Here is a 72,089-nt window from a genome sequence, read left to right on the forward strand (position 1 = left end):
AATTGTATTTGCAAGGAAGGTAAAAACTAAACTCTACCTTACAAATTCTTTTAATGCTTATGTGTGCTCATTGCTGTAATGAACACAGATTTTTACCTTTTTTGAGTTTGCCAATCTCCAGGTAAACTAACCTTAGAAGGCATCCAGCAGGCAGTCTTTATCTTCATGTTATAAGTTTTCCACTTTTTATTCCAGCTTTCGGATGGCTCATACACGATCAAGTTTATGAAGCAAAAAATTATGGTAAGATGAACGTTAATTTACTAAAAAAAATTATTGAAATTCCCACAGTAAAAATGTTTACAAAGTTTAGCGAGGCTTTTTCTACAAATTTTATATAAATGTCTTCCTAAAAATAAATACAGCTCACAAATGCAGCTTGCAGACTCGATTATACCGTTAACACTTAATGAAAAGGCGTGTTAAGTGCAGTATTCATGTAAAAAAAAGAGAAAAACACTAAAGCACAATGAGAAATGAGATGACGTATTCAAGATATGCACCATTGCAATGTCTTCCACGGAGCCAACAGCTGATTGGTTGAAAGTGACGTATTAACTGATTTTACGTCACTTAAAACCAATGAGCTATTGCGGGTCCGAGATGTAATGTCAGAAGACATCGCAATGATGCATATCGTGAATTAAGTAAATTCGCTTGCACGTATGTATGAATTTGAATTCTTTTTTTTTTAGGTTGATGGTTTTTCAATGATGCTTCAAGAGTTGTATGGAATTGAAAACAAAAACAATGCTAATGGAAAGATAGATGACGAGGTGTGTAGTTTTTCACTAGAAAAAAAATTATTGGTTTGTTCACATGGGTCACTTTAAAGAAATTTCAAATTAGTTTTTTACCTAAGTTTGTAAGAAAAACAATATTACTAACAGTCGAAAAAAATAAAAATAATTTTTTGTTCTTCGAAAATCGAATTAGAGAGAGTCAACTATATTCTTTTCATTATCTTTTCATTGCAGGATGACGTTGAGGATGATACGACAGAATGTGTTGTTTGTATGTCCAGTTTACGTGACACCGTCATGTTGCCATGCCGACATCTTTGTTTGTGTAGTGATTGTGCAGGTCACATGAGGAATAAACAAAGTCGGTGTCCCATTTGTCGTGCCAATTTCTACGCTTTACTGCAAATCAAGGGTGTACGGAAAAACCCACAGGTGTGTCATTCTTTTTGAATGCTTTTTAATAAGCGATGTCGCTACTTTACATACAAGGCTATACTTGAGCGGTCGTAGTACCATGAAGGCAGAACATCCGGCTGCGGTTTACAAGGTTGTTGGCTCAACCCTCAAACTGGCTTAACTTTTCCAGCACGCAACATTTTTCTATCTAGCGCAATGTTTTTTGCAGAAACTGCAATTTTACACGATATCGGTTATGAAAAATGAATCTCAGGGAAAAATCTTTTGGAAAGCCCTGCCGTTTCTTTTTTCTAAAAATGCGCTAGACCCTGCAAAAACATTTTTTTTAGATTCTCATCGAGACAGATTAAAAGCCGGTATGTTTGTGTTTTTACATTACACTTCTTCTTCTTTAGGGTACGGTTAGCAGCCCAGAAGAATACGAAGAAGTAACTTTGATTGAGGCTTTGAATGGTAAACTAAACGCTGGCCAATCTACTGATACAGGTTCATATAAATTCTTCTTACACGGGACGGATCTGCAGAAAGATAGTCTCCCACTGATGACTTTTATATATTCCTGGACCAAGCTATATCCGCCATCTTTGATCGCAATTTTTTTTGAACTGGTTCCCGTAAAGAAGCCATTGCAGTGTTGAAAATCAACGTCCAACACGGCGCTACATCATCAAAAGTTTTTGAGGGAAACTAGATCTAGCGCTCTCGATGCATTTACACCGCTATTGAGTAGTGCCGCCATTAGGGTACCACTTTTCAAGAAAATTTTAATTTCATTTTGAATCATCTCTCTTATAGGATCCCTCAAAAGAAACACATCAAGTCGAAGTAACCGATCGCGCAAAAGTTTGAAAGCACGTTTAGGGAGTAGCAGTAAAAGTTTGCGAAGTGCACTCTCCTCCACACCATCTTCTCCGACGCTGGAGAAACGCTCTGAAGGTAAGCTCTTGTCTAAGGCCGGGTGGGAAGGCGTCAATACGCCCTTGTTGGGTGTTGAAAGCACGTTTTAATTTTACGGAGCACCATTAAAGCTTGCCAAGTGTTCTTTTATTGGCGACATTAGGGACCTTATTTAAATTATGGAAATATTCATTTTGTACGTAATGTAATGTTTCGGTTTATCAGTTTACCAGACAAGAAAATTCTACCAAACGCCGAAGATTGCCTTTTTTATATGCGCCAAATTAACGCAAAAATGTATATGGAAGTTTTTGTCATTTTTACCGGGACTTATTGGCCTATTAATGTTGAAAGTTTGAGGAGAGTGGGTTCGAGTTTACCAAGAAGAACGACGTTAAAATGCCTGAAGGCATTGCTTTAATATTCTTGTGAAGGAAAGAATTTGACGTCATTTCCTTGTAAATTCATTACATTACCGCGTCGTTAAGGGATAATGAGTGTATTAACGTTCGCCACTGGTTTAAAATCAATGATTACTTGTCCTAATTATATGGTTGATTACATTTAGCTTAGAAATGTATGGGAGTAGCACAAAAAGAGAAAGAGGAAATCTTCGAAGAAAAGCCTTACGACTTTTTTCAAAATTTAATCGATTTCATAGTTGTGCAATTCGAATATTTTGATTGGTTAGTTGTCATTCGAACTTCTATTAAGTGACAAAAATAAAAAGGTGATTTTGGGAATAATAGCCCCTTGTTTTATTGAAACACTTTTTTTATTTTGAAATGTTTTCAATGAACTTCGGGAAAATTATTCCCAAATCATCCAAGCCATGTTATTACTTGTTCTAAACATCCTTGATTTGTTATTTTGAAGGTGAAGATTATTCGGATGAGAAGTCCGAAACTCACCAAGAACTGGATGTCCAAGTTGTTCAAATCCCGGAACGCGCACCGAATCCGGTACCACCCCATACCGTTGATTTACCGGAATCTTTTTCATACAGTCCTCCCGCTACTCCAGATGACCAAGATGAAGAACCAACGATAGTTATTGGTGAGTTTAACAAAGGGGTTCACATTTTTGTAAGAAAGAACTATATAAGAACATAAGGCTTCGATGGCCAAAATATTAAGAATTAAAAATATTCTAAAGGCTTTATAAAGGGCACAAAATAGTGAAATTGAAAGCGTTTTAAGAAAATCTATTGGCTTAGATCTCAAAAAGTTAAGAACATCCGAAGGCTATTAAAATAACTACTAGTTTATCAACAGCATTACTTTTTGTTTGAACGCATCACGCTTTCCACTATTTTTCAGACCCAAAGACTTTGCTTCGTGACACCTCAATCGATGAAGCTGCCCCATCCCCAACTGACTCATCAAAACACCAGCAAGCTGAAGTGTCATTGCCTGGAACCCCCATGGATAGTGACCAGAGCTATGAGCTCGGTGCATCGGGTAACAGTTCTGTATTTTTCAACAGTAGTAAAGGCAGTCTTGTGATTGCTACTCGAGCACAAGTGACCACGCCGTCTCATATCAATTTGGGGTCACACTCACCACCTCAAAATCATGAGGGGCCTGCAAACGAGGAACACTTATGACTTCTTGGGGGAACTGACACAGACTGAATATTGACCTTTGTTTTTCTTCTTCTACTTAAAATGCTCAATGTATGAGACTCTCATTCAGTGTTCACGGCTCCTCCGTCTCTGCGAAGTATAAAACCCAAGCGAGGCTTTTTCAGAATCTATCAAAATTCAGCAAAATATTGAAAACTTGGGCTAATTTTTTCGTGTTGAGTCAATTTTCCGTTTCAGAGTGAAACGTTGCTTTGACCACTGCATAATACACTTATTAATTGTAACTCAAAGAGACTGAATTAAGGCTGGTCTCCACTTGCGCGCGCTGCGATCGCACTTTTTGGTTTCAATACTTTTTGCTTGGAAAAAAGATTACGTCGCGTGTGTAGCGCGCGCTCGAAAAAAAAGTTGAACACATTTCAAATTTTTTCAACCGTTACGTCAGATCGCACCAATTTCTTTTGACTAATAGCGTGGAAGCTTTCCTCGAAAAAGTGCGATCGAAGCGCGCGCAAGTGGAGACCGGCCTTTAGTGTTTACTATGAAGAAATGATGTCAAATTCCTTTGTCTATGAGAAAATAAAGACTTTTTAGAGTGAGGGTCTCATATATATACCGGTATGGATAAAATTATTTTGAATATCATAAATGTATCGTGATGTCTGTCTTTTTCTCTACTTTGGCTGCATTTCCAAAATAAGGTGTGTCTCCTTTAATTTAATACCTATGTTGACTCGTCTTGCCTGTGTATTTTTTTGACGTGTTTATGTATGTAAATCTCGCACATTTTTCACCTCGCAAAATTTAGTTTATCACATTTGAAAATTACAGGCTCGACTTGTCCGTTGTATGTTCGTGATATTTATGACTTACTGTTTTGTACGGAAACACCCCGGTTTTTTCCAGAAGTGCTAAAATTTAAACAACTTTTCTCTAGCTTAAGATTTTCCACTGCTGGCAGAAACCGGGGTTATCGGAAACTAGTAGAAAACATAACGTCATGAAATATGAATATCAAGAATTAAACGGTATTTTAAGACTTTCTTCCATCTTTTTAAAGTATTGATATTAACTACTGCAGTTATTTTAATGATTCTTTTAGGAATTAGTGTAATGTTATTTTCTCTCATGAAAAAAGGTTATATTCTAGCGTGTCAGTTCCCAGGTCTTTCTTACTGTGTGTCAAGTTTAAAGCATAAGGATGAAATTATTTTTTCAGACATATCAACATTCTTACTTAAGTCTGAGTCTGAGTCTACCTACATGTTTTTTTTTTATAAGCAAGTGTATGCTCCTTGGTCAGGCTCGTGTATGCTTAAGTTCTCTAAACATCCAGGCATAGGTTATGCTTATTATATGCTTATGAATCATGCTTATGATTCACCTCGAGCCAAGTTTTTAGTGAAATTTCAGAAATGTCGTAAAAATTTGTTCAGATTTTGGGAGCAGTGGAATCCAGGGAAACCGTGGAAAGTCTTTTTTTTAAATTGACCTCTACCAAACCTTTTTAAACAGATAAAAATGACAACTGGAAAAATATTACAGGCTGACATATATGCTTATGTAATGTTTAGGAATTCTGGAAATCTGAGCCTTCATATGCTTATAAGCGTTATGCTTATAAAAAAAAAAACATGTATTCGTAAAAACACTACACGCTTTTTTTTGTAAGACTAGTGGCTGTTGGCTGAGGGTGAGCATTATTCTTATTGCTCTATTGTTCCAAACAATAAGCCTATTGTTCTTCACATACAAAAAGCGTGTATTCATAAAACGGACATATTGGATTCTCCTGTGTCATAGATCCAGTGAAGCCCCCGCCCCACCAGAAAACTTGGCCATAGTTTCGGCCCCGGTGGAATAAATACCCTACAGTTTCAGCCCTACTGAGAAATTGGCTTTGATTCCACCCCGTTTATAACTTAATTGAGAAAATTGCACTCTATATCATTCATTTTAGCTGGGAACAAAATAACTTCTATCCCAGCGCAATTTCGATAGAAATTTTCATTCCCACTGTTGAGTTCCACCGGGTCACTGAGACGGATGTTATCGACTTAGGGAAATCAGAGAGTACTGGGAAATAAACTAGTATCTGAAAATCATATTTTTCATCCTCATGCTTAAAACTTATCGCCATTTTTCATATCATGTACTGTATCATTTATAATCTTCTTTTTTTCATGTAACATTTTAGAATATACCCTTTTCTTTTTTTGGTTTTTCATTTTTGCATAATATTACTTTTACCTATATCAATTTTTTTGTTTACCTATTAATGAATTTGTAGATTTTTGTTTTTTATTTGGGGATAACCAAAGTGGTACACCTTTTTTTATAAGAATGTATGTTTCTTTTTTAAGAAACACACTTTTAAGAAACATAAGGCTCAGAATGTCTAAAAACTAAGAAACATCTAAGAAACAGGCTGAGAATGAGAAAATAACATTTATTTTTTAAATTCGGTTTTTCTTAAGAACCTTCTAATCCAGCCTTCCATGAGGCTGATTATGTCAAAAACTTTAGAAACATGTAAGAAACATTTAAGGCTCAAAAGGCTGATTTCTTAAGAAATATTGAGGCTTCTTGGTAAAACTAGTTTCTTAAAAAAAAAAAAAACGTGTACTCTATGAGAATAACCGTGTTGAAATTGGACAAAAGTTATGTCAAGAATATCATCATCGTCGAATTCGGTATCTGAATCTTTTTGTATATTGGTAATTTTTTTGTATATTAATATGACAAAATCACAAAAAAAAGAAAATATGGCAAAAGTCTCTTTTCATCCCCTCCATAGTTTAAATGCTTGACTCATTCTAACATTAGCCATTAGCCTCGGTCAAAATAATCTGAACTTTCACGAAATTTCTTTGAAAACTAAACATTCTAAAATCCATTCGCTGTAAGTGTCTACTAATTCTTCTTTTGCTTTGCTCTTTTAGTCAATGCTTTAATCCAAACAAATAGACCTTATCGGAGTTTTTGGCTTTTCTAAAAAAGCGATGCATTTTGGGATTGTTTCGAGTGTATAACAATAGAATTCCCTCGAGGAATTCCTTAGAGATTTCTATTGTAGCTTAGCGGTTTCTCGTTTTTGATTGTATTTTTCACTTCAAAGAGAATTTCTGTTGCCCGGGGGGGGGGGGGTACCTAGGTAAAAAATGGTGCTGGGTATGTGCGGACGGTAAGGGTCGGTTTTTTCACCGTTCAAACTCTCTCTAAGGGTCGCCAAAATCAAAAACATTTAAATTGGTGTCTCCAAGGGTCGGAAAATTCACGATTTCTAGGAATTTTTTTTATTTAGAATGAAAAAACTGTAAAAACTCTCTATAAGGGTAGGGAACTTTTCGAAAATCGACTGCCAACCCTAGTACACCCTCCCGGTTCTGTTGTTTGCATTTTTTAGCGCTTTTAGCGCTTCTCTTTCAAAATGGCGATACCTCGCCAAGTGCTCTACTTCACTGAACTCAGCGTCTTCAAAAATTATCGCACAAGTGCAGCCAGAAGTAAACTCTATTCTATCGAGCCCAAGTACCCCCTACCCAGCCAGCCCTACCTTATACAAGATTTTGGATCAGGTCGGGTTAGCGTGGTACAGGTGGTAGACAGATCTTTTCAGATATTTACGGAGTTCAGGAAAGTAACAAATCCCTAGTCCCGCGCTCCTTTAAGACTCCATTTACATCATAGGATAGTGAACTGTAGTGAAGGGAGTGAATTCAATGGAAATTAGGGGGAAATTAATACTTATGATTAAGATTTCGGAAGATTTTTGGGTTCGAAACCTTCGAGAAAAAAAATACAATATTTTATGAGCTGATTTTTGTGCTTTTTGGGAAATAAGGACATCTAATGCATTTTGAATATTCCTCCGTGTGCAAAAGGCCTTTACTGCGAACCAAGCTATCAATGGATCTCAAGGGGATGGCGAATACTTTAGTTTGAGCGGCCATCTCTGTAAGCAATATTGCGGGAATTTTTACAGTCAAAACAAACCTAAAGGACCAAAAGTGCGACTAGCTGATTAAAAGTAAATGCTTTATAAATGGAACTTGTGATTTGAGTTAAGAGTTTTAGGTATTTAAGGTTTCTGCATTGTCTAAAACGAGGCTGTAGTCTGTTTATTTCTTGTTCGACTTGGTTGGGAAACGATATCATCCACCAACAAGATGAATTCTCTCAATTATTTCTGCGTAGTAGTCTTATTATTTCTCTGTATTTTCTACTTACTTTCCCTTAGTCTCCTACCCTGGCTCGAATCGAACCACCAAATGTGCAAGCTACCTTTGTTTACAAACCCAATGACCAGACGATCTCAATCGAACGAACGGAATCGACGATCGAACCAATCAAACCAAATCGAACGCAATCGACCGATTGAAATTCGATTGTCGAACGCAATCGAATCTCAATCGAACGTCAAAATTCTGGGTAATATTCGATTGGTTCGATTGTTGTTTGACTGCTTCGATCGTCGATTCCGTTCGATTGAGATCGACTGGCTTTAGTCTTGCAGCTTCCCAACATCCAAGCTCTCAAACATCACAAGCCGAATGAAATTACTTTCAATTTCCCGTAGAAATTATGCGATGAACAATCCGGGGGTCAATGAATCGATGATCGAACGCAATCGAACATCAATCAAACGCAATCGAATATCAATCGAATCTGAAAATTGCGGTAATATTCGATTGAGATTCGATTGCGTTCGACAATCCCGTATAGTCCCGCTGCTGAGATAAAAAAAAGTGGCTAGAAAACGATTTTCGTGACACACATCTTAGAACTAAACTTTTTTTGGTGGAAACTCACAAATTAGTATATGTAGATTCCAAAATCAAAAAGTTTCCACGATATTATCGTGCAAGTAACGAGTATATCATGAATTCCATGAGAAAATTAACATCTAGGTCAAAATTTCAAATTCAGAAATAACGTAAGTTTTCATTTTCTCTTGAATATACATATGTTGAAGTGTGAGAATCCAGAAAATCTTTCTTTAAAGTCCATTTTTCACGCTTCTGTGCTGGGGTGAAGCCTTTAATACCAAAAAATACAAAATTGCTTGAAAAAACCAAGAACTTTGCCAGAAACTTTTTTCATCCAAATATGATTGTATCAGCAGTGCGTCACAAACAGCCATATAAACAAAACTCAACATTCTCACAAAAGTTGTCTTTTTGATTTCCCAAACATTCGTCTCAATAAATTCTTCCACAATAATTTATGTAATTGCAACTGCGGTCAGTCCACAGTCGGCTTCAACATATACACGTGTTTTTATTTACGTGACCGAAGTGCCTACTAAAACAATCCGGGGGTAAATAGCGAAGCAACACAGCAGATTATTCGTAAGTATCTTTTGGCATTGACAATCAAATACAATATATTATACTATATTTTCTTAATTCAAAAATCAAAAATTCATTTTTCCTTCGCGAAAAATAAAAATAAAAGAATAATGAATTAATATTACATACTAAGACGCCCCCGTCTTTTACTCTCATTTAATTTCCAATCTCGGCACGTTCAAAACGCCCGTCCGCCCAATATCCACCCAATCAGCTTAAATTCACTTTAATTGTCCTTTGACATTCAAAAAATAGTATTTAAAAAATATGAGTTTATAATAATTACAAAAAACAAAAAGTTTGATACTTCATTAGTGAAATATTCAATAAATTCCTGGTTTAAATTTTCAGTGGGCGTTCTTCTAGGGCTTCGTTTTTATCGTGCAATTTTTGCGTCACACAAACTTTCTCGGCCGCTCGTAATAATTATACATTGCCAAATTTGGTTCTCCATTGTCGAGTCAGGATCGATGGTGACGTCACCTAAGCATAAAAAAGAAAGGATTTCGTCAGTTTTATGCATATATTAATTTGCGAGATATTCTATTCGCCGCGCGAGCGCACTTTTCGTAGACTAGTCGGAGTACTTTCTTTTACTCGCGGGATTGATGGTAACTTTTCATCTTCGTTATTTTTAAAATGAAGCACAACCGAAAAAAAACGAAACTTCAGAAAGTTGCGTATTTCCAGTGAGTAAACGACTCTGACAATTAACAAAATTGATGATGATGATTTTTTTTCGGTCAGGCCAATGTCTCGTATTGGGGGTTCTAGTCTTGAGCCCAAAGCCTACGCAGGATTGCAGTGTTTGGGTAAACGAGACAAAACTCTAAAAAAGCTGGTGTTTTGACGCGCTTCCGTGCTCTCGAAATATCGCGGTTTGAGACGCACTGATCAGTACACAAATCTGTGATAGAGTACTGACAACCATTATAGAAAACATATCAATAATCAAAATCTGCTTTGCTTAACTTCTATTTGTTTTTTTTCTGGCTGTTATGCATGCCTACCCGACTGTCCGTTAGTCACACTGATAAGAAGAAAAGTTCCAATGAAAGCCAAGGGAAGCTGCATGTTTCTTTTATTTTTGTCTTAAAAACAGAAGTACTATGACCATAAAATAAGTGCAAAATTTTAGCCCTAAAGGTTGAGTGGGTAGCTCACAAGAGGCTCATCAAGAAGTGTCCGTTAGTCACGAAAATCATCCTACCTGGGATGAAATTTTCATAAGATCACTTTTTCAAAATGGTTGGTTTCTAACACCTTATTGCAAACAAATTGAGGCTAAACTTACCAAAAATGAAGTATTTTTCCACTAAAAGTTGTTTTCTGTTAGTAAACATGGCAATTGTTCGTTAGTCACGAAATAGATTTAAAATTCAGAGTCCGGAGAATATAATAGACGGCAGTCGCTTAAAAAACCATGTATTTTGTTCTTATTAAAGCTATTTTGACTATATTTACCCATTTCACCCATAGATATATGTTACATAGTCAATCCTTTCTTTGTGTGTGCATTTTACATTTTCGTGACTAACGGACTAGTTGTCATAATAGGGAGAATAATCCTTTTCCAAAGTAAATAAATAAAATACCCTTACCCAATTTGTCTGTCTTTGTCCTGATTCAACAAAGAAACAATGCAGTGCAAAAAACACCCATAAAAACTCAACAGATCTTTATATTTCGAAATTTTCAAATTTTCGGGATCTATGAACTTGATAGGAATGATACCACACAGAGAAAAATGAGAATTCTTCTATTCTTTTAGGCTTTTGTCATTCTATTGATATAACATTTCACCCCAAAAGCACCAAATAAAGGAATGGTTGGATTGCCTCGTCACAATCATTAAAAAACCGTTTTGTCCGTTAGTCACGTTTTTAAATGTCCGTTAGTCACAGCATTTTTTGCCCAATTTTTGTCATATTTTCTTACTTTGACAATTTTTTTTCAAAATTAATTTTGAAACATAAAATTCAACCTTTCCTCTAGTGAATTTAAGCAAAAAACACAACCTGTAGCTTCAGCAACAGCACTTTACAGCTGTTTGTAAAAGTGTCACATTTTAGATGTTAATTTTTGTGTCCGTTAGTCACGGGCCTATTAATTGCAATTTCTGACCAAGTGAAAGTCAAGAGAAAAAGTTTTATATTGTTCTTGAAACTTTGACCCCCACTGATAGTTACCACACCAAAAGAAGTTTTATTCCTATTTTCAAGCTTGACTTCTAGCCTGCTAAACAGTGGAAATGTCCGTTAGTCACATATGGAATTCATGATATAATTGGCGATTTTTTGCGTTTCCAGGCAAAATACACCGTTTAGGAGTCTCGCTATCTTCATGGTACTCCATTGCAGAGGCCGGTAAAAATGGTAGGTAAAAATGCGCACTTTAGTACTGTGAAAGGTTAGAGGCAAGAGGAATGTAAACATTGTGAATTTTTTTCTCTCCTTTAAAGAGAATGATTTAGATATTTGAACATGATATCAATGATAATTTTATAAGTCTCTCCTGAAAATTTCACAAAAATTCATCAAGAGGAAAAGAAGTTATGATTAAAAGGAGTTCTTTACCTACCGTTTTTCTGCTATGTTTCCTTATGAGAACCAGATGCTTACCTACCGTTTTTTTACGGAGGAGAGTGAATTTTCCGTGGTCGCTAAAATCAAAACAATGGAAAATTGGATTGACGCGTGCGCAGTCGACACTCCTAAACGGTATATTGCAAGGCCTGGAAATTCATGATTTTTGGGGGGTCTTCAAATTAAAAAAAGACCTATAATCACATGATAGAGCTCTTCAAACTGAGCAAAAAAGTGTATTACACCAAAGTCCCAACTTCTCTAGATCAAAAGTTATGGGCCTATTTGTGGTCAAACAGGTGTTTAATTTTGCATAAATTAATGCAGATTGTGAGGAAATTCCCTGTTTTCCATCAGTTTTTGAACTGATGAATCTAAATATACTAATTCGCGAGTTTCCACCAAAAAATGTTAGTTCTAAGATGTGTGTCACGAAACGAAACATTTATCGGCCTCAGCAGCGGGACTAGTATGGAGGAAACTTTTTTCCCCGGGGAAATATTTTTTCGGAAATCAGAAAATCAGGGAGATTTTTTGCCAAAATTCGGAAAAGATAGGAGAAAGTTTTTTCGAAAATTGAAAATGCGTGAGAAATCAAGTTTTTCAAAAATTGTGTGAGACAATGTTTTTATATGCGCAAGTCTCAGTGAGAGTTGACAGGTCTGTTTAAACGGCAGCTTGGATTTATAGCAAAAAGCCCGCAGAAAAGATTGTTCATTAAAGATTGTATTTGAAAGAATGAACGATATGAGCAAATACCATAAACACATCAAACAGAAATAGAACCATATCAGGATATCTCAGTTTGATGACTGTTTGATCTGATAATTAAACACCTATCATTTCGATATTGTTTGATTGATTTTGATTAGTTCAGTAATCGAACAGTTAAATTGACATTGCCTAGAAGGTAAAAAAATGCCTGTTTTTAGAACAAAGATGGCACCGCATGAAAGAATGGTATATATGTGAAATCGGGGAACTTGAATCAGTGGAGGGAAACTTGCATAACCATCAAATGACTGACCAATCAAGGCAGCAAAATTTCAAAACAAATGAACTACGCAGCTCCGCTCGCAGCTCTACTCTACCATTTTTGTTTTGGTTTAGCTTTGTATTTTAATGACCAGCCAGGTCAATCATTTGCGGGCTATGCATGTTAGCCTCCTGATGCAAGTCATCCGATCTCATTTTCATGTATTATGTAGCATATATTATGTTTTAATGTAAAATTTTCCATTACGTACGTAGTCTATTTTCTCATCAAAATCCCCTTCTAGAAATGCACCAAGCCAGACTGAGCAAGATAGTGGGGAATTTTTTCAAGGTTCACATCTGTTTTTTGTCATATTTCTACAAGACTTTTTTTTTAATTTTTCCAAGTTAACCTTTTTTTTATATTTTAAAATTTTTTGAATATCTTGATTTACTTCTGGAGACTCCTCATTTTCTTAAAGGTCTGCAAGATAGGATAGATTTTGAAAAAAATTAAAATTTGAAAAATCTTTTGGAGTAGCTGCCAGGGATTTTACATTGTTATATTTTTATATTTTTATATAGTTGCCATAAAGCCATTATGGTAATAACCGAGAGGGCACATTGCTATACATTGTGTATTTTTATATATAAAGTATCTACTTTCTAAAATGACAGATTACTGAATATCAAAGTATACAACTAGATAAAAGATTTTATTGAAGAAGAAAATGAATGGAGAAACAAAGAACACAAGTTGTGTCACACCACGGAAACTAAAATTTGAACAAGTGCGTGCAGACTATGAACTTTTTCTTCAAACATTTGAAAGTAAGTGATTATATTGTCTCAGGAAAGGCCTGAAAAGTCTCAAAGGATGCCCAAAGGGAACTTTGACTTTCAAAGAAAACAACAAAATAAGTTATCAAACATTCCAATCATTTTCTATTTAGCGTAGGGGTCATATACGCAATGAATCTTTGTTTGATTTGCGTCATTCCTTTTATTCTCTGTGTTTCAGGTGGCCCCTGGGGAGACAATAGCTCAGCTACTTAAAAGCTGAGTTATTATTACATGGCCACAGCGTCTTAAAATATTAGTCATTTTTATTATCATTATAATTACAAAGGATGACCGGGTGCATACATACGCAATTTGACCCCATTATGATGCCTTAAAAGTGCTCAATACTAATCAGGCATAAATCTTATAAAATTACTTAATTTATATTATTCTTATTTTTATCAAATTTGTTGAAATGAAGACATATACAAATCATGCAAAATGTCCCAAATGCCTATTATTTTTCTTTTTTTCTGAAGTAAAAAGTTTTGGAATTTTTCTAATCCTTCTATAATTTTTTCATGATTTTAGGACCTACCTGGATCTATCGATTGCTTCACAGAAGACATCAACTTTCAGTGAGAATTTTTGTAGCTCTTGCTCACTCACAATTCAACTGTGATTTTTAAAACTCACTGTGAAATCAGTTTTATTCAGGTTTGTCATTTAAGAGTATAAATGAGATACAAGAAAACTTCTTCATAAATGATATCAAAAGTAATTCACATTCTTTTCATTTCATACAGCCGTTTTTGCTTCATCGAAATCTATCATACATTCAGAAGAATCGAAGGCATCTGAAGAAAGATTCTGGGTCCACAAGAAAAAGCAGGTTTGTTTTCATAGGTACCATTTGGTTGTAACAAACCACCGCAACTTTCAAGTCTAACAACATGTGAAAATAATATAATATTAAAAAAATACACTAAATAGTCTACCCTCAAAATTGCAAAATCGAAATGACACTGGAACACATTTGCCTCTTTTTCCAAATAAAATTTGATTTTCTCATACTAATTGTGTTTTTGCTAGAAAAGGCTTTGATACTGCTTCATTGCTTGATCGTGCGGTTGCTGAAAATAAAAGGAAAAATAAACAACAACAAAAAGATGAAGAAGGTTTGGAAGCAGAAAAGTAAGTACAGCTAAAAACTCTCTCTCTAATTTGATTTTCAAAAAACCCAAAATTTTCCAATTCAAATTGTGGAGAGTGTTTTATATGACTTTTGAAACGGACTCCAAAACTAGGGAATCAAAATTTTTCGGTGAAAGTTACAGAAAGGTTTGAATTAGAGAAATTGACTTTAAGGTATGTGTACACCTTTTTTCCGATTTTTTGTCAAAAAATTTTTCTTCAGTCAAAGTGGAAGAAAAGTTACTGGATTTCATTTTGGTAAAATCGCGATCTTAAAATCTTTTTTTGATCCAGAGTTATAACCATTTAAATTTTAAAACAAAGTTCGTCTTATGATGGATTATTTACTCAAATAATTGTCTCTTTCGGAAACAACAAAGAGAAAAGAGAGAATTCAGCTGATGTTTATTCTCACATCTATTGAATAGTAACATTTTTGACACATTTCTCTGATTACTTAATTAAACAGTAACAAGAGCCACAAAGATGTGGTTAAATATTTCCTCCAATAGCTCAGAGCATAGATTGTAGTCGCAGTCGAACCCCACAGATTATCCTAAAGCCCCAACTTAGTAACTTAAATTTATTAAAGCCTTTATATTAAGCAATATCCGATGCAAAACAAAATACAACCATATTCCTGCTAAAAATTGTCGTTATTTCATAGACATGTTCACAGATGATATAAGTCTAAAAACTTGTTAAAAAATTGCATGCAAATGATAACCATTTTAACACAAAAATAAATGTATTTTATTCAACTAATATTGGTTTTTACCTTCATTAAGGAAATAAAATCTTAGATTTACAAGTTGATATTATTCTAAGACTCATCTGAGTAAGAAAGTGCCAAAATATCTTGAGACTGTCTACTAAGGGACTAATATAGAAATATGGCAATATGAATTTGGGAGATATCGAAATATGTTGTACACATTAGTTTCATATGAAAAACTTCCTTGTCATCAATATTTTAAAGCACCATATTATACCATCCACAAATAAAAAGTTACTTAAAAATGGATCTCCTTCTTTACAGATTTAGATTTCCAGTGCACAACATCTGTTACATTAGTATTCATGTGATAATATACCAAATTGTCAACCTTGAAATTGTCACATTTAGTTACAGTATTGCTAAATATTTACAACACTTTCCAGCATACTTTTTTGTGAAATTTGTGTCTTGATAAACTAAACTCCATGACATTTGTATCATTGATCATTAAATCACATCTTGGAACAATAGAGTTCCTTGGTTCAATTATTGCAAGAATGTTAATCTTTGTTCATATTCTCATTATGTGCAACATTATCATTACATCATTGCCAGCAAGTTACATTGTATTGTCAGCTTTAGAGGTCGTCAAACTTTGTTGAATTTGTAATCCTGGTACCTGAATGTGAAAAGAAAGAAAAATTCAAAATTTCATAATGGGAAATAATCTCTTTACAGTAATCAATGCCAAATGTGTGGTCATTCGCTGAAATCTCTCAAAAAAAAAGACTTTAAAAAAGTGAGACTCTGCTTGATGGTTTGAGCTATGTTTGCCATGCATATATACTGAGCCATTAAAGAAGTTTACGAGAACGTACAAAAAGAACCACAGGGTACGTACAATAAGGTACACTGGGAACATACAATAAGGTTCACGGGGAACATACAATAAGGTACACTGGGAACCTACACTGGGAACATACAATAAAATACACTGGGAACATACAATAAGGTAGAAGAGAACATAAAATAAGGTTCACGGGGAACGTATAATAAGGTACAAGCCAGTATGGTATTTTCGAAAGCAAATTTAGCCAAATGGAAGCTAAAAATCGATGGATTATGGAGTCATTCACGCCAAGCTGGAATTATTACTTTACGCCAACTGAAAATCAAACAATCTTTGTAAGTGCCCTTACGCCAATGCGCCAAAAACGTTTCAGTTGTACGCTGAAGAACTTCAGCGTTAGTTCAATAATAGTACAAGGTACACAGGGAACCTACAGGGAACGTACAATAAGGTATATACACGGGGAACATACAATAAGGTACTGGGGAACGTACAATAAGGTACATGGGGTACGTACAATAATTTATACGGGGAACTGCACAATAAGATACACTGGAACGTACCATAAGATACACAGGGAGCGTACAAAAAGGTACCCAGGAACACACAAAAAGGACCAACGGAGAGCGTACAAAAGGTACCCTGATAGCATTCAAAAAGGACCATGGGTAGTGTACAAAAAGGAAAACGTACCAAAGGATCCCAGAGAGCGCACAAAAGATACAAGGGAGGGGAGCATACAAAAAGGTAAACAGGGAGTAAAAGCATCTATTATGATATATTTTCTTTTTAGTATCTGGCATCAAGGCTAAAAATGGGGCACTGAGAAGAGTACAAGCTTTTCCAAGTTTTGACCATTAATATCTAGACAATATATACATGATGGAAATCAGAAAGAAATTTATGCTCACCTTCTTCTCAAGTCAAGATAGGAATGGTTTGGATTTCCATGTGTTTCAGCTTCTTTCTCCACCCTTCTTCTTCTCCTTATGGGAAAGACAATAAATTCAGCACACATGAGAGAAACTCAGGCAGTCCTCTGAGCTTTACACACAATCATTTGTTTTATGAAAAGCTGGTAAAAACAAACCCCTGGCTGCCATATTTTGATAGATTGATACTATTTTTTTCCCCGCTAAATCTTCGCGACGATTTTTAGTCACGTGACTGAAGAGCCTAGTCATAATGTGCAGCACGAATAAAGAAAACATTAACATCGAAAATGGAAAAGGAAAAAGGCCGTTTTAATAAATATTCCCCTATAGTAGGGAAATATTTAATTATCTCGTCAAAAATTTCAAATTGATGTAGAAAAAAATGAAATTTTACCATACCATACTACTTTTAACGAGGTTAAAGTCACCCATAGCATTTAGCTATGAACTTAATTTTTTTTTATATTTTCGGCAAAGAATTGAACTAAAAAAATGTCTTAGGATTTTTTTTCTAATCGAGTTAAAGCTTCACAAGTTCAGGTTAAGTGGAAAAAAATCGAGAAATGAATGATTTTTTTCCAAATTTTAACAATTTTTAAGTTTTCTCGAGTTAAAGTCGATCCAAAAAAAAATCCTAAGACATTTTTTTGATTCAATCTATTGGGAACATAGTATCGAAATTATTTTTTCAAATTTCAAAAGCTATGGGTGACTTTAACTTCTTTGAAGTAGGTAAGGTTAAAATTCTTAAGATTTTAATTATATCCTGCCCAGTTTTTTAAATTCAGCTGAAACTTTTACCATTAGAAAGAGAATATTATTGGCTTTCAGAAAATATATACTTTTGATGTATAAAAATTTGTTGTTCTAAAGATATGATCAATTAAAGAGAATGTGTCAAGGAAGGTGAACACATACCTTAAGCCAGGCGCGGAGACAAAATGAGAGCGCGGAGGTACGTAAGGCGCGTGATTTAGCAGACTCTTCATTGTTATATAATTTTATTGTTCACTGTCATAGTTGTTTTGCTCACTTTATTATTTAGATTTATAAAGTTTTTTTTTTTCAGAATACATCACATGAATTTGACCTTTGGTGGCTTTTTCCACGGCCCAGGTATGCTCTCAAGCAAATTTGTTATAAATTTCGAATTTATCTATACTAGTGATCTGAATTTTAAAGAACTACCCGTTGCAATGATATTGCAGATTATGCTCCTTGTGAGAGGAGTCTTTTGTTAATCATAATTTTAATTATGCAACAAACGTGCTTAAAAAGGTTCATTTTCGCACCAATTTTTCTCACCAATGATTATCTTGAGGAAAATGTCATACATAGCTGTTCTTTAACGAATTATCTACTAGGTTTCGCTGAGGAAATATTTCATACAAATGATGTGAAAGCACAAGAAATATATAAAGATGATTTTGTCCACGTCAAAGTCGACTTACTGCAGCTCCATTTTAAACGAAAGAAGGTAATCCTTCAACTTTTCAAAGATATTCTTTTTATAATTTCAGCACGTGACTGAATTGCGCATCCCTGTTCCTATCTTAGATGGTCGATCACGTGTCTTAAGTTAGACGACCACCTGTATTTTTGTTGTCTCTCCACAGGCTTATCATATCTTAGGTCGTCTTCTATACTCTCAGGTACTTATTGAGTTTTGGCTTCTTCAGATATCCTTATCTGACCAGCTTCTTTGTTTACTAAATAGAGCAAAGGAAACATTTCGGGACTGAAAATTTTTGGAAAGCTTATTCCTGGAGGTCTTCTGACAAAAATTAAGATGTAGGAAATAGCTATTAAAAAACGCCTGGTTTGTCTTTTATATATACCTCTTCAATACCTCTTTTCTTCTTTTTTCAGGACGTTGAACCCATAACAGTAGTGAACCTGGGAAATTGTAAAGCACCGTGGAACCCACGGACACAATTCTTAACACCTGGAACATCAGGTACAGTTTACTCTCGCTAATTTGGGCGGGGAATTATTTGTTTGAATTACAATTTAAAAGAAGGTTCCTCCTTCGACGACTGGAAATCAGTTCGAATTATACAGATTCGAATAATAGAAGCATCCAGACTGTAAACAGTCTAGTTTTTGATATTTTATGTTCTGGTTTATAGCCTGGTCTCTCTAGAGCGTTTTGCCTTCTCGTATGAATGCAGTCCGCTTACTTGCGCTCACTTCGCTAAAGCCGTAAGAACCAATCTACATGACGTGAAGTAATTCTGTAACAAGAATAGGGTAACCTTCTACTTGCTTATAAGACTGCTTTTTATTAATTTCTGTTTTGCTGCCCTGGGTTGACTAGGAATGTTTTGGAAACATGGGTTTGCACTTTCATTCTCTAGGGAGATCAAGCTCTATAATTTTAGAACTTTGTATGTTGAGATAATTTTTGTTTTTTCTAAAAATTTGAGCTTGGATATCCAGGCTAGAACCACGCTGGAATTTCAGAATTACATTACCTTATTAATTTTTTACCATTTTAAAACATTTCTTTTTAGTTCAAATCACAGTACCTCCGGACGTCTTCAATGAGAACAACAAAGCTTACAAAACACAAATACTCTCCATATCTGTCTCACTAAACGTTCCCAAAAAGAAAAAGAAAAAGCCTGGTCGCAAGAAGAAAGAGGCTGGTAAGTACTGACTAATGTCGCCCCCAGTCACCTTTCAAATTACGCAATCACGCAAAAAAAAATTCCAAATCACGTTATCACGAGTTAAATTTCCTTTCTATCACGATCACGTTTATCACGATGGTTCCTTCGATCACGCAATCACGCACTTTAAAATCTTAAATCACGAAATCATGAACTTTAAAATCTTAGATCACGAAATCACAAACTTGAAAAACACCAATCACGCCATCACGAAAACCGGGGGCCTCATATCTGTTAACTGTTGGCTTACACCCCCTTACTTAACAAATAACACACTGGTGGCCGACTACGAGTTAGCCTGGGAATCCATGCTATGATTTCTTCTTTGATAAACTGATGGCGAAATGTATAGCACAGTACGGGCTGAGAGTTTGAATTTCCCAGATCCTAACAACGGTTGAAAACTTAGCCAATCAAATTTTGTTATTCTTTTACTGGTCACACTTTCTTAGAGAAAGTGCAACTTTCGAAATTTGGTTTTTATTTTAGTAAGTGAGGACAGCGCTAAATTCGAATTTCCCTCTGTAAAAAATGTGAGTCCAATATTGGACTCACAGCTCGAACCCGTCTTGTGTACATCAAATTATAAAAAAACACGACGGGTCTCCTGTCTAACTACGAGTACACTTCAAAGGGACATAATCTCTTGATATAGAAATTGTTCTTGTTTTTATTGCATTTTTTTAATCTACGTGGAATTTTGGGTCGATTGGTGTACAATTTGAAGACATTTAAATCAAAAGGAGTCTCTTAAAATCAAACGTTCGATGAAATTTCCTAGCAAGAGGTCAAATTTTGATTCCTAAAAAGTGCTCGGCAGTAAGCGTTGTTAATCACACCGTTTACAAGTGCATTTGTTTCATTTTTCTTTCTCTTGTACTCTAGCAACAGAGGAGCCACCCGCAAAGAGGTTGCGTGGTAGTGTTACTTCAGAATCTCAAGTCGAAGAGGATACCAACACCACCACAATCAACGGCTTCGAGCATGCCGACGAAAAACCAGTCTTTGACAGCAACGAAGCTGCTTACTCAGCAGAATTGATCGTCTTCGATCGATACAAAACATGTTTGCTTTCTGATGGTGACTACGAGCTCTTACTTCATAACGAGGCTGAAAATAATGAGAGCAGGAAGAATAACACTTTTGAAAGTAAATTCAAAAATAAGGTAAGTGTTACAAAAAATAGAAGATACGAATTTTAACCACATGATGGGTGAAATTACAGTATGCAAAGTTCTTCTGTGTCAGACAGATTTTCGTTTCATTGAGGTACTTTTCCGTCTCCAAATTCAACAAAATTCTGCAAAATTTAACGAATCCTGCCTGGGACAAAAAAACACTGAAATTAACTTTCTCAAAACGTAGGTAAACGAACATGAAATACGGTCCTACATGCCACTTTATAAGTTGTCAATATTCACTTATTTTGGTTGGTAATAAGTAATAGTTCGCACGGTACAGAGTACACTATGGGATATATTTTTCGTCATATTTTCCAAGCCTACGCGTTTTTAGCCAATCAGATTGGTCATATTTTTCATGTCATATGTTATGTCATGCATACTCCTTTCTTTGAGGAAAACTTTCAATCATCCTTCTTGGTCTTCACCTAACGTAACCTGTGTCATTAGCATTGATTTTTCTTTTTATTCTTTTTTTACTTTTAGTTGGGACCATTCGCTGCATTTTCATTCGGCCCTACCATCAAATTTAATTTGAACTGGACCACGTCAGCGCCCATCAACATATTACCTGCTTACAAAACACTAAACCAACGCTACTTAGAGGAACATCAAGCGCACGAGTCACAAGACGAAGCGGTCGAACCTAAAAGCATGACCGCAGCGAATAAAACAACAAAACCGAAAGAATCTTCCTTACCTAAAGTCTACTACCAATTTCTGTATTGTCACAGTACGCGACAACAAACGGAAGCGCGCGAAGGAACGTCTTGTCCGTGGTGTGATTTGCAATGTTGGACCATTTACGGATTGTTGAGGCACCTGAAATCTTTTCATAATCGATTTTCCTTCGTTTATACTGTAAGTGTTTCTGTTTTCCCTGACGGCTTTAAAAAGTTCTAGTCTACTACTACAAATTCGTCTACCCTTTTTAATCCTAGCCCCGAGTATTGGAGTCTTTCTGGCATCGAACTGGTGCCTCCCCAGTTTTAAAAAATCTTAAAAAAAGAATCGAAACGTTCTCTAATTGTAATACATAGAGTCTACATAATTTGGAGACGCACAAATTTTGTTCAAGTTAAGGAAATTTCGAGTTATGGAGTGAGGTTTTTAAGGCATTGCTAACTGAAGGGACCATAAAAGCTATAGAGGTTCGAGTTAAAAAAACTCCACAGTAACACTCTTTTGAAGAGTGATCGAATTTTTGAGATTCTGTTATATCTTACAGTTCTTTCCACACTTTTTTCTACAAACGACAGGCACTGAAGAGAAGCCATCGTATTGACGTCAGTGTGAACGAGACTTTCGAAAATAGTCTAGGGTTTGATGGAGTTAGAGACATAGGATTTATTGATATCGATAACGCACCGATTAAGCGAAAACCTACATCTGAAATCCTCGTCGGAAGGTATATTAGTTTCTCTATTTTTCCAAACTGCGTATAGACAGTGTGTGAAATTTCCGAAAGAATCTAAGCTATCTGTTCTTGGAGAACTTCTATGTGTGTCCTCAGGTTTCCTGTTTTTCTTAAATCTTTTCCTTATTTTTTTCTTAACTTTCTTACTTCGCTAACATAACTAAACCTCGAAACCTTAATGTCTTGGTATTAGACAATCTTGCAATGTTAATCTTATTGTGTGATCATGGCAACGGTTAAATTGTAAATTTTCTAAGGTATTGAGGTTTGAACAGCTAGCCAAAATTTCTGTGTCCATTGCACGCTTTTTGAACGTTCGATTTGAAAAAACAATTGTGTCAATCTTTCTTGTTTGCGCTCATAAAACAGGAAACTATCAACACGAGTGTTCTTTTTAAAAGTAACGATTTTCCAAATACAAATTATTTATAAAACTGTTTTTTTTATTGACTCATTAAACAAAGTACCTTTTCAATATTAAAATAAACTTAATTTTTACACCAATTACCAATGGCAGATGCATGAGAATGATATCAGCTCGTAGTAAGTTAATAATCTTGGCATTTTACGGGAGAGTTCTATTGATCTGTTGACAATAATATTAGTCTAGCAAGCTAAACGACTTAATTCAGAGTTTTCCCAAGGGACTTTTAGAATTTGTTCAGTTTTCTCACACACACAAAAAAACGAAAAATTATATTGGTTACAATTCCACGATTGGGTGCTAAGTATTGGATAATCTACTCCCATTTTATTGAGATTTTTCTTCTTTTCATTATCAGACGCCACGTGGACGTAGAGGATTTAAAAGAATTTACGGAAGCCGATAAATCGGACATGAACGGTGCATTTTCTATTGTCCATCATAAACGGTAAGAATCGCCAGCGCCGTAACATCCGGACTTGGTTAAAATATGACACACTTGTTTCTTGGGTGAATAAACAGTGGTTTTATCTTTTGGAACTACCCCGGTGGAGGTCCTATAAATTAACCGTTGTATGTTCGTTCATTCGTTCGTTAGTTACTAGCTTTTCTCGAGATTGGCTCATTAGTTGTTTCTGATTTTTTGCACAAAGATGTGTAACTATAAATCCTCGAATGTGACGGAGCCCGAGTTTCGAAAAAAAAATTTGGGCAAATTTGGGCCAAAAAACGGCTAAAAAACGGCTAAAAAACAGGTTTTTTGGACTTTGTGAAAAATTGGATCATCAACATTTTTCTGATTTCTTGCATGACAGTAGGGTACCATCATAGGTAAAAGATGGCTCAAGCAGATTTCTGCTTCTTTGTTGGCTCAAAAAACGCATGTTTATCTATAAGAATCACTATTAATAAGCATACATCAATGTTCTTAGTCAAATTACTCTATTTCTTTATGAGATAGATGTTTTTTTTGCTCATGAGGGCTTAATTTTGAATAATATGTGTTTAGACATGAAATTTTGGTCGCGTAGCGTGTTTTTATGGAAAAACTGGCCAAATTCGATATTTTTTTATAAGCACATTATCAATTACTTAGGTATTAGCTTTTCTCGAGATTGGGTCTGTCATTCTTTATGATTTTTTGCTCAAAGATGCATGCCTATAAACCCTCGAATGTGACGGAGATTGATTTTCGAAAAAAATTTGTTTTTGGGCAAATTTGGTTTTTTGCATGAAAGTAGTTAAAAAGTGGCTCAACTCAAGCAGATTTTTGTAAAAAAAGAATTCTGTTGACTCAAAAAACGCATGTTTATCTATAAGAATCACTATTAATAAGCATACATCAATGTTCAATAGCCAAATTACTCAATTTTTTGATGATATAGATGTTTTTTTTGCTCAATAAGTCTTGAAAATAAAAAATTATTTCAAGAGCATGAAATTTTGGTTTCCAAACGGTTTTTTATAAGAAACAAACGACTAATTTTAATAGATCGTAACTATTTTTAATAGATCCTAACTATTTGTGTTCTGAATGATTGTTAAACGGTCATGCTCACGTAGATAGCAATTATATATGTGTTAAATGCATAACCAGGTAGGTCCTTAAAACAGGGGGGGGGGGTCGGTAGTAAAATCTCAGACATAATGACGTTTACTACGGTGGTGGTGTGACAAAAATTCGAAAAAAATTTTTACTACCCAGGGTAGTTAAATACTAAAATGGGTGGTATCTATGTGTTAAATGTTGAAAAAATTTTACTACCTGGGTAGTTAAAACTGGTAAAATTAGCAAATTTTAAGCTATTTTTGTAATTCTTTTAATTTTTTTGGATGACTTTTCTGAAAAAATCTGAAAATTTTTATAACTCGAAAAATTTTTCTGTTGGAAATTTGTTTGCTGCAAACAAAAAATTCTCGAGATTTTTTGTCCATATAAAAAAGACTTTAATTCTAAGGGCAAAACATTAATTTTTGCGCAAAGTGAAAAATGTTTCACAGAAATAATCATTTTTTAGCTTTTTTTGTAAAATCAGTCCGAAAAGCAACCAAAAAATAGGTGGTCTTTAGACAAATTGTCTCAAAAACTTTTACTACCAGGGTAGTAAAATACCTCTTCCAAGAGTCTGGGTGGTGGTATGTAAAAAGTCGTAAAAATCCTTTTACTACTCATATATGTCTGAGATTTTACTACCGACCCCCCCCCCTGCTTAAAAGTATCACTTGTTTCTTTTTTTTTAATTTAGATTTCCTGAATATTTTTCCTTCTTTAATTTAATTTTATGGTCCTGGAGTTTTTCGCGGCTAATACTTTGGGACAGTCTGGACTGGTCTGGAGGATTTTGCACACTTTTTCCTTGGGTGAAACTAACGTGTTCATTCATCATTATCTTATATATTTTGATAATGGATGTTCCCGTTTTAATCAGAATTTTTTTTCAATTCCCTGAATTCTCATTATTGACCTTTGTGTCTCAAACACAAAAAGGGCCAGTATTCCAAGGGTGTTGGGTGCTTTTCAGTGAGAAAATTTTAGGATTGAGTATCCGGTGAACAAACAATCCCATGTTTTCTTTAGATCTTATTTCCATTCCAACAACAACCAACAAATACCAGACCTCGGTGAATTTGGATACAACAGCGAAGATGAAGGGCCTCCTGATTGGCTCAAAGAAAAGACTGGAGATGTAAGCGATTATTCTAAGATAATTTGAAAGAAGATTGCCTACCATTTTGAAAAGAGGCTTTGAAAATACTTTTTAACCGAAAGTGCTACGACGATCTCCAAGTTTTCCATGAATTATATGTAAATTAAAGGACATAAAAAAGTGGAGCTCCTCTTACGTTATGAACTTCAAAATCCGTTTCCAAATGTTTAACGAAATTTGGGACTATTAATATTGAGGCCAGTTGGTGAGGTGGAATAGATTTTCGAACGTCATGCAATCTATTTTAGCCATTTGATTCGCCAAAATCTGTGACGTAACGTTCGAAAATCCATCCCACCTCACCTAGCCGGGCCAGCTATGAACAGTCCCTTACTTAGATACCTGATGAAGAGTTGTTTTAACCCTGTCATCTATTTATTTTATATATTGACAGATGATTGAAGATTTTACAGATGTGAATAGAGGAGAAAAAGTTCTCATGAAATTATGGAACCTGCACGTCCTAGAAAGCAGGTATGTCCTGTCCTGTCTTACTGATGCATAAAATACGTCCCCTCACCTATCTACTGTACCCAAACCAGGCTTTCTGTTTGAATTTATAGTCGATTGACGTCAAAATTGTTTAAAATGTTGTTTGCATTAAGGTAAATAACAAAGGCATAGCGTCAGCCTGGGTTTAGGTCCCAAGCAAAAATTAGGTTCTCCCTGGAGTTTTAAGTCCCCCCAAAGATTTATGAATTTTTTGTTAGCCCCCAGGACTTTTGACCCTAGACACTTTCAAAAAGTTGATCCAGTAAAAAATTTTTTTTCAATGTAAATTGCGTTCAGTTCTAAGTTAAAGATAAAATATTTTGTACACTTTATATAAAAATAATGCGCCACAGGGGGAAATTTTTCAGATTCATGAGCTTCAATTTGAGTAATTGAAGCCAACTATTAAGCTGAATTATTTCAGCCCCCACTTTAAGTGATGAGATTTTAGCTCCTCCCCAAGTACATAGGTCCCCCCAAAAAAGTGGTGTACTTCCAGCCCCCTTCTTTTTTGGGAAAATTTCAGAGTGTAACCCCCCCTCCCCCCAACCAGCAGGGGGGGCTGACGCTATGAAAGGTAGATAACTCAAACACTTATAGTCACTGCCACAGATTTTTCGACTTTCCGTTGAGGAAGATTTGAGCTAGTTTTTCCCGATAGAAGAGACTGACTTTATAGTTAATTAGGAAATTATCAATATCGTGAAATTACTTAATTGTTTTAATTCTTTTTTTACAGTTACGTTGCTGATTTCATGGTTGCATTGGGTTGTGAAACGTTCGTTCAAAAATACGGTCACGTGATCCTCAATGAAGGCTTGACCAGAAATTTCCTCATCCATTTGAACAATTTATTGGAATTTCAAGTGATCAGTCAGTCACATATTGTGTCTGCTATTAAGAAACTCTCTCAGATGAAAAAGAATATGAAAAGCGTTACAAACGAGGAATGAGACTGCTGCGTGCGTTTGGTGTATGGTTTTTAGCTCTTGTCAACCATGGTCGACGTATAGCCTTAACCCTCTTCGAGAGAATATTATGGTTAGCGAGGAATAATACTGGTGCGTGGGTTAGGTGTATAGTTCTTGTCAACCATGGACGAAATGTAGGCTTCTTTGAGGATCCCATACTGGAGGGGTATCGATGTTGACAAGTTGTATGATTAGTAATCATATTGTACACTGAAATTTTATTAATTATTATGAAAAAGAAGTCAGCCATCTTGAATTAAGTGTAAATCGAATCGGTAGAAAATCATTTCATCTGATTGATATCAGAGAGCATTCGACGCATGGAATGTTGTTAGAAATGTATTGATTTAGCGGGTGCGGAATCTTGACTTCCGTAGTTTGTGATTGCTATCATTTTTCCACTTGAACAGTAGAATCACAAAGCCCCTCAATGAAATGCAATCCTCGAGAATATCAAACAAGAAGATAATGACTCGGAAAAGCATTGTGGTTGAATGTTTAAACTTTTCACTAGTACCTACATGGCATGGTAAACCTTTCAAAGGGAATTAAATTCTACCAATTATGTCTGATATTACGTAGAAAACTAGAATATTTGGGCTCATTGACTTACTGATTTGTGCCAAAATGATTAAAACTTCTCAAGCAACTGCAAGCAAGTCAAGTTAAGGTCATTCTCTCTACTCTTGTGTGCTTAATTGTATGGGGGCGGTCATTTTGCAATTTTTAGAAAAATCACCTCCATATCCTGCCATATCACTTTATAATGACCCCCCCCCCATTTTATGCTACGAAGTGCCAAAATTGGCCAAAAACCTTCATTTTCCTAGGGATTGTTAGGAAAGTCAGGTCAATAGCACCATTTCGTTGATTTTTATCTAGAGTACCCACCCCCTGCTTATTCCAACCCCCTTACGATTAAGCACACAAGATACCATACTACTTCAAGGGAGTAATTACTGTTTTGACTAACGGCTAATGCCCAAAACGTTAATATTAGTTTCCTTGAATATACAGTCAGCTCCCCTAGTTTGATCCTCTTCTTTCAGTATTAAACTGTGGATAATTCCATTGAAAATCATTGATTTTCGTGAAGTTTTGGATATAGAGTAAAAAATGGAAAGTTTTAATATTTTAATCATGCTTAAAATCCTTTAAACGAGAAAAAATGGTCAAAAATTAACGCCGCTTTTAGGTGAAAATTGCAAAATTTTGGCCCTTATTACGCAACGAGCCCAAAAAAACCGCCAATAAGGGCCGGCGTAAAAAGGGCCGGCGTAAAAAGGGCCGATAAGGTAGTCAGGTTAAAATTTCTACATTATCATACTCAATTTTTTTATCCCGAAATTCAGTAACCATTTTCTTATTATCATTAGAATTCATATTTTACTTTATTTTTGAGTTTTTAGAAACAGAAGTATAAATATTTTTAAATTAGGGTTTTTCAATGTCTATCATAGGTATTTTAATCGAACAACTGCAACCTTTGATTTTTGGATAGGGCATTTTTATATCATAGAAAGGTTGCATACAAACTTCAACTAAGTGCCTACCTGATAACACCCCCTTCTCACAGACCCACTTGGAACTCATCCCACTGAAAATGGACCACAATATTGTCCCCGGTGAAAATATCAAATAAACCTATCCTCACTGCAAAATATTATGCTAATTTTTCCATCTCCACTGAATTTTGTGACTAGCAAACAATGAAATTTTTTAAATCCCCAGCTATGAAAACATGGGACTATCACTCCCATCTAAGTTTAGTTTGTCATTCTATCTTACCCCCGCTGGCTGAAAGAATCCTACCGGGTCAGGGGGGGGGCACGCAGTTACTACAAGACAGTATGACACTTACTACCGTGGTGGTACTGTATTCAGAAGTTATGAAAACAGTTACTACACAGTGTAGTAACTGCTGTTTGAGGGTGGTGCCAAACACTAAAACTAGCACTTTTGGTGTAGTAAGTGCTTATATTTTAATTCTTTTTAAAGAACTTTCAAAATTTTTCACAAAAAATGAATTTTTTTGTGAAAAAATTCTTTGTTAAAAAAATATTTTTGTTATAAATGGACGAAAAAAATTTGAAATTTTTCTCAGACCCAACTTTGAAATTATGCTTTCCCTAATTATCATTAAAATGTTCTCAACAGCTGTTAACCAAGTAAATTAAAAGAAAATCTAGCACAAAAATGGCTTTAGGTTGAAAAATAATTGCAATTTAGCGTCATTTCGAGCATATTTTTGATGATATCACTCAAAAACAGGGGTGGTACCTGGAAATCTTTTCTGAAAACAGTTACTACCAAGGTGTAGTAACTGCAAAGGGTGGTGGTCCTGAAAAAAAGTGTTGAAAAGGCACTTACTACACATCATGTCTTGTAGTAACTGCGTGCCCCCCCCCTGACCGGGTCTGTGAGAAGGGGGTGCCTGATCATAATCAGTCATTCTTTGGTTAACTTTAATTTGAATTCAAATCATTACATTTCAAACATGTTTCTAAATCCTTTCATTTAGCAGATAGTATGTGTTTCCTAGAAAATCCTATCTTATAATTTTTTGCGAAGGCTCTTAAACATTTTTTGGGTCTATTAGTTGAGATTTTCAACAAAGATTCTCAAGGTAGCATTTTATTAAAATTACACGGAAAGGATTCATTATGATTCTCTTATCTTCTATATGTTGCTAGGATTTTACCTATGTGTTAAAGTCCTCTCTTCTGCAACCATGTTGAAACGATGTCAGCGTTATTAAACTACATTGCGAGTTGTTTTTACATGGTATCAAAGTAGAGAACACACTACAAGCAAATGGAACTTTCAACTTTGTTAAAGGGATGTATCGCATTCCATATTTAGGATGTTTGACTGTTTAACCTATTTCACATTAGTAAGCCACTAGTTGATCATACAGGGCCAAGCTTCAAACAGTCGCATATTGAAAAGTAAAGGGTATGTTCATTTGTGTTATTTATTATGGCCTTGAAAGTCTTAAAAGCATGTCCATGGAACACACATACATACAAGATGCCGTACGAAAAATTCGTGAATCCTTTTTCAAGAAGTGTATTTTTGTCTTGAACTATATATAGGTAATTTCATTAATTACAAGGCTCGAAATAACGATTTCAAGTGGGTCGGATATAATGTCCGATCAGAGTTGCTTTAGCTTGAAAATTATGATTTGACAGTGTCCGATGACCGACCGTTATTTCGAGCCCTGTGATTATGTTGAGTTCAATGACAGCCTCTTTTTGGAACCATTACAAAGGTGGTTAAATCTCTTCAAGTGGTACTTTTATTTTATACTACTGCTGACTTATTGACCAAAAATTACATTATTATACCCATCATGTTTCAACAAAATTATTTTGGTATTATCTATCTATCTTTACAGGAAGTGTTATATGGCCATCTATGTTTATTCAAGGACACAGCAAGTAGAATATGACATTCTTTTGAGTTTCTCATTTTTGACAGCGCGCTTTTATCTTTTTTCTGAAGTAATCAAGTTTGCGACCCCAGTCGAGGGCGACCCGTAGGCTTCCTTTTCTCTAGCTGTCTACCCGAAGGTAGTCGGGGTGCCACTCCTTTCCCTGGATTTCTCCACTTACCCTTGACCCTTGTCTTAATTGGTGAGCTTCAAGTAGTGAGGCATCAAGTACCATGGTGTTTTTCATCATTAGAAATGAATTGAACAGTTTTTGGGGTTTTTGAAATTTTCATGGTGCCCTGTTAACCTTTTTACTTCCGATGCCCTTTTCAGAAATCAAAATTTTGGCATGTTGGAATTTTATTGAAAGTTTGACTTTTTAAAATATACAAACCAAGCAAAACATTTATGCGTTTGTTATTTGAGAAGTAAAGATTTCAAAGCTACACAAACATAAATTTTGGATAATCCATATATTTGTGATTTTGATCCAGATGTCTTAGTTTTTTTTCTTATAGAAATATTTATATGTGAATCCTTTGGATCAGGTATTTTTATGGTCATGCAAAGTCACGCTACCATTTGTGGATTGAAGCTGGAGTACAACCCTTTTTATCGCGAGAACCAGTAAAATTATGTCTAAGCTCAGCTATTTTTTTTGACACTTTGAGCCTCTCAGTTCTTATCTTGTTCTTATTTATGGAATAAAACTGAGGTATAATACCGAATTCTTAATATTTTAAAATTGCTTGAAATTTATCAATTTCAGGCTCAGCATTGTTCTTAAACTATTCTTATCTTTTGACGATTTTGAGATGCATTGTTCTTTTAGAGTTTAAATACATCATTATCATATAAACCTTAACCCCGAATGGCTTATTGATGACTTAACGACCTAAAAGAATGACCTAAAATATTTCTCAAAGCGTCGCCTAAAAACATGTTTTTAAATGAAATATATCATTTCGAAAGTAGACGCTATCCTTCGGTTCCAAATATTTGAATAACTATCAAAATTTTTATAATACCTTGTAATTTCATTCCTTTATATTTCAGAATTTGTTGTTATCTATGGGTTGTTGAAGATTTGATCAAAGTATATCAAACAGATCTTTTAATGTAAGGCGTATTATTTATTTGTATCGAGTCAATAATCTGGAAAATAGATTCTTAACTTTGTTTAGCGTAATTCAAAGTCCTATAAGGTCCCGCTTTGTAACAATAGATTTTTATAATAGCTTTATCATTTCCTATGTAGTTATATTTACACAATTTCCATTGCTTATTTTCTTAGAAGTCTCCAAGTAGCGGCAGATTTCACTTTCGTTTTCACAGCTGAGTCCTTCAAGGCCAAATATCACATCGCCGTAAGTGTTTTATCCATTTTTGGTATTTTTCATGATTTGTTTACACCAGAAAATAACCCTGCAATGGAGAGCCTATGAAAACAATTAACGACCTCACTAAGGTTATTTAATAAACGTAGTAGCAGCTCAAAATTTTAAAGTCAACAATTTTTAAGATGTACCCTTTCCTTTTAAACATTTACCAAAATTATTTTAAACCACATGTCTTTCGTCTGTACGTGTAAAGCTCAATACACGTTTTTTTATAAGAACATCCAAAGTTTTTGAAGCCTTCAGATGTTCTTAACTTTTTGAGCTTCAAGTCTATAAATGTCTTAACTAGTCTGAATCGCAGGCCTCTACAAAACCCCAGGTAGTATATAAGGAGCACGAATCCGTTAGTGGATGCCAGCAGCCTATGTCTTAACATGTTCCTATTTTCAGAGTATTTGTATGCAACTTCCTAAAAAATTGGGGTTTTTAACCCCGCCAAGCCTTAAAATGTTCTTAGCTTGTTCATAAAATTTTGGTAATGCAATCAAAGCCTTTATGTTCTTATATAGTTTGTTCTCGTAAAAAAAGCGACAGTGAGTGTATCTCACTACAATGATTCATCTAAAGCTAACCATCATCTCTATACCTAAACCTACCTACTATTTTGAATTTTTCCGAAAAGTGGTTTTTACTTATCTTGTTTTTCTTACTAAGTGAAGTTATTGTTTTCCAAGCACTTGAACAAGAAAAAACAAGACGACATGAAATTTTTGTAGAATTATTCAATATCTACACGTTATATTTTTAGCTTTTTTCGTTATGTTGTGTGTAGGTGAAGTGCTGCAGTAAGAAAGTTGAATTCAGCGATACAACGAAGATAATTTCGACGTTTGATTGTAATTCTGGAGATTTTAAAGGTCGCCGTTTGTGATTTACCAGGCTTTTTCCAGGACCTCCTTTCTGGTCTGTGATTGGAATTGTAAGTAAGTTTTGCAAACTAAATAAAGGATCCACCCAATGATAAGGCATTCACAATTTTTCCTAGATTGCTTTTTCGCGTCCCCTTTGTTCTTGTTGATGGGTATATTTTAAATAGAGCTATAATGGTTAAAAACCCGGGGAAGGCACTCAAGGTAACTGTCCTACTACGGCCCTTGAGGGTACTTTTTCAGGCTTCCCATAGTAAACTGTAAGGATTATAAAGAACAAATTGTAAGGGTGTTAAAGTAAGAAATTACGGCTTAATTTCACTACAATTTTAAGATCCAAATTTTGTCCGCACACACCGTAGTTTTCAGATCGTTCGCATCACCCCTGGCTATTGATGTCAGAATAACAGGAATCTTCATGGATTGGATCTTTGTGACTCAAGATCAAATGTCTTTTGTGAGATTGAAGTATAAGTTCTTAACTTGTTCTTGACATTTTTGCCATCGAAAACTTATGTTGTTATATTGTTTGTTCGTATGGAGAAAAAAACGTGTAATAATGAGTCCAATTTCTTCAACTTCAATATACCTGGAAGCTGGAGTGGAGTTCTTTGAATTGATTCATTTTTCCGTTGCCTTTTTCAGGACTATATGAAGCTTTAGATTGTCTTTGATTTTTAAATCGCCTGTGTATATGACACAGCCTGATTTTCGAGAAAAAAAAACAAATTTGCAACTTGCAATTCTCTCAGAAGAAAATATAAATTTTTATGTATGTTCTTGTTAACAGGAATATTGAAATTAAAAGTTCTTATAAAAAAGAAGATTCAAAAGTCAAGACATTCAATCATTCATCGCATGGAAACCATGTTTATGTCATAAATCACTCAAAGTACAAACCTACTTTACAACAGCAAGACAAAGTGAAAAAAAACGAAAGAAAACTCGAGCCAATTAACACAAAACTGTCAATTAAACTACAATCCAAACAATAGTAAGTCAACATTGATTTTGATTTTAGTTTATAGGTCCAACTTGGTTTTGGATTTTGTATTTGTGTTGTTTAATGTTTCTCTTATCAAAACATAAACATCTTGCTACAATTCGACAATTTATTGAGGCTTTTCTAAACAGAGGAGAGAGAGAACGTATGTGCTAACTTCTCTTTGAATATTATAATCTATTAGTGTAGTTATTTTTCATTCGCGTGTTGCTTCATTGAGTGATTGAGAAAGAATCTATTTTTTGACATGAATATGTAGTCTAGTTATCTACGATTTTGGTTTTTCACTTAAACTACATGCAATTCTTGACGTATCTTTGAGATTCTCACTGGGAATTGCTGCGAAAATAGTCACCTCTTCCCCGCAGCGGCAACGTTGAGATCGGACGGCCGTCCAACGACTTTCCATTGTCCTATCATTATTGTGACTGGGGGAAAAGAGTCGACTATGGCTATGCCTTGAAAAGGGGTTGAATATCGAATTCTACACTTGTCTCACCATTTAAGTCAATGATTGTAGGCTTAGTTCAAATAAAACGAACTTTATAATACTGTAGTTTGAGATGTGAAAGACTTATGAATATTGGCTGATTGGCTTAGTATGTTGCTAGTATACTGGTCCCTTGGCCGAAATAGCTTATAGTTTCTTATGAGTTTTTATACAAGAAAAGAAAGAGATAATATAGGAAAATCGCGAAAAGACTTACCTATCAATCTTGTCAAGTAGATATGGATAGTTAAGATTATAAAAAGAAAGGGAAAAAGAAAAATGAAGAGAGATTATACATAATCGTTCATAAGACGAAGGATTTTATGATTTCGTAATAAAGTACTTGTAATGCTATGAGGCGTGATCCATCACTATGACTTTTGAACTGTTATGTTCTAGATGGGTTTTTTGATGAATTTTTTTAGTAGTTCAGAATTGGAGATTTTTACTGTAGTTTGATGTTCGAAATTTGGCCTTTTTCCGACTACAGTTGCCCCTTTCTTATTCAGTTATCAAATAATAGAGCGTACCGAAATAACAGAACGTCGAATTAGAAGGCGTCAACTATATTTACAATACGGTATATAAATTTTGTGTATTTTTTATAGAGAAATTATATTACATTGTGTTGGCAACGAAAACTATAATCAAATTTGATGGTATATGACATGGACAAGGATTTAGATGAGCTTCACAATTTGACCAATACAGCTTTCCAGGTACTTAGAATTATCATATTACGCCATCATTGGTTGAATTTACTGAAATGAGTCCAAGTTCACCAATGTCAATTTTTTGTGGGTCGTAAGGGACGTTAGATGAACGGTATCACGACGTTTATTCGTGTCCATACAAAAACTTTCCTAAGTTTGATGGTGATGAGTGTCTACAGGGGTCTTATTTAGATCCAGCGAACAGCGAATTTTGCAGGTCTAAGGCACGAAAAGAATTACAATTAACCGGTCTAAAAATTCGGTTTACCAACTCAAGTACATAATTCGCTGGCCTAGAATCTAAAATTCAGTTAGTTTTCATTCGCCAGCCTATCAAAAACGAAGCAAAACCCCTGATACAGTGTAATATTGATTATATTGTAGTTTCCTTGTTTTATAGTATATTACAATGAGTAGAATATATACACGAGTCATTACACTCTACTTCTTCCACTTTTAAATCTACCTGTAGTAGTATAGTGAATTGCAATAATTTGCTTAATTACTAATTGCATTTTTTTTTACTGCCGGAAATTATCAGGTAATTAATCAATACGAGCTTCTTGCTTATTTCCTGTTCTTTCTCTTTCCTTATTTTCTACAGAATGTTTCCAACCTGTCACCAGCATTGCGACACTTGGTAGCCAACGCAAAGATCTACCAAAAGTCTGTACAAAGTAAGCTATATATTTTTTCATTTTCCATTTTCCATTTATCAATCTGAAACAATTTCCCTCGTCACTTACGCTTAGATGTTTTTCACGTGACTACGGTCTTACCCTTAGTGACTGACAGTTGATCTAACGTTCACAACGTCCAAATAACGTTAAATGAACGTTGAAACAGCGTTGTGTGCCAGGTTAGGGGACAGGTGTCTGTTACGTTTTGAGGCTCTAAATATTGCAAACTCTGAGAGTTCAAGCTGAGGAGAGGAAGCGACGATTGCTGAAGGTTCCGAAACGAACACTCTCATATACCGATATTTGGGAAAAGTAAAGTCAAAATAAAGTATGCAAGACTTATCCCTCTCCCCTAGGAACAATGTTGCTGAAGGAGATAAACTGTTAATACTCCAAACATCAGGAGACGGGGGCTCAACATTTTGAATATTTTGTAATAAGAGTACAGTTGCATTTCTCTAATTCGATCTTCAAGGGACTAAGACTTTTCGTTCGAATTAGAGAAAGATTCGAATTATAGAGAGCATTTTACACTACTTTGCAGCTAAAGGGACCATTGTTTTCGTTCGAAATACAGAAAGATTCGAATTAAATAGGTTGACTGTATGACTGTATTAAAAATTGCTTTGAAGTCTGTTACTCTACTTCTCTACAAGCAAGAATATCAGACGTGTTCTTTTGTTTATCTTTCACTTGCAAAAATGGTCATTGATTTTATGTTCGACTTTGAGCTTTTTGTAGACGATTGTTTAACTTGTCATCTCTGTGTGCAATAAAGGGGTCAAGAAAAAGACCTTTATGTGTTTATAAGAAACTTTTATTTGTTATGTTTGAAAGGAATATATTGATTGATTAGCTTCGTATCCTCGTCCATAAGTACCTCCTCTTATATGGGACTGGATGGTCGGGATACGTAATCTGTTAGGCGAGTGTTCTTTGAATTTCGTATTATGAATTTTTAGCCAATGACCGGTAGTCCTTGTTTCATTTAATCTACTATTTGCAACAGTTCTTTCCTATCAAAAGTATATACAATTAAGATTACAAAACCAGTCACGAAGGATAGACTAGATTGCTATCTTTCTTGACGTGATGATTGATGGTGGTCTTTCTCCGTTTGATCTGCTTTTGTGAATTCAATTCATGTCTCTACACAAAGGACAAACTATAAGTGTTAGCAAATGTAACTTACCAATCAATTACTGGAAAACAAAGGAAACCATCAGTATCAAGTTAAAGACAGACTCCCACCCTTTGATTCTAAATCCCGAGGGGCTAGAGAGGAATCTTCAATCTTTATCGCTTGTTTTCCGGACACCCTGTAGCAATTTTTCCTCTTCTAATTTTGAATATCGAGGGCTTGAAAAACAAGACGTATAAGTGCATGTGTACTTTGTAAAGATTTTAGGAGATAGCAAAACATGTATTAGTCCTGTATTATTAAAAAAACTTCTGATGAAATAAAACCTCTTTAAAAAAGGTGTCAATTTGAATGTCAATCCAAATAAAATGCATTGACGTTTATTTGTGTTTAGCGAACATTTTTTGAACCTACACGTTTTTTTATGAGAACAAACTATATGAGAACATAAGGCTTCGATGGCCAAATTATTAAATACAATTTGAGAACATTTTAAGGCTTTGTGGACTCTAAAACACCCAATTTCTAAGGAAAATAGACAAAATCACTCACAAAAATGTTGAAAATAAAAATAAATTAAGAAAGTTTTGGGCTTTCGGATGTTCTTATAAAATGAAAAAAAAGGTTGTATTTATTATGAAGAATTCGTTTATCTACACAAACATTTATGAAGAAGTGCTTAGAAACTGTTCGCTAAGTTTTTTAGTTAGCACTACCAATAACAATCTATTTTGGGAAGGATGACATTTTTTAGAACGAAATATTTTTTGCCATGATGAACAAAAAAAATCATATTTTACAATTTCATGAGTTAATCTCCCTGCAGATTCTGATTACTCCACTCATGCAAAAAGCAACGCGTTTTGATTATTTTGGCTGAACAAACCAAATCGTCACATTGGCCACACCCCTTTAGATCAGAGCGCGGTGCATGCCGAGTAGATGATCTGTTATCCAATCATAACTGAGTGAAAGTTTTGAAAGAGCCCCCAGTTCACACGCAATGTTGTTTCAACGTTTATCGAACGTTTTGCGATAATATGTAACCAAAGTCAGAAAAAATAATATTCTTCAATATGTGCTGAAAAAATCGGCATATACCGATTATCGATATACTATTTTAACATTTTATCCAAACCTAAAAAGTGACTAAGAGATTTGGTCTGGTTTACCAGGAGGAGACGTCCCACGTCTCTGGTAAAATCAATGCAGCGACTTCAGACTTAAAATCGCTAAAGGGTTTTTATTGCCACTTTATCGTAATTGACTTTAGGGTTTGATAGACGTTGACGATATGTGTGTTTGGATTCTGCACTAATTTTCGAGATTTAAACAATAGAATAAATTTGAAGCAATGGACAATGAGACAGGGGTGACTCTAATGAATTTTTCTACTTGCAACTGGGCTAAAATCGAGTACAAGTTTTAAGTGTAAGATGGATAGCAAACTTTAAGTGCATTTTATAATTATGTTTTAATGACTGGGTAATAATATCATGGTCCTATCAAATATCTAATAGAGTCTCCTTCCTAAAGAAATTTGAAAAATGCCGAGACTTTATTTATCAAACAGAAATTGCATGATTGAAACCATTTCTCGATAGTATATTATAAGTCATTAACAGATAGGGGCTAATTGATTGTTAATGGAAACATGCTTAATAACAACTTGACGTTCATGTTTTAATCAGATTCTTGAAGTTAATGAACCCTCATAGTAATGATGCATTTGTTAATTAACTACTTCCCTTAACCAAGTCGCCTTTTCGAAGTATTTCTTGTTGCAAACATAACTTAGCGTTGCTTAGAGTCCACTTTTGGCTGCACACTCCATTGATTTTAAAGTCTTGATGAGGCTAGATCCGAAACTCCTGGATGGGAAAACTGAAAACTGTTGACTTGTTCATTATTTGTATTTTGACATTAGCATAGACATTGTGACGTGCCGTTGCACTCATAAGGTTCGGCCTCGCGTGAGCTCGCTTTCCTGGTGTCGTTCGAGTGTCATGGTATACGCCATGGCTCGGCAGCTCGCGTCTGCTAAGTTGCAGTGTCTGTCAACACCGTGATTCCTACTCCTTCGTGGGTAGGACCCTTCCCTAATACATTCGGAGGGCTCATGTCTATCCATCTGTATTTGCAACTTTTCGATCAACTTTACTACACGTTATCATCGGTTATTATCATAAACTTTCATAATGATTGCTTTAAAAATGTCACTTTAAAACATCTGATTTTATAATCTTCATCAAAGTTTTACGATTAAACAGATAATTGCTGATATGCGATCAGATTGCAAAACTATGCTTAAATTGCACTCTCATGTGCCTGTTAAATGCATCAAGAAGCTCTTCATTTTATCATTTTATCACCGATTCGACTGCTGTATGAATTCTTTCCAGCAAAATATTAATTTTTCCACGATTAAAAATACACGTTTTTTATAAGAACAAACTATATAAGAACATAAGGCTTCGATGGCAAAAATGTTAAGAACAAGTTAAGAACATTTTAAGGCTTCGCGGACTCGAAAACACCCGATTTCTTAGGAAAATGGCCCAAAATACTCACAAAATGGTGAAAATAAGAACATGTCAAGAACATTTTTAGGCTTAAAACATAAAAAGTTAAGAACATCCGAAGGCTTCAAAAATTTTGGATATTCTTATAAAAAAACGTGTAAGTCTTTTGAAACTTAGCCTCGAGTATATTTTATACAGCTCTAGACTACAAAACTTCTTGTCTTACTCCTGTATTATACTACTGACGACTCGTCAACTAAGCAAATGGGACAGCGTGCATTTTTTTCAAAAGCAAGAAAGAATTATTAAGATATTCTTACTGTAAAAAGTCAGCACTCAGATAACTATCCTTTTCCATGTTTGTTACTGTTTTTGTTCCGTTGCTAACATTAACTTCAAAATCTGGAAGAAGGAAGGAGATTTTTGCAGATTAGATGTCCAGTGGGTGTGTAACATGTTTATTTTCAAGTAGTTACTGTCAGATTTTCAGTTAGATTTTTTATAAGCGCCAGTAAAGTTTTTGGCTGTTCTTAATTTTCAGTGTTTTTATTGTGTCTACTTTATTCCCTTTACCATTTAATGAGCTTCAAAATTCGAACATTTTCAAATGTGCGGCGTACACACCTTAACTAAGAAAAAATGGTAATGTCTACTTACTTTTATTCCGGCGGTATCAAAAAGCAAGTCGAGGCCCCCTGTATCCAGGCCTAGCAATATCGGTTCGAAAAAATGTAAAATTAGTATTCATTTATTAAAACATGAGAGGTTATTCTCAATTTGTTCTTATGCTTGACCATAGACTATACCATTCTCTTTTTTGGACCTACCTAAGGTAGTCCTTTAAATTAACCCTTGTCCGTTCGTTCGTCCGTTCGTTCGTCTGTTGCCAGCTTTTCTCGGGATTGGCTCATTAGTTTTTTCTAATTTTTTGCACAATGATGCAAAATGGCAATGCCCAAAATGTGACGGAGCCCGATTTTTGAAAAAAAAATTTTTCCGGCCGAAAATGGCGGAAATATGCCGGAAAAACTGGTTTTTCGGCATTTTCTCGAGATTTCATCATTAGTTTTTTCTGATTTTTTGCTCAAAGATGCGTATTAACAATGCCCAAAACATGGCCTAGTCCGATTTTTGAGAAAAAATTTTTTCCGGTCGAAAATGCCGGAAATATGCCGGAAATCGCCGTTTTTCTGGATTTTCATTGGACTTTTCCATATAATTGGTTGTTTTTTCATTCAAAAAGATTATTAATAGCAATGCCCACCATCAAGCATGTTTCAATTTTCAATAAAATTGATTTTTGAAGCCGGAACTTTCTAAAAATCGCCGGAACAGCAAACAGCCGATTTTCGCCGGAAAAACGGTATTTCTTGAATTTCTTGAGCTGTACTTTATATTTTTTCATGAAATTTTGCACACTGATGCAAAATGTCAATACCTAAATTGTGACGGAGCCCGATTTTCGAAAAAATTCATTTCCGGCCGAAAATGCCGGAAATGTGCCGGAAAAACTGGTTTTTTGGCATTTTCTCGAGATTTCATCATTAGTTTTTTCTGATTTTTTGCTCAAAGATGCGTATTATAAATGCTCAAAACATGGCCTAGTCCGATTTTTGAGAAAAAAATTTTTCCGGCCGAAAATGCCGGAAATATGCCGGAAATCGCCGTTTTTCTGGATTTTCATTGGACTTTTCCATATAATTGGTTGTTTTTTCATTCAAAAACATTATCAATAGCAATGCCCACCATCAAGCATGTTTCAATTTTCAATAAAATTGATTTTTGAAGCCGGAACTATTTTAAAAGTCGCCGGAACAACCTATTTTCGCCGGAAAGACAGTATTTCTTGAATTTCTCGAGCTGTACTTTATATATTTTCATGAAATTTTGCACACTGATGCAATATGACAATACCTAAAATGTGACGGAGCCCGAATTTTCGAAAAACATTTTTTTCCGGCCGAAAATTCTGGAAATATGCCGGAAAAACCGGTTTTTTGACTTTTTCTCGAATTTTCAATTTAAGTTTTTTCTGATTTTTTGCAGAAAGATGCATATTCGCAATGCTCAAAAGATGGCCGAGTTCGATTTTTGAGAAAAAAAATTTTCCGGTTGCCGGAAATCGCCGTTTTTGCAGATTTTCATTGGATTTTTTCCTTGTATTTCTATGTTGTTCACACAAAAACATTATTGATAACAATGCTCACCATCAAGCATGATTCAATTGTCAATAAAACTGATTTTTGCGACCAGAACCTATTTATTTTATCCCTACAACCCTTCTCTCTCCCCCCATCAACAATCAATGATGAATTTATTGTGTTGTGTATTTTCGCTAAATGCTATATTTTCTGACGGATTTTTTTCATATTTCTTTTCGCATTGCTATCAATGCTAACTAACTTTCATCATCAGGTAGGTCCATTCAGCATGTTGCTTGTTTTTCTTATAAGAAGATATATGCAACTACTAAACATTAGGTTTTCTCAATGTCAAACGGGCCTCGTCCTTAGAAACAGTACATGGAAACAACATAAATTGAATTATTGTATTCCAAGTAGCGAAAACTATATCTATTAAAAGACATGTCGTTAAGCAGAAAAGACTTATATCTTTTTAAGTGGTACAGGAAATGCAAGTATTATATGACATCGAGTATTTTGAACAGACCAATTGAAATTATACAAAAAGTTTTCGCGCGAATCAGCTTATTCCCAATTTTTTGTATTTCGCGATATTGAATTTTGCAAATCGGAGTTTAAGAATTATGGTATACTTTCCCATACTCTGGAATTAGATTCGTGTACCCATCGTATGGCATTGGGTAGCTTTATTAATTTTGCTGTCGAACTGCATCCTTCATCACAAAATTCAAAGGAGATAACCATTGAATTTAAAGCCTGAAGGGCTAGAGTGTAGAATCTCTAATCTTTCCCAGCAACAAAAAGTAAAGTCACTTATTTCCCATCCAGAAATCCATGAGGACGGATTGTATCTAGCGGTTCCTTTGTTTTTGAGGACTGCGTTTTTTGAAATCTAGCGATAGATTTTAGTAAATCTAGCGATGGATTTTAGTTTCAATCCGGCGTTTGTTTAAAGACCGCGTGCGGGCGTTCTGGATTGGAAATAAGTGGTTTCATTTCCCATCCAGGAGTCTCGAGTCTAGCCCTTCGGGCTTAGAAGTCAATAGAGATTACCCTACTTTGCCTTATCATAGTAAAATACTTTTTTCAAATAATCTTGACAGCGTTTGACCTATATTCTCAAAACATTGTATTGTTTTGTTTTTCTTTACTATAGCAACATGCAACCTAGCAGTGATGTTTGTAGAATCCTTCCAACAAGTAGCCAACGCAGCGGCTGCCTCTGAAGGATCAACCAAGAAGCTAGGTAAGCATGGCAATTTGTTTACGAGTATATTTCTAGGGTCCCTCTAAGCTTGTCATTGTTTTTTTTGGAGTAAGATTTCTTTGAGAATTTATCAAATTTTAATCTTGTTCTTTGATGTCAAGCTCTGAGCAGGAGAGAAAAAAAGATCTCAATTTTTCAGGGTGGGTTGGTGTGGACTGAATCTATCGAGGTATCAACATTTCATAGCGTGGTTGTAAGGAGATGTATCGGTAATGGTTCGGGGTATATCATGAACTTCATTATTATTTTGTCACCTCCATTGCATGTTAGAAAGTCGAGACACATTAAGAAAAACACAAACCGAACTTTGTCTCTGTTTACATTGTGTTCTGACACATCGTTCGTGGCGTTCTTCAATTACAATTTATTTTCTCTATATCTCATTTAACACTGAAAATGCTACCTTTGTTTGAAAGCGGCCAATTTTTGTCTCGACATTTCGAACTGGTGAGATCTCAAAGTAAACGCGACCTATCGTAGGTGCGGCTTTTAAGGATACATTTTTCAGGCTTCCAAAAGTGCACGGGTCGAAATGAGAGAAAGTGCACTGTAAGGGTCCAAAAAGTGAGAAAAACGTTTTTTGGGTGAAATTTTGCAGAAGCTGACAATTCTTTCTTTTTCAATACAAAAAGAGCTTCATTCTAAAACACCACATCTGATATTTCTCCGCGGCTTTTCTCTGTCAGTATATTTGTTTAGAAGCATGACATTATTATGTTGAAATTTGATCTGTTATCTTATCCTAATACCTTACCTTGCGTGTTTATATTGTCAATATTTTTCGTGTACCTCTCTTTTTCCTTGTCTATGCGACCTGGTTTCTATATTCTCGTTCGAAATTGTTTTTTTTGTTTTTTTAATAAGAATACATTCTTGAAATTCTAAAGTTATCTTTTCCGAAAAATGGCCATGATACATCTATTAACATTAGCACTTCCCAAGGGTCTGGGATTGAGTTGGAGTAATTATTATAATTATAGCAGTTGGCGCTCTCTAATTCGATCTTCAAGGGAACTTCGTTCATAAGAGTTTTTTGTTGACGGGGACTTTAAATTTCATCGAATAAGAGAGCCTATCGAATAGTAGAACGTCGAATTAGAGAGCGTCAACTTTACCATTAAATACAATCACATAAACAAATTTCATGCTTTTTTGAGGACTGGATTTAATATCAGTACTTTGAAAAGTCAAAACCTTTCGACGAACTCAAACTTGGCCAATTTGTTTTGTAAAAGCTGAGGCAATCCGAAACGAAATTGAATTGAAAATAATTGTTTCTTTATTAATTTCCACGGTATAAAACGAGTTGGCGGGCCAAAAATTGAGTTTGAATGCAGTGAGAGTTCATACATTTTCTAATAATATTTTTTAAAACAATCAGAAGACTCGAGGATTGATTCAATATCATTTTTAATAAACTCAATATTGAATTGAAGTCACTAAAATGAAATATCTTTCTTGACGTATTATGGTTTTTTCATTGGTATCTGATACCTTATCGGGGAAAACTTCGTCGGGGAAAAGTGACGAAATTTTGGCCAAGTGACGAATATTTTTCCCCGACAAAAATTTTCCCCAGGCTTAATGCGTTTACCAACTACCAGCAAGTGACGAATATTTTTCCCCGACGAAAATTTTCCCCGACGAAGTTTTCCCCGATAAGGTATACACATTATATGAAATATGAGATCGGATCGAAAACAAACAAAGGAGTAAGGCATTGCGTGTATTAAATCCCTGATCTATTTTGATACAAATTCCAGATCTCTAGATATTATGGGTTTGCTCACACGGCGTTGTTTTACCTTATGTTAAATGAATCATACATTTATTGTTTCTAAGAGCCATTAAATTTTTGATAAGGTTCGGCTGCTCTCATACCTTTGGCACTTTAAGGCTTAGCTTAAATTATTCTTAATATGTTCTTATTTCGGGAGATCGTCAGTAGTCCGACACTTTCTAGTCCGACAGTAAAAATGTCCGACGTTGGATTTGACGAATGTGTCAGTATTTCGACAACGATTTTGTCCGACAACGGGTCAAAAAAAAAACATATACAACCATGATAAAACGAAATATGAATCGCCGAAGAGGAGGCACATCTTTTATAAGCAACCACGTGCTTATAAAAATCCAAAGTTCCGACTTTGATGTTGGGCCCCTAAACCCGACTTCACTTTAATTTTGGGAAGCTTACTAGGATTAGGCTTTCATAAGTCAAGAAATTGGATTCAGCTGTTTTTACGACCCTTCTTTTTTTTTTTTTTGGTGGGGGGGGGCTGGAATTGAAGTTTGTGATTTACAAGCATAATTCTGAACATGCAAAAACCCTTAAAGGCGGTGCATTCTTTTTGCTATAAATTATCTTTACGCAAATTTGATTGGTCCTTTATTTCTAATTATGTTAAAATGCTGTCAAAATAAACTTTTATTAATATTATCTCTGTGAAAAACCCTTATTCAACATTCGACACTCTAAAATCTTTCGTTTTCGGACAAAAGTGACGTCGGAAAAAAAAGACTTTTAGATTGTGAATTTATTTTATAGATTCGGACTATTTTACTGTCGGACTAGAAAGTGTCGGACTAGTGACATGCACCCCTTATTTCTAGGGCAAATCTGAAGTATTTTAGGTTTAAAACCCCATTTTCATCAATACCAATTTTTTTCAAGATTCACATTTTTTCGACCGAGAGGTGGCCATTCTGCCAGATAAAACCAGTGTGTTAGGTATTTTTGAAAATGGCTAGACCCAAACTCACAGAAGAATATGTGTACCATATTTATTTCTTAGATGGAATTTGGAAATTTTGGACTTTGCCAACCCTGAAAACAAGAGCTGTTCCGTGAAAGAGGATATCGAGCTATTATATCGATCTTTAAAAATATTTTTAGAAATGACCTAATATAAACAAATTTGGTTTATTCCTAAGAATAGCCGTCAGAAAATTAATAAAGGGAAGTGGGACTTTCCTGTTTCTCGTTTGTTGATTTTAAATTCAAACAAGAATTGATTTTATCGCCTGTTTTGTGATAATCTCCCTCCAATAACAATACAAAGGAATATCTTCATCCGTTCATTTCATAATATTCATGACGTAATGTTTTCTACGAAAATACCCCGGTTTTAGCCAGTAGTGGCAACTTTAAACGAGACAAAAGTTGTACAAAATTTGCCACTGCTGGCTAAAACCGAGGTCTTTATCCATAGAAAACATTACGTCATGAATATCATGAATTGCGATTCGAATTATTTTTGTCACATATTTGTACTGTAACGGGGAAATCGACGCATCTGTCTAGAATAACCATTATCACCGGCAGCAAAATTTGCTAAAATCCTTATTTTGTTCCCGTATGGCACTTTTGTTGGGTTGACTAATGTTGTGTTCGCCTTCTCTCCTATAACTCCTTATCCAAACATTTATATCAGTCATAAAACTGGGATATTTTGTTTGTTTTGATTACTCCATTAGTCACATTGACTAAAATTACATCTTTTGAAGATTTGCCAAAAATATTTGAAATGCTTGGGAGTTCTTTGAAACCCTTTATCCATGCCGCTTTTTGTTTACACTTTTGAGTTCGAAATAATTCCAAGTGTTTTATATCCGTTTCCTTATATATGAAAAGGGGCGCGCTGACCGAATAATCCGTTAAATGCGTTGGCACAAGTCCTCGAATTCATAAAAAAAAAACTTGAAAAATTAAAAATTGTGTGAATCGATTGCCTATGATTCGATTAAATTCCCTTGAAAGTCATACTAATTTACAGACGGACGCCCGACTGAACCCAGAGGAAGATAAAAATATCCTTTTGTCCCTTTTAAAGGTTTTATTTTCACATAAGTGTTTTCCGTCTCATATCAGACACATATTTCATATTAGGGCAGTGTCTCCCTATTGTTATATTGTGCTGATATAAGCAAAAAATGTCTTTCTTTTCCTATCTGACCAATCTTGCTCCCCATCCGTGTCAATCCAATGTGAAAAAGCTTGTAAATCAAAATTGATGAGTAAGCAAACGATATCACTATTATTTAAAAACAAAACCTTTAACCTAAATATTGCATTTAAGCGGATTTGGTTCGTATACCAAACCGTCCGCCAACCGGCTTAATGACTCTAGTGTGTCCATGTTACAGGTGATGTCTTAGCTGACGTTATCGATGCATTCAAAGAAATTGAAAACATGAAGTTGGAATTGATGAAACTTTTCATCAACGAAATTATCATTCCATTGGAAAGTAAAGCCGAAAATGAAATCAGTTTAACCAAGGTAACACTTTAATCGGATTAAATTTCGCGAGATTAAATTTTATTACCCAGGTAATATGTCAACATATTTAGGATACAGTTTACTTTCGCTTATTCGAGCTTCTATTATTCGAACTTATTCCCAATTCCCGTAAAGGGGAAATTCTCGTAGAATGGTCTAATATTCGAATTCTTCTGTAATTTGAACAAATCTCCCTCGGATTTGAATCAGCGGGAGTTAACTGTATTCACAAGGATTACTTTTAACCCAGTGGAGTATCGGACGATTAGCATCCCCTTAAGCAAGTGTGTATCACTATTGGTCTCCTAGCTAATGATGCCAATGGGTAGATAGGTAAAGTAAGATCACTCTTAGTCGTTCATGTGATAGCTCGTATGTTCATAGCTGAACATGCTATTCGGGAATATGTTTCGCGGCTCTTCCTTCCGTCTTCGGGTGTTTTAGACATTAAAACGTTTTCCATATATGCATTGCTAACTATACTAATTCCTATTTATATTTATCAGCCTTTCATTTTCAATTTCAGAGTACACACAAAAGCTACAATAATGAAAATAAAATCCAAGCAGAGGTATTACAACTCTTGGTTTTATTCAATTTTACTTTAATAAATTCTCTGATGATGACCTTTTGTCTTTTGATGAAAGTTGAAATAAAGTAAAGTAAATATTACGCAGAGATTGTAAAAAGTAGCATTTTAAGATCCTCTTGAAGAGTGACAGGTTTGTCTTCCACCATAACAACTTGGGCTGACTATTAGGATGATGTCATCGCAATACCAATGTGGTACTATCTCGGCCGTCTTTTTGGACCGACCTGGAGGTCCTATAAATTAACCGTTGTTCGTTCGTTCGTTCGAACTGTTACCAGCTTTTCTCAAGATTGGCTCATTAGTTTTTTCTGATTTTTGGCACAAAGATGCAAAATAGCAATGCCCAAAATGTGACGGAGCCAGATTTTCGAAAAAAAATTTTTTTATGTTTGAAAAACTGTTTTTTTGGCATTTTCTCGAGATTTTATCATTAGTTTTTTCTGATTTTTTGCTCAAAGATGCGTATTAACAATGCCCAAAACAAAAATGGCCGAGTCCGATTTTCGAGGAAAAATTTTTTCCGGCCGAAAATGCCGGAAATATGCCGGAAATCGCCGTTTTCCTGGATTTTAATTGGACTTTTTCCTTATAATTGGTTGTTTTTTCATTCAAAATTATTATTAATAGCAATGCCCACCATCAAGCATGTTTCAATTTTCAATAAAATTGATTTTTGAAGCCGGAACTATTTAAAAATCCCCGGAACAACCTATTTTCGCCGGAAAGACAGTATATCTTGAATTTCTCGAGGTGTATTTTATACTTTTTATGAATATTAATTATGAACAATACCTAAAATGTGACGGAGCCCGATTTTCGAAAAAAAATGTATGCCTGAAAAACTGTTTTTTTTGCATTTTCTCGAATTTTTATCCTTAGTTTTTTCTGATTTTTTTGCAGAAAGATGCGTATTAGCAATGCTCAAATCATGGCCGAGTCAGAGATTTTCGAGAAAAATTATTTTCCGGTCTGAAATGCCGGTGTCACAGTAAAATATTACTCCCCAAAATTTATACTCTCCAGTCATTATTTACTGGGAAAAAATTACTCCCCAGTAATCTTTTCCCAGGAAATTATTACTTCCGGGAGTATAAATTTACGCGGAAATAATGACACCCTTCGGGAAATTTTTACTCCCCTGATAGTTTACCAAAAAACTCGCATAGATTACGATCAACATTCGGTTTCCTAATCTTTTTTTTCCTGTTTATCATGAATAAATAACGAAAACAATATGGAAACTTTTACTGTTATTTTGACATTTAAATTGAATTTAAACTTTTTTCTTGAGTGCGATTTGCTTGGGTTAGAAAATTGAGAGATATTTAAAAAACCTGGCTACATCTTGACACCTGCAACACTGTTTTCTTTATCTGAAATAATTCTTGAAATTTAATTCAAAAAATTCTTGTTCGTAGAGCTTTTTCTTGGCCCAATAAAAATTCTAATAAAAAGGCATCTTTCTTGACTATACTGATTTCGAACCCCCCCCCCGTTTATTCAAACCCCCCCGTCTATTATATTTTACAGAAATTTCGGACCCCCTTTTATATTTGGACCCCTCTATTATTCGGGTCCATTAAAGTGGAATATTTCAACAGGAAAATGAAGATAAAAAATCGCTACAGTGGGGATAGCATTCTTTGATTTTTCACCGAACGGATGAAAATGTTCTTGGCGTCACCAGGGGTACAGTTCAACGGGATGGGCGGGGGTAACAACGGGTCACTTTAACTTGTAGATGATTTTATGGCTAGGTTTTCTTTTCCAGCAACCACAACAATAAAGTTTATGGATTACAGTATGCATACATTTTTAAAACGTCTCTACTTAGCAAGTGACTTCATTGATTGGAATGTCCAAATCGAATGTTTAATTCGAATATGCAATAGTCGGAATTCACCAGGGAGTCATAATTTACTGGGAAAATAACACTCCCCCTAAATTAGAGCAAATAAATTTGCAATTTGAAGGGGAGTATTTTTTTCCACGGGGGAGTAATAATTTCTCAGGTAATTATTACTCCGGGGGTCATTTTTTCCCGGGAAATTATAACTGAGGGAGTGATTTTTTCCGGGGAGTAAAGATTTACGGTTACACCGGAAATATGCCGTTTTTGCTGATTTTCATTGAACCTTTTCCTGATATTTCATTGTTTTTTCACGCAAAAACATTATTGATAACAATGCCACCATCAAGCATGATTCATATGTCAATAAAACTGATTTTTATAGCTGGAACTTTCTAAAAATTGACGGAACAGCCGAGAATCGCCAGAAAAACAGGTTTTCTTGAATTTTTCAAAACATGACTGAGTCCGATTTTTGAGAAGACCATCATTCAATTGTCAATAAAACTGATTTATGCAACCTTCTATTTCTCCCCCCCCCCCCCCCATCAACAATCAATGATAAAATTTAAGGCTAAATTCTTCGCTAAACGCTATATTTTCTGACTTATTGTTTTCATTTCTCTCCTTATTGCTATCTAACTTTCATCAGGTCCATTCAGCATCAAGCTTGTTTTTCAAATCTTAATCAATGTCTAGTTGCAACAGGCTAACCAGGCTATAATCCAGTTTGTTTTATCATTCTCCCTTCAAACGAATTTTAGTTGACGGAGAAAGCGATATCGGGAGCAGCAAAATACCGCAAGAAAATGGACGAATATCGAAAGAAAATGGAGAAAAAGAAAAAGCCAAACCCAAAACTCGAAGAAAAAGAAAAAACGGTAAATTTCTTGCTCAAAAAGTTTACAGATTAAACGTTTTTTATAAGAACCAGTAATTTTTGCTTTTCTTAGTTTTTCGTGGTTTTGGGGTTAAATAAAAGAGACTTTTTTGACTTGCTGGCTTCATAAGGCTAATGATTAGCTATTTCTGAAGTTGGAGGCTGGGATCATGCTTAATTTGTTCTTAATTTTGGTTTAAATTGAGCCTCATGTTCTTCTAAAATTGTGTCATTCTATTATCCCCTTGGTTAATTTACGATAGTTTTCAAAGTTAGTGGATTTACTTTTCGTAAATATTTTTCCGTATGGGAAATACGAAGCAGAAATCTAGGGTCTTTTCGTCAAACTAATAAAACTCATTTTTGGTCATCAAGCGTCCTTTATTACTTGTTTACAGTAATAAAGCTTGCTTTGAAACTTTCACCCTTTCAAACAGTTCAAACCTTTCAGAATGTTTTACAAGTTACACGCCCTTTGAATAAGTTATTTATAAATTTTTTTTTTCAGGCTGTACAATTACTCGACGACGAAATGTCAAAATTGAAAAAAGTTCGCGAAGAAGGTCTCAGAAAGGTTTGTTCAATTCCATTCCCAATTTTTAAACAAACATTCTGAAAGCGTTCTAAGTATGTAAGTCTGCGACCGCAGTTGGAGGCAACCCGAAGGCTCCTCTTTCGATAGCTATCTACCCGAAGGTAGGGGAGGGCGTCACTCCTTTCCCTGGATTTCTCCACTTACCCTTGATCCGTCTCTTTAGTTGCTAAGCATCAAGCAGAAAGGCATCAAGTACCATTTTGGGAATCTTTGGTATGACCGGGCTGAGGGTTGCGAACTGTAGTCGGATGCTCTACCACTGCACTACAGTCGTTCTACTTTTTCTCAAACTTCCAAATCTAAACCCCCCTACGAAGGAGCTTTTTCAAGAGAGTGATCATTAATATCTGAATATCCTGGAATATCACTGAATTTCACATCAAGCCTTTCCAGTTGCCTCTCTCTTTCTCTATTTTGATCTTCAAGGGCAAAAGAATTCTCTTCGAATTAGAGAAAGATTTGAATTACAGAGAGTAATTTAAACCACTTTCCAGCCAAGGGACCAATATTTTACTTCGAATTTCAGAGAAAGATTCGAATAATAGAGAGGTTCGAATTAGAAAGTTGACTGTAGAACAAAAATGTTACAAGGCAAAATGGTTGTTGTTGCTTTAAACGATTTAAGACATTAATTTGCAAAAAAATGCCGTTTTTATCAGCTACCCTTTGCAGTGACGTATCTGAGGTTCCAAACCTATGATAAATTTCATTTCTTTATTTAATTAGCATGGCTAAAAGGAACATAATCTTCGTCATAAATTTTAAACACCCCCTCCTCCTAGACATGATATACTGCTTTGAGTTCTCTAAACAGAACCTTGAAGTGTTTTTTGATGTTTTCAGGCTTTGATTGAAGAGCGACGAATGTATTGTTTTGTTGCTGAAAGAATGTGTTCCTACGGGCGTGGTATGGTTGTGTACAATAATCGAGTAAGTAAACCGGTCATCATCAATAGGTTACCTGACTCCAAATCCAGTCCGTTAGCTTACTTTTTATGATTTTTACAGTGCTCACGAAAGGATTGTATCACCTCCATCTGTTAAATCAAAATATTGGTGGGAGTGGCTCTGATTACGATATTGAACCTTTACTTGTTGTAATTATAATGCATTTGTGGGGTGTGGTCAGCGGGAAGTTAAGACAGCGAGGAGTCCTGGCTAGAAATCTTATTTCTTTCGGTTTTGGCTACCTCTTTTATGTTCATTCTTTAGCTGAGTCCTTCCTTTTTTTCGAATCCCAGAAAACTCCTCTCCTGTTGAATGAGATGAAAAGGTGTTTTCAGAAAGTTTTCATGAACCTTTTGTCTGGGATTTTGATTTAACAATTCTTTTGGGCCCCTCGTAACCAATTTGGACTCTTCAGTGATCTATTCAAACACTTTTTCTTATAGATTTCAAATTTTGTGAGCCAGAAACTACCCGATTGGCAACAATTTATTTCCAAACCGACTGAGCTCCCACAGGAAAGTGAAGATATCATCAAAGTAAGGTTTTTTGTTTGCAAATACACCCCTGTCTCACTGACCAGATGAAAAATATTTTATCCAGTTGGATACTATAAAAATGATAAAATTTTAACAATTCTCCATTGAGAACGCAATACACTTATCAACCCTATAAAGCTTGAGGAAACTGGAAGTAGTGATTTCAAAAAAGCGTCAGAGCTTTTGAAGTCATTGCATTTTCTCATGGACCAAGAGCTCTGACGTCAATCTTTCCTGGTTCACTTGAACCCAGTTTCCTCGAGTATTTAGCCGACTCTTGCAGCCTTTAGGGGTCTCAGAGAGATTGCGATGGTTTCTGATGAGGTATTCGAGTTTCATTATGGATGAATTAAACAGTTAGCATTAATTCTATGATTTGATAATGATATTTTCCCGTATTATAGACTAGATTCCATTCTACTTTTTAAGGCTGTGTCATTTGAAATCCTGTATTTCAGACAGATCCGCTCTTTCATTTTATCTCAGAACCCAACAGGCTACAAGATGGGAACTGTCAAGAGCAAAATTTCAAAATCCGAAAAACGCGAATCACTAAAGCGTGGAAAATCATTCAATAACCATTTCCCTACAAAATACAGTACCATTGATGGTCGATCTTCCCGCTCTAGTTCAAGACCAACACTTTCGATTAATTCTTCACGGGCAAGCTTAACAACAGCAAGCCCCAATTCCAGGACCCCTTCGACGCCGAGTACGTTAGCTGGATCCCCGAAGTTCACATCAACAACTTCAAAAGATGTCAATCAGAATAATGCGTCACCTGTTTCTGATATCAAAGGTAAAGAACTTCTTTGTGGTAATACTTTTCCTTTCCTAATAAAATTCCTGAACGATTCCTCAAAAATTTGACAAGATTTCGTAAAGTTTTGATAAAATTCTTGTATGATATCACCAAGATTTGGTAAGATTCTGGTTGAAATTCTTGCATAATCTTAGAAAGATTCGGTAATATTTTCATAAAATTCCTGAATGATTTCATCAAAATTTGAAGACGTTCTTACAAGATTTCGTAAGATTTTGATAAAATTCTTGGAGGATTTCACTAAGATTTGGTAAGATTCTGTTGAATTTCTTGCAACATGTTACAAAGATTCGGTAATATTTTCATAAAATTCTTGAACGATTTCATCGAAATTTGAAGAAGTTCTTACAAGATTTGATAAGATTTTGATAAAATTCCTGCAAGATTTCACTAAGATTTGGTAAGAATTCTATTGAAATTCTTGCATAATTTTACAACGATTTGGTAATATTTTCATAAAATTCCTGAACGATTTGATTAAAATTTGAAGAAGTTCTTGCAAGATTTGGTAAGATTTTGATAAAATTCTTGCAAGATTTCACTAAGATTGATAAGATTCTGTTAAATTCTTGCAAATCTTACAAAGATTCGGCAATAGTTTCATTAAAATTCTTTGAACGATTTCATCAAAATTTGAAGAAGTTCTTACAAGATTTGGTAAGATTTTGATAAAATTCTTGCAAGATTTCACTAAGATTTGGTAAAATTCTGTTGAAATTCTTGCAAAATCTTACAAAGATTCGGTAATATTTTCATAAAATTCCTGAACGATTTGATTAAAATTTGAAGAAGTTCTTGCAAGATTTGGTAAGATTTTGATAAAATTCTTGCAAGATTTCACTAAGATTGATAAGATTCTGTTAAATTCTTGCAAAATCTTACAAAGATTCGGCAATAGTTTCATAAAATTCTTGAACGATTTCATCAAAATTTGAAGAAGTTCTTACAAGATTTGGTAAGATTTTGATAAAATTCTTGCAAGATTTCACTAAGATTTGGTAAAATTCTGTTGAAATTCTTGCAAAATCTTACAAAGATTCGGTAATATTTTCATAAAATTCTTGAACGATTCATCAAAATTTGAAGAAGTTCTTACAAGATTTGGTAAGATTTTGATAAAATTCTTGCAAGATTTCTCTAAGATTTGGTAAGATTCTGTTGAAATTCTTGCAAAATCTTACAAAGATTCGGTAATATTTTCATAAAATTCTTGAACGATTTCATCAAAATTTGAAGAAGTTCTTACAAGATTTGGTAAGATTTTGATAAAATTCTTGCAAGATTTCACTAAGATTTGGTAAGATTCTGTTGAAATTCTTGCAAAAGCTTACAAAGATTCGGTAATATTTTCATGAAATTCTTGAACGATTTCATCAAAATTTGAAGAAGTTCTTGTAGGATCATACCAATATGTGGAAAGATTCTCACAAAATTCTTGCAAGATTTAGTAATAATTTTACACGAGATCTTTCCAATATTTCATAAAATTTCAATTTCAACAAGTTTGCCTTGTGAGATTTGGATAGTAATCTACACTCGTGAGATTCTGGTTCTGTTGTTTGTTTATCAAGATTGTTTTAAGTAAGTCAGTGATCAATTTTTTTCATTTCCAGAAAACGGTTTCCATTCTCACGACGAATTTGATGAAGATGAAGAAGACGAAATCGTTGACGCCCAACAAGACGCCCTTGCTGCCTCTGATAAAGAAAAACCGCCCGTTGGCTTATACGTCATGCCATTGGAGGGAGCTGATGGTCAAACACCATCACCCGTACATACGCCAAGTGATTATGCAAATATTTTGGTGGTCCCTAATGGTATGTGTTGTAAAGAATATTATTTACTGATATACAGTGTGTCCGGAAAAAGCGGAACAAATTTTAAATTGATTAAAACCTCATTATTTATATGTTTTTTTTTATCTAATTACTCGATTTCTTTTTCGAAAACCCGAAACTCTACTAATAATTCTCTAGTTTTCACTCGTCCATCGGACTCATGCAAATTACTGTTTTCACCTCTATTTTCCGAACAATTTTTCCTCGAACTCCATTTTTAAAACAGTACATTTTCCCGTCTACGACAGTGGACCTAAACTTCGGTGAATTCCACCACTCCGAACAAAAAAGATTAGATTTTGCTCCTCTGCTCGCCCCATCAAAGGCGTTTATCCGAACGGTTCATTAACTTTTCTCATAGGTCAAGACGAGAAACAAGACACAGGTCTTTCAAACAGAAGTCTTTCATTCTCTGGACCCATACAAAAACCTGCACGGCACCGATTTGATCAAACTTGCCGTAGTGAGAGTGATGAGGCCGCTGATGGACGCCGAGGCTCTGCCGGGCCGCCCGTCGCCGCAAAGCCCAAATCACCTACGATAGAGGAACAAAATGAGCCGCATTTTCCGAATGGAGAAGGAGAGAGCTTTTCATCTAAGCTAGCTATGATACAAAATCAGCTTCAAGTGAAAATGGGTGAAAAACCTAAATCAACAATGAACGGGCACACGTGAGTAATTCTTTTGTTTGTAATATCCAAAGGTTACATTAAACTTCGCTAAAATTGCTCCTACTGTTTCTCAATCAATCTAGTACCAAGGAATTGAAAGAAACGGGCTTTCAAACCGGAAAACCCCAGCTTTAAGCGCTGTCGCCTTGACCATTGACCTTCGCTTTTAATAATGATGCTCTTTATGTGCTTTATGTTAATAATTTTCTTTCAGGAGATATCTGAAAGCATTGTACAAACACGAAGCACAAGACGCCTCGCAATTGAGTTTCGATAAGGTGAGTCACCTTAGAGGCTATAATTATAACCAGCTTATAGGCTGTAATTTTAACCAGCTTTTCAACTGTTAGTTGAAGCCGTTTTGTTTAGATGATACAGACTGAATTTTGCATGTTGCAAACTAAATAATTTTCATGACATATTTTTTAATAAGCTTCTAAGCTTCTAAAAGTCCGGGCAGCTTTTTTGCGAACTGGAAATCACATTAGGGAGAAATGAGAAATGGGAACAGTAACTAAAGATATGTCAATCATCTTTTACAGGATGACGTCATCATTCCAGTATGCGATCCAACTTCAGGTTGGCAATATGGTGAAAATGAAAAGACAGAAAAGTAAGGAAATATATAGTGTGACGATGTACAACTTTCCTCCTTTTTATATTATTTTACTCAAAATAAGGTAGAAATTTGGCCAGTACCTGCCCATATTCAAATACAACAAATACAAGAAAACTAATAAGAATTAGAATTTTGAATTTTGAATTCATTACCGCGACCGCGCCGTAAAGGGATGATAGGTTCTTTCAAAAAACACAGCGAACAACTTAGAGAAATAATGATTGATTCTTATTTTTGTTTACTTAGATCTGGATGGTTCCCAGCAGCGTTTACTGAGGAGGTTCTTGTCACTAAAACTGGGTAAGTGGTAGTCTTAGTTGTTCAGATACATCTCCAGAGAGATACTTCTAAATCTTTTGACCCATTTTTTTCCCCCAAAGCTGAGATATATGACTTTGAAATCTCTAAAAATGAGTCTTTACGTGGTCTTTACGTTGAATTTCTATTGTTTTCAAGTCGAATATCTCAGCTTTGGAAAATAATTGGGTCAAAAACTTTGGAGGTGCTCCTTAGGACCATAAAAGGTATCTCTAAGTCAAATATAAAAAATCATCTGATAATCCCTTTAAAGGATGAGGTGTTTCAGAGTCCGCAAAGCTATAAAATGTCTTCAACTGGTTACTCTTAATATTTTGTCCATGTATGCTTTATGTTCTCATATAGTTTGTTCTTAATTTTTTTCCAACAAACTCACAAACAACACACTTTTTTCATAGCACTAAAGAAGGCAAATCTTCCAATACGCACTCCGCCCGTAAACCACCGCCCGTTCTTGCCAAGAAAGCCGCCATAATGAAACAAAATGCCGCCAACAGAAAAATTAGTGTCGGATCAACGTCCTTGGTACATCCATCGAAAACAAGTGCTGATCTTATAAGGCGTGGTAGTCACGGAGGTAGGTCATCGAATCAATCGATGCGTTATGAATAATAGTGTTTTAGTCTGAATTTCGAACCTTTGAAATATAAGTTGTAAAAGATACTATAATATAATTTATCCTCGCTAATTTAAACTCTAACTTCGAACGTCAAATGTTATCAAAATTCACCAGAAAAAAAACCAGAAAAAGAACTTCGAAACCGAAATCACCAACTCAGACGTTATCAAAAGATACCACAGTAGAGAAGATATTCCTACCCCGTCCAGCTACGTTATTTGATGTCCTCGCTCTACTTCCGTGCACTTTTTACAACTTTTGAGTCGTAGTGTAAAGGTGAAGCATTCCGCTATAGTGCACGAAGTTGTGGGTTCAATTTCTGGACGTGTCATATCAAAGACTTCGTACTTTGTACTAAATGGTACTTGGGTTGCCTCTCTATGTGATGGTATAATATAAAGCAATTAAGAGAATGCTCCGACTACGGTCGCTAGACTTTAGACTACAACTTTTAAATTGTTTTCGTTTTAGATATACCCAGGATTCCAACGTCAACATCCGTACCTGAGATGATGCAAAACCTCGGTAATGGAGATGTCCAAGAATCAAATCACCAAAGAAAATTATCAAACTCACTTAATGGTAACTGTTAACTCTTTGTTTTTCGAGAACTCGCATCTAAATGAAAATTCATAAAATGGCTTTCTGTTTTTGACGAGACTTCATCAAAATTAAGGGATATGAAACTCGTGTTTTCTGTGAAATATCTTTTAACAACATTTCCTTTGTGGTATTTAAAAAAAACTAAAACTTTTTCCTTATAACAGGCATTGATCAAACCGCCCATCATGATACACACGCCTCTGAACCAGAAACACCCGCACCGGCCCCAGAGGACGCCCACCAACAATTTGTCAACGGTGAACATTATATACCGCCCGACTATGACCAAGATGATGATGAAGATGCGATGCCGCCCCCTCCACCACCACCGCCCATTTGGGATGAAGAAACTGAGGGCGGTACCTCAATGGTCAATGGGTAAGATCAGATTGCATTCAATCATGTTGAGATGAAATTTTAGTTATTGTATTGGGTTTAGATCGTTTGATTCATTCATCATTTTGTTAAAGGAATAAGTTAAAGGAATGTTTGTCCTAGACTGGTAGACTAAGAGCGGACTATATAGTCAGGCAGCTGGGGTCACGTAAAAAAGTGCTTGGGCCTATATGATATCGTAAATAATTTGGATAGGTCCGGTTGATGATTTTCAGATATTTGGGCTGTATGTTTTCGATTAAAATTGGTTTTGGATTGTTCACTCCCAGTCCATTTTTTTGCGACCTCAGGTGCCTGATTAATACTGTAAAGAAAGAGCATCCGATTACAGTGCTAAAGGTCCTACGTTCAACCCCAGCCGGGTTATACCAAAGCCTGTATTAAGTACAAAATGGTAGTCTATGCCTCTCAGCTTGATGCTCAACAATTAAAGAAAGGATCAAGGGTAATCTAAGGAAAAGCACCCTTCCCTACCTTCAGATGGATAACTGTCGAAAGATGAGCCTTCGGGTCACCTGCGACTGCAGTTGCAGGACTTACTAAACTAAGAATTATTTACTTTACGGAAAACTCAAACGCAAAAAAGGGATTGGGAAAGTAATGTCAATGTTGAAGTTCAACAACTAGAAGGGTATATTTTCTCAAATTATGCTGGACCTTCATCTTTTTTTTTCAACAGTAATGCTGGTTCTGATCCATTTGATGGCATATCTATGAAGCAACAGCCACAAGTTGCTACTTGAACGTTAACAAGACGTACATAAAACGTTAAATTACATTCATTGTGGCTCACCTTATGGTCGAATGATAAATATGAAGTGAAAGAGGAGATTTAAGAGGACGGCTGCTGGGCCCATTGGATTCTGAAAAGATGTTTCACCTGTTTTACTAAAGTTACTTAACTTAAGGAAAACCCGCTATTATGGAAGCAAACGTTCGAATTCGTAGAGGTGACTCTTTACGTTTGCTTCCATAATGAGTCGCTTTTACAAATTCGAACGCTTGCTTCCATAATGGCGGAAACTACGTAATTTTGTAACCTTGAAAAATGTCTAGAGAAATATGCATAATCCTGGCAAAATTGTTGAGGAGATTCCTTTCCAAGCTTAGTATTGACAACCAGGAAAATTTTATGGCCGGACTTAATTCATGATAGAGGTGATCCGTAAGAAATAGTATGACGAAAACTTTCTGATTGAAAATATTGGAATGTCGGATGAACAGAGAACACTACGAATTCATACTTTCTCATGGAAATGTACAAAAAACACAGATATGTAGCACTAAAACTTTTTGGAGAATTTTTATGAAAGTAGATAATGTTATTAGAATTATATGAAAAAGACAAAATTTTAATCATTTTTGATTTATTATAGCTTCGAAATCATATAAGAATATTGTTACTGTTATTATCATTTAATTTTTATTTTAGAATTTCACTGTTTAGGAAAAACATCCTTTGTTCTCAGTCCTGTAATATAAGAATAACCAAATATAATATAAAGACCTTAAAGATCTGTGAATTCCGCTCAGACTTTCTGCGTTTTAAGTCTACTTAAAAATGGTATGAAAGATTATGCCCTTCATTTGGTAGGAAGCCCAGACAAACCTGTCACCTTGCAAATCTATACATCTACCAGAATTTAAAATTGAGATCTATAAACCGATTTCAAAGATTTTTAATTATGATTATTTGGAATATATTTTTTATTTTAAATTTCTTTACGGAAAATGTAAATATATAACAATTTATCATTCAATAGTATACTTGAAGGGTTTTAATTGTTCCCTAGGAACCCAGAACGTTCGCTTTGTGGAAAATGTGTAATGAAATTGCGTGCTCGACAACAAACTTTTACTATTGATATTATGCCTGTAGCATAAGTCTTAAAAGAAGAACGCTTGACATGCGGTTTTTTTTCAGTTGCGCCAAAATCTCTCAATTTTCATTTGAAATCACTCTCAGACTTAAATAACGCGCCAGAACCGCACAAATTATTAAAGCTTGACTAATTACTATGTTGGAATGTGGAACTGAATGGATTAAGGCATACAATTTGAGAAATGCTCACTATTTTCATTTGCTTTTAGTATTTAACCTTAAAAGGAATGAATGAAATCCATGCTTCGTTCAAGTTTACGAAGGAGGAAGTATGCTTTAATCTTTAATCTTCAGACCTCCCTAAAATTCAGCTCCTTTTAACTACTATTTTCACTGCCTACTAAATCACTCTCATGTCACGAAGAAAATTTTAACCTACTATTATAAAGGGGATTAATATTTCTAAAGGTAACTTCTAATTTTTTTAAATTATGATAATCTTAAAGACCGCCTATAATTACTATTGAAGAAATTTCAATGACATGTATGGGAGTGAAGGTAGAGAGTCTATCACCATATTTCCCTAACACCCTGCCTGGAAGAGCTTGGGATTCGAACACAGTCCATTGCGGTGAGAGTCTGTGATCGAAACCTTCACACTACTAATCGGCAGAATGTTTGTGAGATACAGTCATAACCTAATCCAGATGGTGAGTGAATGTATCCCGAGTTTATCGTTCTACATCTGCAATTTGAGCTTTTACTAAGCTCATTTGACGTCAATCGATACTTCGATTATCAGCCGGATTGAGAGAGAATGACATGTGAGTGAAGGTAGAGAGTCTTTCACCATATTTCCCTAACACCCTGCCTGGACATGTATGGGGTTTAGGTGTGACACATATTCATCACAGATATCTGTAAAGCCCGAAGGGCTAGATAGGCAACTTTAAGCTTTCTCCAGCAAAAAAAAGTGAAGCTAAAATTTGACTTTTTAAATTTCGTGCCGATGGATAGCATCTAGCATTCTAATTGTTTTCGGAGCGTGAGATCAAAAATAGTATGCGGCAAACGCTATTTCACATCTCTCAAACCGGTGAAATTGCATATTTTAGTCACGTGACTTTGGTAGGAAATCCTTCCAAACCTAGGCTTCACTTTTCGATAAAAGCCGCAAATCTAGCCCTTCGGGCTTTACAGATCTGTGATATTCATACCTCGCCTCGGGACGGCTCTGTAATTGTGGTAGATTTATTGTGGGGAAATTGTGATCACTGTAGCTGGCGGTCGACAGTGTTTTAAAACTTGTCGATTGATAAGTCAAAAGGTGAAAATTTCAGAAAATTTTGACTTTTTTTCAAGTTCTAGCCCCTAAAATTGACGAAAGGGGGATTTTGAGCCCGAAAAATTGCTTGAAACTTGAAATTAGACCCCCCCCGCTGAGCAGAATTTGGCATTTTTCAGTTTCTGAGACAATCCGTGCCATAATTTATTTGCACTTTTGGCTAATTTACCATTTTTCGAAAATTGAAGTTCGAGCGAGAATGTCAATTTTAGGCCCTCAACTTGATTTCATCGATTATTTCGATCTGTGAGGGATTTATTGGTTTCTAGGCTATATTTCAAGCCTTACTGGACCATTTTTGAACTTTTGGATCCTCAGATCCTAAGGTCTTAATATTTAAGTCTAGCGTTAAAACTCAGAGTTAAAACTCTACCCTTCGAACCTACTTTAGAGCACTTACAAATCGATTGTGGTTTCAAAACACCCCGGTGAATTTCCCTTTTGTGTCAAGTATTTTGTCCCTGATTGAAGGGTCGGAGAAATAAGAAAATTTCAACTTTTCGCGCCCGGGAAGATCGAAATTTGGTCAAAATTCGTCAAATTCGTCCCTAGGGTCGCAAAATTCACAAAATTTTCCTTTGTTTTCTCCTTTTTAGTCCTGGTAAGAGTCCGAGGGTCGAAAGTCGGGCGGGGGCCTTTTCATAAATCATTTTGAGTGCAATGACTGTCTCGTTTTGAACCCATTGCCTAGGAGATTAAATGTATTAACTCCTCAGCAAGTGACACTTTTGACACTTTTTTATGAAAAGGTCTATCTTAAAACCTGTCACAAAATTTGACAAACAAACTTTTTTTAAATTTACAGCACTCTATATTAGATTCGATAGAGCTTCTTTTCACTTGGTGAAATCAAATATATCCAAAATCTTCTTTAAAAAAAGATTCTTTTTGGAAGGCTTTAAAGGCTTGGGGATATGAGAAGTTTTTTTTCGCGTTGGTGCAATGCAACATGCTCCATCCCATCCGCAACACAAGAAAAAAAGTGCGTGTCCCATGGTTTCTTTTATTGTCTCATGGGACAAAAAGTGAGGGAAATACCCGAAAGACACACTGATTTTGTCCCTGGGACAAAAGTTATACATCACTTTTTTTGGTAGAAAGAAAAATGGGGTGGAGACATGAGAAAGCGTTTCAGGTTGATGGGATGGAGCATGTTGCATTGCATCAATGTGAAAAAAAATTCTCGTGTCCCCAAGCCTTAACGAATTATATTTTTTTTCGTGGCTTGGACCAGCGAAATTTGTCGTTCACCAGGCCTAAATACAAACCCTGGAACATTAAAAAAAATTAAGCCAAAAAATAACAATTGACCTTTAGCAGTTAGAGATTGGTTATATCAAAAAAAGGAAAAATGGAAACAGTAGAAATACACTGGTTCTTGTATTCTTATAGGAAAAGCGAGTAAAATACATCCAACTGAGCTTAGACCAGATAGTACTTTGACAAATCCTATTTTTGTCCACCCACGCTGGAGACCTTTTATTGATAATCGTTATCAAAATAGCATCAAGGAATCTTTACAAGGTCTTACCAAGGAAATTCTATATACACTGGAAAAACAACTGACCGATTTTTGTAAATTTCTAATGTTCAAGCTTTATCGGCAATTATGACATTATTGTGGAATTATTGTTCACCCTCCATACAAGGTGGGAGGAGGGTGACAGTTATTCTTTGAGGACAAAACCTGAGCATCGATTGTTTTCTGAAGTCAATACTTTGCTCGTTACTATTTTATAATATCTCCTCAAAACATGATGGTGATTGTTGGTGCAAATTGGGTTAAAGTTTCGAATTTTCGAAAATATTTGATTTTGTATTATTAGAATTATGTTTCCAACGGTTTATAATGTAACATAAGTGGGTGTTGAGAAATTTTTTAAATAAGTAAAGTGTTCACATACTTCAACCTCGTTCCCTGCGTATTATCAGCTTTTTGATGCTCAACTGATAGCGCCAGGGTACTCTTTGGCGTTCATCAGTAACGTAAATAAAGCCTGGAATACACGGGGACGAGGTTGCACATACTTTGGATACAGACTTTAAGAGACACCTAAATCAGAGATATTTCTCACGAGGTACCTCGACATTCCTTTAACTCTCTGACTACAGGTAAAGGGTTTAAAAGACATTAGTACCTAATCATGGTATCAAAGTTTCCATAATTAGTTCATCAAATAATAAAAACCTATAAATAACCAATTATCGGCTGATAAAAAGTCTTTCGGCGAGATCATTTTGATGGTAATAATGTGCTTTCGAAAGGGTCTTTATTGTAGATATCCAATTAATTATTTAATAATAAAGCTAGCTATATTTGTAGCTTTCACTGCAGGGTGTATTGTAAAGGTCCTTACTTTTGGTTTTACTTAAGGCTGGTGAGAATTCGAGAGGGTGTTTGCTTGCTATAATCCAATTTCCGGCCGCCATCTTTAAAAGAAAAAGCTAAAAATACCTATGCAAGCGCTTGAAATGTTTAAAGTAAAATTATAAGTTAATTAAAGGAGCCTGTTAGAAATTTCTGGCAATAGTTCTATCAAAGTTACCGAAATAACAAATTCTTTTGTATTTTATGAAATAGCGACACGTGTGGCTTTGAGATGGAACTGAAGGGTTTTTTTCCGCAAGGACGGCCTTTCGGAAGACTTTCGGAAGACTACAGGAAGCCCCCCGGAAGCATTTGTAATATAGATTTTCAGGCACTTTGGCACGCGTTTGGGAGATATATTTAGAAATCTTTTTCATTTATATTTGATTGAAGGTAAGTCTTTTTCCTTGAGCGTATTGAATCTCACCGAGGTATTTCCCTTCTAACAATAAGGCTAGTGGAGACTCAGAAGCATATCCACAAGTAATCTGAATAGACTATAACCAACCAGGGGTTGCTTTTAACATCCTCAGATATAACGATCTATTTGGATATCAAAAGTCTGTAAAAGCTCTTTTCATTTAAGGCTATTTTAAATGTATATACACCAAACTCTATACAACCATATCTCGGTGACCCGGTGAAAATTTTTCAACAAACCCTTTTCAATATCATGAGGCGGAAAGATTCTGGAAAGGTGACAAAGATCTTAGTGTGGAAATGGGAATCTTTCACAAAGCGACGGTAGCGAAGAAGCGAAATACCAAATGGGATGAAAATCGTCCTTTTCTTAATTGATTATCAAATTTCATTGCTGACAGCTCATGAATCCGTGAAGTTTCTCAAAATTACAGTGATTACACCTGGAAAGATGAAAGTTCTGTGTATATTGTAATAAACATGAAATTTGAGGGTATATTTGGTGTTATATGACTAAGTATAGGGTTCAAAACAGTTCGATAATCTCTTTTTACATATAATTTCCCACGTAAGATACCCTAATACAGTCACAGTGATAGGAAATTCTGGATTAACGAAGTAGGTAGTATTCCTCCTGTGGCTCCATAGGGGTTCATAGTTACCATAGTAAAACTCCCCCGAATTTTATAGACTAAATTATAAATAAGCAAACGGACACTTTTAGTTTTCTTAAGTGCCTTATGTTTTTGTTGATGTCAGGAGCTGTGGGATGTGGATCAATTTGAATTTGTGATTTCGCATATGATAGACTGTTCTTCAATCGGAAACTATAAAAAGGTCGAACATATTGTCCAATGTAAGAAAGGTGCTTGATTTCCGAAGCATAGAAGAATTTCACAGATTCCGTCCCGAAATATCTCGATACTGAGATTAATTTCTACTATTTTGTTTTGTTCATAAAATTCAATTCAGTGAGTGACGATTGTTTTGTTAAAGATTGTTAATTCAGACCACGAATTTCAAATATACGCTTTATCCTCTCCCTTCCCGACCGTGTATTAAATTCTTTGCCATGGAAAGTCTTATGATACTTTTTTTAACCAATCAGATTTAACTATTTAACACTATGGTTTAACACACTAAAATGTTTTGTTTACGGACACACGCAAATAATTGTTTGTGAGTCAAACCACAATGCTTTGTTTACTAACCTAGTCTACCGTCGTTTTGCATAAGATTCCCATTGCCAGAATAAGTTTCCTTGCCACTTTTCTAGCGGAAAAAGACCAGGCAGTTTCGTGAGTAAACACAAGATTTTCTGTACCGTAGAAACGAACCCTTTCCAATCTCACGCCGGTTATCCCGGGAAAATAGCGGAAATATTTTGGAAAAATAAGTAAAATCTTAGTCCAGGAATGGTAATCTTATTCAAAACGACGGTATGACGTCATGCCGTGGTAAAATTAGCATGGTATGTTAAAACATAGTCATTATAAAAACACTGGTCTAGAAGGCTTTTGTCTCTTTTTATTGTTAAAAGATAGAGAATAGGTATCAAAATCCCAATCCCAAGAGGAAATTTTGGTAACGTGATAAAAAAGTATGCAAATCGCAACTTAGAAATTGAACAAAAAGCTAAAACAATGCATTGCCAGACCGGGGTTTTTTATAATGACTATGGTTAAAGACTGAATGGTCTTTGGGTACTCGTACCGAAGCATTAATAATTTCTTTTAAAGCAGCTAAGAATCTAAATATAGTATTTTGTCTGTCTCTTACTGATTTATTCTTAATGGTAATTAGATGTCATTATCTGTATTATAAATGAAAGTGATATACCCTTTAACTTGTACCGATGAAATCGGGCTGTCGTAATTCAAGATAGAAAGATGGTGAACAGCTTTTACCCAGCTTTTACAACATCTTGAAACTGTGACGGCAGGAGAACCTTTTGATCAGCGTCCTAGACCATGCTATCGTCCGTTAACGGTATGGAAAAAGGGATTCAATTTCTATTTTTGTTTTTTTACCCCTTTTAGGGACTTTCGAGGATGTAAAAAAGGAATCCTTATGGCTCGCACATACCCCGACACACCCGACACCCATTTTGCCTGATTACCCTCCTCTTCCGGGGATGTACCGAACTATTATTGCATGTTTTTTTATTCAGCTTATTACAATACTTGTTTTATAACGTGGTCAAGAGGCTAGCCAATCAAAATTCAGAGATAGAATCCTACTATACAGGGTGTCCCTAATAAAAGTATCGAGTTTGAACATGCGATTGAGTAGAAAGTTTTAAGTGTGTATTCACAAAATTGTATTTTAAGCTCTCCCTCTTTTTTCTTTGTCATTACGTAACAATAAAAACATACTCTGCCTGTTTACAAATGCAACGAAATTACGATCATGAGAAAAACACAACAATTAAAACATGTTTGTAGAGAATCGTATGTAAAACTATGAAAATAATAAAAATGGAATGTATGGAACAATAAAAACGTAAAACGAGGGAATTTGAATTTTTATTAAATTTGATTTTTAAAGACGTACATTTATGCAACAGGGGAATAGTAAAAGGGCTATTGATTAATTTATACGTTGTAACTACCTTTTGTAATGAGCCTATGTGATGGAGAACGTTCTTATATTTTAGCGATAACACACACAAACTTTTTTACTCAATCGCATGTTCAAACTCGATACTTTTATTAGGGACACCCTGTAGGACCTTTTTTAATCAATCATTATATTTGTTTATATCTCTTGTTTACTAATCTGGGCAACACAACACTATAAATAACTTTTTGACATCAATAAAACTCACAGATTTTAAAAGGTTTTGATGTTCAAAATCAACGAAATAAAATTTAAAATCAACGACATAGATGAGCTGATCCGATTTGGATGGGTAAAGGAAACTGCTGAATGTTGTTTGCTTTCATGACGATATCTAAACCGCATGATTAAGATGATAAATTCTTTATTATGGTAAGATACAAGATATGTAGGCTGCAATATAAGGAACATCTTTTAGGAGAAGTTGTAGTGGATCCAGAAGGCTGATTAATTTTTGATAGCGCACTATGTTTTAGACTATAATCTTTGAGATAATCGGCGCGTGATTAGCCGCACCCTTTTTCACTCCTGAACCAATTAGGAAGCTTTTTAGTCAGCAATGATAAACTATAGCGTTTCATTGCTATTGTTGCTATCATTGCTTCAAAGTTGTAGTGGATTCAGATGCATAGTAAATTTCCTAACAGCACACTATTTTCAAGACTTTTATCTTTGAGATGGTCGTTGCGATAGAATTTATAGACTAGCAAACTAGTCTGTTAATTAATTATGTCAGAGGGCGGGGACATAAAGGCGGCGGGCGTTTGCTTTAATAGGAGCTGCGTAGGAGAACGAGCAAATGTTGGTGAGAGGCTGTTGAATAACAGCTTTCAGCCCTTGCCGCCGAAAAATTTCTTTCTACGCTTTTTACCTTACTCCTAAACTCACGTTTCCCGCGTAATACCGTTCTAGCCCGACTGGCGTGCCAGTCTATAGAATTTACCTCTACTCTTTGTCAGCAACACCTTTGCTGCCGGTCACAAATTTATTCTCACACCCCTGTCTCACATCCCTGGTGAAACGTTTTCCCACAGCAGAATAGAAATTATATCCAAATCCCTATGGGGATTGAAATTTCGAACGGGTCTGCGACACAAGGGTGCTATAGAGGTACAAGTACTGGTACTGGTAGAATTTCCATAATGACTATAATTGTTTTAGATAAACAAATTTTTAGTTCATATTTGGAAGCTACATTAAATTCTGCGTCGACTGGTGTAACTGGTACAACTCATAGGAATTTGAAGCCAAATTCAGGCCGCAAGAGGCTCTAAAAGTCACCAGCACTTTTTTCAAATTCTGAAAAGGGGCTGGCCAATGAACGTGCGGGCTTTCAAAAATTTGATCAAGTGATAGAAAGACCTACAGTTTTAACCAGTTTTAATCAGATCTAAATTCCCAAGGGGAAAATCTTTGCCGATGGCGGACAATGGATGATGTGCCCATTAGGTACCTTATTGGGGGAAACTTCGTCGGGGAAAAGTGACAAAATTTTGGACAAGTGACGAATATTTTCCCCGACGAAAATTTTCCCCGGCCTTAATGCGTTTACCAACTACCAGCAAGTGACGAAGTTTTCCCGACGAAAATTTTCCCCGACGAAGTTTTCCCCGATAAGGTATCGTATTTTCTACAAAACACTGCTCCTAACCAAACTTATTCCATCAGAATCTATCAAACGACATAGCTATTTACGAATCAATGATCCTGCAGATACAACAAGAGGTATTTACAAATAAATACTCTCTTGTACAAAAGCTTTATTAATTAAAGTAGGTATTATATCCCTGTATACAGATTAGTGGGGTTACATGCATTTTTCGGTATAAAAGAGATGAAATGAGTGTTAATACTTTTTATTTTGTATTGCAACTAGGTGGTGATGGGAACTCTAATGTTTGTTTGTTTATATACTGGCGGCAGATCAGTAGGGTTACCTTTCAGGGTTTCTTATTTAGTCCATTTTTAATTCAGTTTCATTTTTAGACGGTTGGTTTGACAGACTTGAGATAGATAGTTCTTGTTAGCTTGTTTATATGCTGACGGCTAAGCGGTGGGGTTACCTTTTAGCGTTTCTTATTTAGTCCATTTTTAGTTCAATTTGATTTTTAGACAGTTCGTTTGACAGACTTGAGAAAGATACTTCTTCTTAGTATACGCTCATGATGGAGCGGCGGGGTTACCTTTTAGGGTTTCTCATGCTTTATATTGCTGCAGTTTCAGTTTGATTTGTAGAAGGTTGGTTGGCAGATTCAGGCCGGACGGAAGCGGAGAGACTGGGGAGACTTCAGCCTCCCCACTTTTGAGCAGATTGAGACATTTTTCTCAAATTCCTAGCAAATTTTATCTCATTTTGAACTTTCAGCCTCTCCACTTTAACGGTTGTTCCGCTGGGCCTGAGATTTTAGAGAGATACTGGCGTTAGTAATTGTATTGTCTTAGCTGGACTTCTTATACCCGGCTTTTTAAGTAAAAACCTCAACCTTCTGCAAGCAAAGCAAAGATTGCACAGTAAAAATTGCATCTAAAATCAGACTGGATGATGTTTTTAGCCTGATTGCCGATTTTAAATCAATGGAATTGGAAAAGTGAAGAGCTGATACTGTAGCTTGCTCCACGCACGGGTCTATATCTGAAATCGAAATAGCAGTGATTTTCATAATGGCAGGATAGTGGCCACACGTTACTTTTCAAAATTTAAAGCACAACCAGGGATCATCAAGATGGCAGACAACAAAATTTGCAATATTTGCTATCATTTTCAAAGTTTTCATGGAATTTCATAACACTTTTAGCAGATAGCATCTACATCATTTATAGTGAAACAAATAGACTCTAAGACACTCCAGTTCGATAAGATTCGTATCATAAGTCTCTGTTTCTTCAAGAAATATCTTGCTAATGTAAAAAAAGGTCTTTCTAAGTCTAACGTTAATATAACGTTAGATGAATGTTGGAAAAACGTCGTGTATACGCTGGGATTGTATAACATATTTTGGGTTGTTACGTAAGTTACATGAAATCTCTTCCCTTTAGTATCTTAAAACATGCTTCATCCTCGGTCCTCGACAAGAAGCTGTTTAATCCTTGATGGGGTTAGAACGGTAACTAGTGATGATGGTAGAATATTTCTTTATTTTATTCAAAAGCGATTTCGTTGAGTTCTATAAATCTACGTACAACTTCATATGTACAAGTACAGAGCCAGTCCCGATATGGGTTTTTTGCTAGAGTGGAGCCCAGTAACGGGTATGCCCGAGCCAAAAATCGAAAATCGACCCTTTGAGAGCAAATCTTTGGCTTTTTTGAGATCCTTTTAGTGATTTTTTGTCACAATTTTGGGCAATTTTTCTCTAGATTGGAACGCGTCGTAGTATCAATGTTGAAAATTTTGCTGAAGACCTAAGGTATTAAATATCGAAAATTTTTATTATTCAATCCGTGAAAAAATTCAAAAATTCAAAACAAAGACTTTGAAATGACTTTGTAAAAATTGAAGCTTGCCGAATAACAGAATGTTTAACTAGACAGGCACCACGGCAGTGGGGGAGAGGCCACCCGGGCCTTAGTCCGACCACATTTTTTCAAAGTAAAAAGAAAATTTACTTATCTATACAGATTCTGTTTAATAATTTTAAAACAGACCTGTTTTAGGCGATCTAGAGGGACGATAATTCAAAAATCGACCGTCCACCCCAACCATGGTGGCGGCTCCTAGTCAGCATATTGTGGCCCTATCACTTTTAAAGTGGAGCCGCGGCCCCTGTTTAGAGAGAGAGTCTATTGTACAGGGATGGTTCTGAAAGATTGACCCCCAGGGACCCCACCACACCTAAATAGAATTTCTGAATGGATTTTTTAATCATTTTCAGAAACTTTTGAAAATTAACATGAATTTTAATTAGTTTCTACGGAAACGTTGTTTAAAATCTAAGGAACTTTGTTTTATTGCTCCCGAAGGGAGCCTATGTTGCTTCACGAGGCCGTGCTGGGGATCGAGCTGGCGAAAAATTGTTCAAGAAAAAAAACGGGACGATGTAACCTAGTGACCGCATCTACTAAAAGATTGCCGTGTGGTGAGCTTTTAAGCTAGCTCGACCGCGCGAACAGATATTTTGCGTTTTTGGCGCTCCAAAGTCATAGCTTGGAATACAAAAACATCGCGTGAACAGAAATTTAGCGTCTTTAGCGCTCCAAAGTCATAGCTTGGAATACAACAACAAAAAGCAACGAAGCAACTTGGGACCAGTTGGTTTCAGAAAGTAGAAAGTATATAATCCCATATACTGTTCTGCAACTTTGATAGTAAGTATTAAAGAATTTCTTTTTGCTTTGTATCCTTGTTTGTTGTATAATCAGGCATCAGTTACTTTACTGTTACTTTTGGGTACTTATTATCAGAAATTGGAAAAAACTTTGCATACTACCATTAACGAACTTTCTGTTTATCTCCAGGCAATGTCAATTGAATTCAATTGATCCAAATTTTTGTAATTGAACTATCAAATTTTATCAAACAGAATCAAACTATAGGTGTTTGGTTACTGAACCTGATCGAAGACAACCCTGTCTAACGAAAGAAATATTTCTATCCCCAGACAAACAAATTGCGCTGCCAGATAAGTGAACCACGCGGCTGGATAAGTGAACGTGTTGTCACGAGTTAACGCGCGGTCGACTAAGTTCGCATGAAAGCAGGCAGAATAGGGATGGCCATCCATATGGTGAAATTGACGCCCATGTGTGATCGCCCAATTGTTTAAGTACGTCTTGCAGACCACGCGTTCAGTCCGGGGTAAGTCTCATAAAGTAATATTAAATCCTCGGACATGCAACAAGAAAATCCCTGGAGTCCTGGGAATCGGCAGGGTCGTTCGAACATTCAACTTTACCAGAATCTTTTAGTTTCGTGACTGTTCGATTTGGTTGCGCGGTAATCTAACACCTATCGTTCAGTGTAGCTCTAAAGCTCTAAAAACAGCATCTAATAACATGAAAACCAGAATATGATTCTTCAATGGGAATCAAAACTATAAAGTGCACTTACAAACATCAATTTGTCAGATCTAACAAAATTTATAACGGCACTGCCAACATTGACAATAAAACAAACAATATTCTGTCAAGAGCCTTGTAAACATTCCAACAACTTCCATCGAAATGATCTATCACAGCTCAGTCTACCATTTTAGCGCGGTCCGAGGATTGAGCCGAGAACTCTTGCAGAGCGCCCGAGCTCCCGCGCGACGCGCACCGCGGGGATGAAAAACTTCAATCTGTCAATCATTTTCTCAAGCGAAAAGTACGCGAAGCGATTCTAGCTTTACGATAGTGCCGCAGATCATCAATGGATAGTATTCAATTAGCATTATCCCTTTATTTTCA

The 72,089-nt window shown here is 35.4% G+C and overlaps 3 protein-coding genes across 4 annotated transcripts in view; all 3 read left to right on the forward strand.

The window, feature by feature from the left end:
• The window catches only part of LOC136821486 (E3 ubiquitin-protein ligase MGRN1-like), an 11,347-nt gene extending 5,502 nt beyond the window's left edge, over positions 1-5,845 (forward strand). The window contains exons 8-14 of the mRNA XM_067077718.1: positions 196-243; positions 696-776; positions 978-1,175; positions 1,556-1,646; positions 1,956-2,096; positions 2,934-3,113; positions 3,377-5,845. Coding sequence (XP_066933819.1) covers positions 196-243; positions 696-776; positions 978-1,175; positions 1,556-1,646; positions 1,956-2,096; positions 2,934-3,113; positions 3,377-3,663 — 1,026 coding nt within the window. The 3' untranslated portion in view covers positions 3,664-5,845. The remainder of the gene's footprint in view (positions 1-195; positions 244-695; positions 777-977; positions 1,176-1,555; positions 1,647-1,955; positions 2,097-2,933; positions 3,114-3,376) is intronic.
• A 7,384-nt stretch (positions 5,846-13,229) lies between these two features.
• Positions 13,230-27,165, forward strand: LOC136821485 (polycomb protein Suz12-like). The gene is made up of 15 exons (XM_067077716.1): positions 13,230-13,384; positions 13,928-13,974; positions 14,143-14,228; positions 14,429-14,530; positions 18,103-18,149; positions 18,398-18,510; positions 18,903-18,990; positions 19,547-19,681; positions 20,591-20,871; positions 21,373-21,747; positions 22,146-22,294; positions 23,086-23,175; positions 25,306-25,414; positions 25,830-25,909; positions 26,667-27,165. The coding sequence occupies exons 1-15, from the start codon at positions 13,285-13,287 to the stop codon at positions 26,878-26,880; spliced, it is 2,016 nt and encodes a 671-aa protein (XP_066933817.1). The 5' UTR covers positions 13,230-13,284; the 3' UTR covers positions 26,881-27,165.
• Positions 27,166-33,391: 6,226 nt separating this feature from the next.
• On the forward strand, positions 33,392-59,640 carry LOC136821450 (BAR/IMD domain-containing adapter protein 2-like). 2 transcript variants are annotated; one of them, XM_067077684.1, is made up of 20 exons: positions 33,392-33,597; positions 34,705-34,815; positions 35,414-35,486; positions 42,453-42,542; positions 46,710-46,843; positions 47,370-47,414; positions 50,049-50,165; positions 50,673-50,738; positions 51,603-51,689; positions 52,151-52,243; positions 52,730-53,042; positions 54,680-54,883; positions 55,266-55,575; positions 55,790-55,853; positions 56,118-56,188; positions 56,441-56,494; positions 56,911-57,089; positions 57,603-57,713; positions 57,899-58,112; positions 58,810-59,640. In XM_067077684.1, exons 2-20 carry the CDS (start codon positions 34,753-34,755, stop codon positions 58,871-58,873), a joined length of 2,352 nt encoding a protein of 783 aa, XP_066933785.1. In that variant the 5' UTR covers positions 33,392-33,597; positions 34,705-34,752; the 3' UTR covers positions 58,874-59,640. The 2 variants fall into 2 exon arrangements, with proteins under 2 accessions (XP_066933785.1, XP_066933784.1); XM_067077683.1 differs by lacking the exon at positions 33,392-33,597 and adding an exon at positions 33,732-33,751 and having other exon boundaries at positions 58,810-58,962.
• The last annotated feature ends 12,449 nt before the right edge of the window (positions 59,641-72,089 follow it).

The sequence above is a fragment of the Clytia hemisphaerica genome, unplaced genomic scaffold (assembly GCF_902728285.1).
Source record: "Clytia hemisphaerica strain Z4C2 unplaced genomic scaffold, Clytia hemisphaerica genome assembly, whole genome shotgun sequence".
NCBI classification, from domain to species: domain Eukaryota; kingdom Metazoa; phylum Cnidaria; class Hydrozoa; order Leptothecata; family Clytiidae; genus Clytia; species Clytia hemisphaerica.

Excerpts from the sequence above, each read along its gene's own strand:
- LOC136821485 (XM_067077716.1), top strand. The coding sequence starts at position 13,285 with ATGAATGGAGAAACAAAGAACACAAGTTGTGTCACACCACGGAAACTA. Across the intron at positions 21,748-22,145 it reads GATTTTCCTTCGTTTATACT|GCACTGAAGAGAAGCCATCG; the intron begins GTAAGTGTTTCT and ends TACAAACGACAG. Across the intron at positions 22,295-23,085 it reads TCTGAAATCCTCGTCGGAAG|ACGCCACGTGGACGTAGAGG; the intron begins GTATATTAGTTT and ends TTTCATTATCAG.
- LOC136821450 (XM_067077684.1), top strand. The coding sequence starts at position 34,753 with ATGGTATATGACATGGACAAGGATTTAGATGAGCTTCACAATTTGACC. Across the intron at positions 50,739-51,602 it reads GCGAAGAAGGTCTCAGAAAG|GCTTTGATTGAAGAGCGACG; the intron begins GTTTGTTCAATT and ends TGATGTTTTCAG. Across the intron at positions 52,244-52,729 it reads AAAGTGAAGATATCATCAAA|AACCCAACAGGCTACAAGAT; the intron begins GTAAGGTTTTTT and ends ATTTTATCTCAG.